Raw genomic sequence first — 72,089 nt, forward strand, 5'->3', positions numbered from 1 at the left:
TGCACAATATACTCAACACTATTCCACAGCATGCCGTTCTACTCTACGCCACTCCAGAGAACTTCATTCTCTACACCACTCCATTCTACGCTAGTCCAGTGGATGCCACTCTACACCACTCCACTATATGCTATTTCACTGTACCCCATTCTTACATACACTACACCAGTCAATACTACTCCACTGTATTCCACTTCACTTTACGCTACACTACTCTATGCTATTCCACTCTCCGCCACTCCACTGTACTCCACTCTAGTTATGGTTAGTGTTGTTTTGTTAGTGAGCTGCAAAGAGTATATAACAAGGTCTACTACTTATAATAATTTGAAATTGCTGGCTAAATTGTAAATAAAAGTTATAAATATAGCTTTATAATGTTTAAATTTTGTGTAGTTTAAACTTGGTTTGGTTAGGGAAAGTAGGAAAAATAAGTTATCTTAACTATAACTAAGCTTTAACCTTTGATTTTTGTTATTGAATATATATATATATATACATATATACACACACACTCAAATATATATACATATATGTATATATATATATATATATATATATATATATATATACATATACGCACTCTACCCACCGGCGGACGCCAGTATGCAGCCACATTTAGGACCATGTCTCAAAAGAAAAAGTGCTCCCTGACCCGTCCATATTACTGGCACTGCCAGACAAATCCCCACAAAATTTGCCCCAAAAATTGTACTGGTGACTCCTGCTGCGCACAGGAAGCCCTGGGGTGATCCGCCAAGCAAGGACTGAGAAAAAAGGGGTGTAAAAAAAGCTGCGTTCCCCATGCCCACTCCAGACACTACTACAGCTCGAACCGCTGTACGGAAACACAACAAACCTGGCAGAAAGTCAGCTCTCAGCACACATTGTCCTATGCGGTGAGGTTTAGAGGAACTCATCACCCACTGCATTATTGGAATCTCAGGTCTCAAAATCACATTATGACCTAAGGTCATTTGCTCAGTATCCAATAGAGCCCAGTAACTATCAAGTAACTGTTTCTCAAAGGGAGTATATCGCTCTCCATCATCAGGTAGCTTTTTAGTCCAGAGACTCAGAGGCACCCTCGCTCTTCCCTGTTTTTGCCACATGCTCTAAGTTGCCCCTGAACGGTTACATGCAACTCAATGTTTCCTTCCTGTACTGGCCATAAGTCTAAAGCCTGTTGAATCGCCTCCTTTGCCAAGTCAAACCCACACTGCTGCTGTTCACCCCATTCAAACTCATGTTTCTTTCGTGTAACTTTGTACAAAGGTGCCTGCGACAGGAATACATATCCAAGGAGGTCTCTAGTACTTCTATTCAGTTTATAAGTGCTCGACACTATGTATGTCTGAAGAGACGGACTTTATTTGTACCCAATACAGCGTTCTAATTTTTCCTTAGATTATGCTGGGACGATGTACAGATATTATGGCCTTCATTTCAACATTGGTGGTATCGACCGCCTACCGCCACGGTGACAGCCGCCAACATACCACCGCTGTGGCTACCCGCCGTCTACTTGTATCATGACCGCCGACGGTATTCCGCCAGAATGCTGGCGGAACACCGCCGATGGTTATGGTGGCAGATGGCGATAAAGCGGCGCTGCTCACAGCAGCACCGCCACACCACCAAAACACTGCTGACCGTATCAGGAGCAAGGATACGGCCTGGCAGTGTTTTTCTGGCAGACGCTGCTGCTGACAGCAGCGCCGCGGACCGTCTCCAGCCGGAGGCCCCCCTGCAAGCAGGTAAGTCGGGTTCTCCGACCGGAGAGGGGGTGGGGTGTGTTGTGTGTATGTGGGGGGGTGTGTATGTAGCGGTATGCGTGCATTCAGGTGTGAGTCGGGTAGGGTGCATGCATGAATGAGTGATTGTGAGTGTTGTGTGTTGTGTGTTGTGAATGCATGTGTGTGACAAGGTATGTTGCTGCGTGTTGCAGTGTGTATGTATGTGTGCATGCATGGGTGGTGGTGGGTATGCGTGTGTGCATATGGGTGCGCGTGTGGGTGTGTATATGTGCGGGGGCAGGAGCGGGAGGGGGAGAGTGAGAGGGCCGGGGGAAACCCCTTCCCCGGCACTGATAGTGCCTACCGCCATGGTTTTCGTGGCAGTATGTTTGTTATGAAAACCATGGCGGTAGGCCGGGTCGTAATTCTGAGGGTGGGATTGTGGTGTCCACCGGGCTGGAGACCGAAGTCTCCAGCCCAGCGGCCGTTACCTCCCTGGTGGTCGGTGTGTTAAAGTGGCGGTTTTGGATGGGGGTAACCACCATGGTCCAAATCCCATTTTCTTTACCACTGGCCTGTTGGTGGTATTACCGTTGCTTTAACACCAACCGCCAGGGTTGTAATGAGGGCCTATGTCGCTTGTATCCTTCCCCATGTGACAGTTCCTTTGTTTGTTTCCATAGGATGTCAGGAATTCTGCTCCCTTCTACTCCCAAGTAGCCGGCGAGAGAAGGTGAGAAAAACAAATGAAAAGCCTCTGTCAGGTAAGTGTTTTGTTCTTCTTTTAATTTATTGTTTTTTTTTATGTGCATGCAGGTTGGGGTGATGGGGGTACTCTTTGTGAAAACACAAGGGGTTTGATTAGTGCTTTCCAAGGGCCCGGTGCATGTTTCAGCAGTTTGGTATTTGTTTTATTTCTGTTTTCTTTCTTTTTATTGGTGCAATTAGAGAAGGGAGAGAAAAAGAGAATAAAAAACCCACAGTGCTTAGACTGTGCCTTCCCCTATTCTGTACTGGCTCACAAAGTCGTTGCCCTCTTCGCCTCATGGTGCCTGTGATTCCCAGTGCTCCAGCCCTCCTCCCCGGTCCCTCCCGACCTTCCCCACCAGCTCTGATAGTTAACTGTGCGAGTGGTCACATACCTGGAAGAGCCACGTCCCTCCAGGGACGTGGCTGGCTTTTTCGATCTCCCCGTTCCTCGCTGCTTCTCCCTGGCTGTCCTGTTCTGCTCTGGCTTTGTTTTGGATCGGCTCTTCTGGGACCCGCTCTCTGTCTCCTAGCGTCTCTTCCTCTCCGGTCATCCTGTTTCCTCCTCGTGTTCATCTTCCTGCTCCCGCCTCTCCTTCCTCGCGACCCGCCTTCGTCTTCTCTTCTGGCTTTTCTCTCCGAGAAGGAATCACAGATGATGTAAGCAAATTCCTTAGTGCTTGCGTTCAGTAAGTTCTTGTGAGTCCCACTGGGGGACTCAAACATCAGCCCGCCCTGCACTGGTTCCCGGGCTCTGTCACAGTACCAAAATCGGACTCAAGTGAGGGATATGCAGTGTTCAAAAACCAAACAATCCAATGAATCGCTGAGTCTCCTGCTTAGTGGCGGGAGTGGCAAATTCAAAGATCTTTTGTTTTGCCTGTGGCAACACCTATCTTTGTCACTGATTCCACTGAATTCCTAGATAGTCACATTTTGAGAGGGTCCCTGTGTCTTACCTAGATTAATCATCCACCCTTTACTCTGCAAGAGTTCCACAACCCGCTCCAGCTGAGTCTGCACTTGGTCTTGTGTCTCTCTCTGAATCATCACATCATCAATGTCATAGGTCAATTGGACCCCTAGAATGACAGATACTTCATCCGGGTGTTCTGCCACCAGTCGGTGACAAATGGTGGGGCTTTGTACATAGCCTTGAGGAATTCATAGCATCCGGAATTGTCTGCCACAATAAGAGAAAGAAAATTGCTCTTGACACTCAGGGGCCAATGGTATGGAAAAGAAAGCATTAGCAATATCAATAGTTGAATACCAGTTCCCTTTATGTTTTTGTATTCTTTCAATCAAAGTGATGGTGTTGGGGACCGCAGCCGTCAAAGGCAGTCTATGTTTATTCAGCTCGCAGTAATGAACCATCATTCTATAGCGCCCATCACGTCGACGAACGGGCCACAGAGGATTATTCCATTCAGTGGTGGTTGGAGCTATCACACCAGCCTAAATCAATTCTTGTATAGTCTTACTTATTTCCACATGCCCTCCTGGAATGCGGTATTGTTCTTCCTATTTTCATTTGAACAGTAGTCTGCACAGCAGGGGTTTGCTTTCTACCCAACCCTGTGATGGAGTAGTGCTGACCGGTAAACTTTTGGGGATTTCCATAAATTAAAGATGCCTCTGCTCCGGTGTCAACTAATGCCTGGACCCTTTTAACATTTTTGTGTTTCCAGTGTATTTCCAAATCAACATGGAATCTGTTATCTTTACTAGCCCATCCCTGTACCTAAGCTTGGCCTGTTTCCTAATCTGATTTAGTCCTGTCAACTTTTGCCAAAGTCAGGTCATATCTGTGAGTAGATTCCTCTCCTTCCCTGCTCTCAGCAGTTAGTCACTCGCTGTCCAAATCTTCCTCCTCTTTCTCTTGTGAAGAAACATTTCTTTCCCTTCCTTTTCTGTCCTCCTGCATCTGTGGCGGTCCCTGATTCACCCGTTTGTTATCCTACTTGGCCACTTTTTTGCTGCCCTCCTTTCGGTCCAGCCCTCTCTTGCAGTACATCTCCCACAAGCGTTTTGTATCTATTCCATCAATCTGCTCCTTGTTGACATCATCCTTCAGTAATGCCGTAAAAATATCTCTCCTAGATACTCTGATATTATCTGTGAGACCCTCAGATTTTGTGGTGATTCTCTCAGGTTTATTCCAGTGTCCCAGCACTCCCAACTCGCGAACTGACCCTAGTACATCCTTCATTGCCTGCCCTGTCTGATTAATTAAGAGAGTAATTTTTACTTGCTTGTAAGCTGGAGGAGCAAGGCAAATTATTTTACTTTGCACTGATACAAAGAGCGGTCCGTCTAACAAACGGTGAGCATCACTCAGGAAAGTAGCAGTTTTCATTCCCTACTTAATTCTCTGTATTGCATCTCTTAAGGTGTACCAGGGCTTGTCATTTGGTGGCCAATCCGATTCTGTAGGATACTTATGGTTGTACCTCACGACTGCTAGCTGCAGTAGGGTTATCTGTTGGTTACCCTGATAACTCCTGAACTGCTCCTGTATTATGGGGTCAGTGCTAAGCGTACAAAACTTAGGAGCATCTCCTATATCTAACATTACTCCAGAGGCTTCGTTGTCAAATAATCGCATCATCCATGTGAGTAATGCTTCCCCAGATTTCTGCTTGAACCTTTCTATAATATCATTAACTTCTTTCTGGTCGTAATCTTCTAGGGAATGCATCTCAATTTCTCCCGGGTTCTGTGGAGTGCCCTTAATTTTGCATCCAAATATTATCTACTTCTGCTGCCACACCTGTAAGAAGAATCATCAGTAACTCTTTACCTATATGAACTTTTTCTGAAGACCTTAATAAGGCATACATACGTCTGTTATTAAAGAAAACAAACCTAGACCCACATGGCCCCAACAACTACATGCCAATTACAAGTGGACCGTTCCTGGGCAAACTGATAGAAAGACCAGCATTCGCCCAGATGTCACAATTCATTGAAGACAACTCCATATTTTCAGACTACCAAACTGGTTTCTATCCAGGAAGAGGCACTGAATCGGCACTCATAGCAATCTGGGATGATCTTAAAAACACAGTTGACCCCAATGGAGTTGCTGCACTACTTCTCTTGGACCTCTCAGCTGGCTTTGGTACTGTTGACTATGACACTCTCATTCAAAGATTTCACAAAGCCGGCATAGAAGGGTCTGCTCTCAACTGGATTACATCCTACCTTCAAAACAGAGCTAATATTATCTATTCTCCCCCTTCTCGTCCAAACCCTACCTCACAAAAGCAGGGGGCCCCAAGGATCAATCATCTCACCTATGCTTTTCAACATCTACATGATACCATTACCAGAACTGATCAATTATTTTCAACTCACATGCTACAACTTTGCAGATAACACACAAATACTACTTAAATTAGAATGCCCTAGACATTGAAAACTCACAGATCTTCAGTTGCCTCAGAGCCGTTGATCAGTGGATGACTTGGAACCATCTCAAACTGAATGCTTCCAAAACAGAAATACTCACGTGGTGACTGGAAAAATTATGACCTTCTGTGCGCGTGGCCAGTCAGTCCGGGTCCACCGTCTCAAGTATCCAGGGAGGTTGAAAACCTTGGAATTACGGTGGACTCCAAGTTAACAATTAATGCCCAAGTGGACAAATTAGCATGATCAAGCTTTAATCACCTTGAAGACCCTGCGACGCATCTTCCCCCACACCATGGAGTATATTCATACTTTATGACGCAAAACTGCGCCGACGCAGTTTTGCGTCAAAAATATTACCGCCGGCTAACGCCATTCCTTTGCGCTGTGTGGGCGTCAAATTTATACTTTGACGCACGGCGGCGCAAACCACAGGTGTGAGTCATTTTTTTTTACTCAAACCAATGCTTCACGCTGTAAAGGAACACGATGTTAACGCAGCGAAAATGACTGTGATCCGGTTTACGACGTCGCAAACCGGATACGTAGAGTTTTTTTCTGCAATTGCGTCAAAAAGCAGCGCAAACACTGCAAAATGTGCTAAGGAGAGCCAAAATGGATCCCAGATGCTTGCACAGACCCAAGGAAGATGACAACAGACCAGGAACCATCCAGGAGGACACACACAAGGCCCAGGACAGGGAGAAGAAGAAGAGAAAGTGTTGCTTCAGTGCAGAGGAGCAGGAAATTCTGGTTAAAGAGGGGACGGAACACCAGCACCAACTGTTTGTCACCTCAAAGTTGCCAATCAGTAGGAGAGAGGCAATATGGCAACAATTGTTGACAAGATCAACAGTGTGGAACAAGTACGGAGAACAGTCATAGAGTGCAAGAAACACTGGGATGACTGCAAGCGCAGGACCCGGGAAAAGATGGCCAGGAACAGGAAGGCAGCACTGCAGACTGGAGGTGGGAGTCCAGCACTGCAGGAGGCCCTGGAGCACATGGAAGAGATGGTGGCAGCCGTCATCCCAGAGGAGATCCTCATAGGGATTCAAGGACAGGACAGTGCAGACTACCAGGAGACAACACACATGCAGGGTAAGTCATATGGGGAATTTAAATGCACAAATCTCAACTGTAAGCAGTGGGGGTGGACATACCTACTACACAATGCATGTAAGTCATGATACTCAGGGAGTGGAATGGGTAAAGGGGCACAGCACGGGGGCATGGCCCGTTCAGAGGAAACCTGGGGCACAGTACTACACAACACCAACAACCTTTGCATGGGGGTATGCTGCCATGCCAAGGATGTTGCAAAGGTAAAGCCAGGCCAGGAGGGCAGGGTACAACGTAAAACGGGCAGCCCGTCACACGTCAGCCAGTATTCTCCCTACATTAACTAGGGCCCAATTAACAACCTCTGGCCATATCTGCAAGTGGAATGTAAAATTGCCACTACCACCTCTGCTCTGTGTGCAGGTCAAGTAGCTAATGGCAGTAACGTCCCCATGGATCAAACACACCCAAATTAGAGGGCTCAGGATGACAACGTTAACAATCCCCTGAAATCAATACAAATGTTCCAATCCTGTCAAATGTGATTGTCCAAAGTTGCTACAAACATCATCCATTGTCATAAACATTAGGAGGTACACAGCGCCACTGCCATACCCATGCTGCATATGTCAGGGTCCACCCTGTGCCTGGGTCACAATAGCTCCAATGACACTATGCAACATCCCAAATGTCATACTGCTCAGACAACAGCATTGAGGGGGAGGACACATGTAACTGGTTACAGAAATACACCTGCACAGTCAGAGGAGGAAATGGAACACTGCTAGGACTATCAGTGCAATCCAATGTACCACACATTCCCCAACATCAGCAGTACACATTACCAATGCTGACATCCATATCGTGCCATAACAATGCTATACATAGTATATGCTAGATCTCAACCACATATAGGTGGATGTGAAAGATCAGAGACTGTGGCAGTTCCAGATTGTTAAGTGTGGTGCTAGTGCCATCAGAACACCCATAGCCAGTGAAATGCCTCACCATGAGAATGGAAGTAGACGGAGGGTTGAGTAGGACAAGAAGCTGGCAATTCACAATTTGGCCTGAACCAACACCTAGAGGATGTGATGCTGACAAGTCCACAAACTGACCACAATACATGTGACATGCAGGTGGGGCATAGGCCTGGGAGAATGCTAATATGAAAGACAGGAACAATGAATAGAAACCAAGATCACAATGTGATAATATTCGGAAGGCAGGCATGTCACATTACAAATCCCACAACACAGACACACTAATTGTACCATATCTCATTGCAGAGGACGATGACTCTCCTGCAGATATGCCTGTCCAGGACTACTCTGATGACATGGATGACGAGCTGACAAACATCAGCCAGCAGACCCTCCAAGATGTCCTTGGAACCCTCCAGACCCCACCTTCAGTCACAAGGAGGAGCCCCGAACTAGCAGCCATCACAGAGGACCCACAAACCACCCCAATTGTACGACCTGCCAGCTCCAACACAGCTGAGGACTCTGACGACACTGGCACCAGCTTTGAGCGAACTGTAGTTGGAGTACAGCGGGAGCTGGCCAAGGAGGTGCGGTGGGGATGCAAGCTATGGCAGCCAGCCTAGAGTGGGTGTGATCGTGCATGACGTCAACTGAAGAACATGCAGCAGCTATGCAAGGGCGAACAACAATCTTGCAGGAAATTGAAAAAAGGCTGAAGGAAATCAGCACAACTGTAATAGAGTTGACCAAATACCTGCAACAACAATCCTGTCAACGCGTGCACAAATTCAATATTGAACCCCTCAGGGCTGACTTGGCTGCCTACCACCGTGATGTGGCTGCTATTCTTAAGAACCAGCAGCTCCTCCTTGCTGCAGTACTGCCCTTAAGAGCCCCACAGTCGGCAGCTACCGGGTTGTCTGACTCCACGTCTTCAATCACTGAGGTGTGTGTTGCCCCTTCACAACCACCGCCACCAAGGGCAGAGGAGACAACACACACATCAGAAGATAAAGACGTGAAACAGATCACCTTCACCCGTAAGAGTACCCGGTAGCACTAGTCCCTGCCACATGGCCACCTAATACCAAGGTCCTGTGCTTTGTAACATACCAGGTTTGCAACAACTGTACTCAAGAACTGTTCTTCAACCCACTGTTTACCTTGTCACCCGGCCCTGTGATTGTCTCTCACTACCTCATTGGCAAATCCTGTCCCTCTGCACTGTCTGACACTTCACCCCCGCATGTCCAATGACATGTCCTTTTGCACTTGTGTAGGATCACAATGGAAGATGTCACACTAATGGACTCACAATCATGGACAATGTACAAATAGCACTACAGCACTTTAAAATAAATAGCACTTACACAACAACTTTGTCTCTGTGTAATGTGACACATCAACCGTGATGGCCATCAGTGATGTTTACCTCAGGTCAATGATTATTGATTGTCAATACACCTGACCTGAACGAATCTTGGCTGATAACTATGCCCAGTGGTCTGGATTGTACCATCATCTGCCCTCCCTTAGGGTTATTTCCTAGGAAAATAAAAACTATACACCATAATGCTGTGTGACAGAATAACGCTTTCTCAAGGGATGTCTAAGCCAGAAAATAGTGCCTTCAATTTTTACTGAAAGTCAAAACTTACGTGTGTGACATTCTCCCCAATTTTTGGCTAACACACAACATACAGCATGAATGGATGTGTATGAGTTTCCATAGAAATAAGCCACCGGGCTGAACATTGTAACAAATGATAGCTGTGAGCTATGTATACCATACTACATGAGAGCATAGTACCACTCACCTTATAAGGATTTGCTTGAACATCAGGCTGCAGGCAGACTTAACACAGTGTCCCCAATACCAAATCTGTTAGCAAAGTATGTGACATTGAAAACATACACCACAAAATAACCACACTTTGGGATCCATAGTAACTGTGAGTGGTGGGTGCAATGGATGGCCGAATCTTAGCTAAGTAGCTTTGGTGTAGCTGCCAATGTAACAGCTCAGTTGGGATATGGTTGCAGCATGGGACACAAAAGCTAAGACAAAAGAGACACTGTTCACTCATGGCAAGGCCCTGATCTACAAGCATTTGACACATACTGTAAAGGGTTACCTAGATATTTATTAAACAGTAAAAACAGGAACTAAAACCAGGGGAAACACATTACCTAACCTAAACTACTCTAACTACACATTACCCACAACTGCCCCTAACTAACCTAAGCTAAACTTACTTATCATATTTAACTAAACGATCTAAACATCAACCCCCCCACCCCCTCTTATAAGACGGGACACATGGAGGACAACATATACTAACCTAAACACATAGGCCCGTATTTATACTTTTTTTACCGCCGCATTTGCGCCGCTTTTTGACGCAAAACGGCGCAAACCTACAAAATACAATGGCATTTTGCAAGTTTGCGCCGTTTTTGCGTCAAAAAACGACGCAAATGCGGCGCAAAAAAAGTATAAATACGGGCCATACTATCTTATACTAAACAAATATAAATATTTTTATTTATTTATTTTTTTTATACATTTTTTTTTTTTTAAACACCAAAACCCCAACATCGTCCGACACACATAATAAAATACAGTTGTAAAAAGTATGATACCACCACCCACTACTACTAACTAAACTAACAGCCTATACTAACCTAACACTAAGCCCCCTAAACCCACTAATTTAAATAACCAGGAAAGAGGAGGGAGGGGAGGCAATCATGTCTGAGTATAAGCCTACAAGTTGGCTCTCCGCAGGGTCTTTTTGATGGCACACACCCTCCGATTCACTTGTGCCACCTCCTGCTGCAGTCTGGTCATTTTACACAACACACGGTCCAAGTTCCGTTGCATCTGGTTAAAAGCTCCAGGGTCTATGACTGCAGCAAAGATGGTCTGGGTGCCAGTAGAGGAAGTATGGGCCCTTGTCGGTGCCATGTCTGTAGGCTGAGGTGCAGGTGGTGCTGTGACAGGTCCTGGAGCTGTCGATGTTGATGATCCAGCAAAGGCCCCTGCTAATGTTGGTGCCACATGGGTGGTAGTGGTTGTGCTGGTGGTGGTGGCTGTGGCTGTGGTGGACATGGAAGGGCCCCCTTGGGCAAAAGCCCTCCACAATCTGGAGGCTCTTTCATGGCGATAACGCCTTGCCATGTTGCGGATCCCAGACTCGACATCCAGAATGTGGCGGTAACGCATTGCCCAGCGCTGAAACCCTCGAATCTGGATGGGAGTCATATTGGCAGCTGTTAAGACAAACAGAAAAACAAACATTAGGTACTTCATTGTGTGAAGTGGCTCAATATGTAAATCAGACAATACATCTAATGTACCTGAAACAGCCCATATCATCATATAGATCACTGATTGTCCCTGAGGCAGTACATGCCAAGCCAGCCTACACATGTCCTATCATCAAACAGCACATCAAAACCCTAAAAGATGGGTAACAACTGGAATGACTTTGGCATCATTGTTCAGCCACTTGTCAGGTAAAAATCATGCTGAAAATCCTCCACCACTGACAGGCCAACAAATTACTATGTTCTTGATGACAATCTAGAGCCACAAGATCTGCAAGTTGTAAATGGAATTGCCAGTATAGAATGCAGGTGCTAATCATGAGTGGGTATCCTAGGTTTGGACAAGTGATTTACAGATTTACATGTCTGTGTACTAAACTTGGATTATCAGTCCTAAGTACACTATTCACAACCCTAGGCCTGTGCCGGGGGGGGGGGGAGGATGGACAAGCAACTAATAATTTCTAACAACAAGGACACCCAGGAAGCTTTGGAAAGCTGTACATGGGTTTGGGCAGCACACCACAGGTAAGGAGGAAGTCCAACTAGGATATACCCAAACCTTGGACAATCCCATCAACACTTATCTTTGGAAAATGCAGACCATTGTCAACATAATTTCCTACCAGTAACCCATTACTTACCACAAACAGATAGATGCAAGCACACCTCTGGCCATGAGCTGCATGCACACCTAGGCCATTGTACTCAAGTGCCTCATACTCGCAGCACAACATGTGGAGCTACATGCTGCTAGGAAGTTAAACATACAGTCAAACATGTTCATTAGTGAATAGGAAAGCTGAAGTCTGTGGGTAAGACTTTGGCATCCCTATTCTGGGAGAATCAGGGTCTGACTGGCTGACTAAATCACTAATATGGTCCACTGCTACATTTTCTGATTTCACGTCTTATCCACATAACTCATCCCTATTCACATTGCCGTGCCTACAGGACTGACCTACAATCACAAATTATGACAATACGCTAATGATTGGCCAACTCAAAGATGGGGGAAAAAATGATACTCCACTCAAGGAACAAAACAGATCATTGACCAGCGCATCACACCTTGCTATGTGTCCAACACACAGGAGTCAATCACACATCATCAGCAAACACAACACAGAACAAAAATATCAACACTTATTGGAGATGTCTGGGTCTGCAAATCGAGCCACCTCTCCGATAGTGTAGGGTGCAGGTCCACCTGTAAGGCATGGAAGGGAGAAATGTGCTCAATGTCTGTGCACTGTACAACACTTCCAAATACAAATACTATGTGTAATATAAACTCAGCATCCTACATACCACTGCAAACATGTACAGACCCGGGGACTCCAGTGAGTGAGTGTGATGCTATTAATTGTGTTTGACCAATGACTTTGTGTTTCACCACTGCGCATATTAGTTGCTCAATGTTCACCAGTAGCACATTACATGTTGTACTCAGTTTAGCTGCTTATTGGCTTTGACATGGCATTAGACGTTACTTTCTGTATTCAGTTTAGCTGCCTATTGGCTTTGCCATGGCATTAGCCATTACATTCTGTATTCAGTTTAGCTGCCTATTGGCTTTGACAAGGCATTAGCCATTACATTCTGTATTCAGTTTAGCTGCCTATTGGCTTTGACATGACATTAGACATTACATTTGATATTTAGGTTAGCTGCCTATTGGCTTTAACGTGGGGTTAGACATTGCAGTTGAGACATTGCAGATGGGCTGTGTTTTCCAAGCTGTGTTTTTCCACAAGATAGACCAAGCTGTTTTCTTCACACCAAACCTTAGCTGATAAGAGCACGTAGATTTTGTGTTTACCTCGCAATCCAGTCTGAGAGCGAGGGAGCTCAGGAGAATTGGCCACTGTCCAAGTTTCTTCGGTTCTCACACTGAGTTTGCTTTTAAGGATGACTCTGGACTATGGTGAGGTAGATTGAATCTGCTTTGACTTCAGACAGGAGCTAGACGTCAGTTGCCTGTCTCCCGTTTGGGTAGAAAATCTCTTTCTCGCAGTTGACCGGAATCATCAACTTGCAGACCCCAGAAAGATGAAGCTGAATATAGGCCCTACAGCCTTGCCCATACGGTGATGAATTTAGACTTTTATGCTTTGCTTTGAAGTTATGCTATAATATAATCACATCTATTTGCTGTGTACTTTGCAACTGAGAAGTACTTTGATATATTTTGCTTTCATTGCTGCGACTACTTTTGAACGGGTGCTTCTAATCTACTAATTTCGTCTCTCAGGAACCGCGTGGTGGGGAATTAATAACAATAAATGTCTTCTTTAAACTCAGAAGTGCATTCCAGAGAGGTTCTGTAGGGTCAGTTATGAGATAAGAGGGAAAGCAGAACATTTTGTCGTTTGTCGTCAGTCTGGGAGTCAAATTGGAGTTTCGAAGTGCACTATTTAAAAGTGTAATTGTTTTTTGTTCTTTAGAGAATTACAGAAGCACGGCAGACCATGTTTGAAAATGCATGTGAAGTTAAACTGCCTTATGGTGCTGTGAGAAACATGTTTTCTTGCTGTGATAAAGCATATTTAGAAAATGTACCTTTTCAAAGAAATGATGTTCCTTTTGTTGTTGACAGAAGGGTTTGGATACTTTTATCTGCTTACAGAAAAATGCAGGAGAGATGTAGGCAGTTAGAACATGAAAATAAGAATTTACTTGAGCAAATTAGCCAGAACACATTCATGCAAGATAATGCTGAAATCTATAAAACTGCTGTTTTAGAAGAATCTGCCTTTTACCATTCCAGTAATGAGGGGGTTAAGACAGCTGTGGGCCAGTCTGAGCCTCCGTGTGAGCAGAGCATAGAGCAAAACACCCCGTATTCCTTAACTGATAACACTGAGAACAGAGCTCAGAATGTTATTTACAGACCGCTTCTGCAAGGAAAAATTAATTCGGACATGGCAGAGGTACCGTCGCAAAATGTGCAGTTACTAGCATAAGTAAAACAAAAGATTAAACAGTATAGCCCTCATCTGAGTGAAATTCTAACACTTTGGTATAAAGTATCTAGGAAAAAATATAAGCAGCTGTGTGCTTTTAATTTGGCAAATGAAATAATTCAGACTTTAGGTTTCTGCGCAGTGCAAGAGGGAAACACTGATTTACATGTAAATCAGGAACAGGGGAGGACAAGAGTGCCCCTGGAACTTTGGAGTATGGAAACTGAAATATCAAGCATGCAGTGGGTGATGAGTTCACCTAAATCACACAGTTTAGGACAGGCACAGGAAGCTAGTATCATACACTGGATCTGGTACATGCAAGACAGGGCTAGAGGCACTGCAGCCCTACATGAACAGGTGTCACAAGCCCCTTTTCAGGATGTGGAGAGGGTGCAGGGAGTACCACAGGTAAAAGAGTCACCAGTGAAATTGAGTGCACCATTTGAATTTGTGTCCCCCTGAGGATGAAAACCATGTTTGTTTGACTAATGATTCATTGACTGAAGAGTTGTTGTCTAGCACAGGAGAAGGAACAGTGTTGTACAATGTGTGTCAGACTTTAAAGCAATAGCTGTTTGAGATGTGTTGGTTTTACACTGATTCTTGGTTCACTGCTAATGGTTTAGCCGTTTGGTTTTCCACATGGCTTGTACATAACTGGTTCAATTGCCTTGCAGATGTTAAAGAGAAAAATTCAGAGGAAGAAGTGTACACCCAGAATTCTGACTTAGTGGGGATGGCTAAGTGGGTTCACCAGAAATGTGGACAGCTGGGAGAAAAAGCCACTTACAGGTGGGCAGAGATGAGAGAGATGCACATTCCTCTAGATTTGATAAAAACTGTGGTTGTGCCTATTTGTCAGCATGCACCACAGCAATCTGTCCCACAAACAGTAAACAATCAGTTGGGGAGAGGAAAGTTACCAGGACAGATATGGCAAATTGATCAGGTTTTAGGGGGAGTGATTGCTGCAGATTACCAAGGAGAAATTAAAATTATGCTGGTAACTAGAAAATAATCTGATTCATTCATACAAATTGGAGACAGAATGGCCCAACTTGTCAAAAGTGCAGTGAATGGAGGTTTGGTAAAGAAGAAGTCTGACCCAGCCCTTCTGACAGTGCAAAGAAAGGGAATCTGTGGTGCAGCAGATAAAAACCTCAGTGCTGAGGTGTGGGTTGAATCCCCAAATGACCCTCCAGAACCTGCAGAAATCATAATAAAGGGCCCCAAAACATCCTGCTGATTATAAAACGGGGAAAGGAAGAGGAAGGGCACATTTCAGATGACAAATGTTATTTGCAAGAAAAGTCATACTTTTTTATTTTGCAGATCCTACCACGTTTCGCCACTGACCGTGAGTGTGCTGTGTGGTCTCCCTTCGGGTGTGTGCGTGTGGGGTCGGGGAAGGGACCGAACCCCTATCCTGAACCTGATTGAGTAAAGTACAAGCTCCATGGATCTATTTTGCGCAACTGGCGCCTTCAGTTCAAGTTCAACTTGTTTGATTACATTCTTCCACTGGAACTAAGCAACCTTAACAGTTAACTGTCTGTGTTTTTTCATGTGGAACTCTGACTTTCGCCAGCAAACCTTTCAGGTGGACCGTGCACCTTTACATGAGTAGAACTCATGCTACATCAAATTGCTATTTTACAGACACTGTTCTATGTAGTTGTATCTGATGTGAAAGGTTATAAGATCAATATGTTAATCCACTTCCATTGCTTTACAGTGATTGTTTATATCATTCAAATCTGATTTGCTTATAATAGTTTTTTGTTGATATTAGTTGTTTTTGTTTTTCTTTGAAATAAGAGGTATGTGAAACAAAAATTCATTGGTCATAGGGTGGAATGTGATGCTATTAATTGTGTTTGACCAATGACATTTTGTTTCACCACTGCGCATATTAGTTGCTCATTGTTCACCAGTAGCACATTATTACATGTTGTACTCAGTTTAGCTGCCTATTGGCTTTGACATGGTATTAGACATTACATTCTGTATTCAGTTTAGCTGCCTATTGCCTGTGACATGGCATTAGCCATTACATTCTGTATTCAGTTTAGCTGCCTATTGGCTTTGACATGACATTAGGCATTACATTTGATATTTAGGTTAGCTGCCTATTGGCTTTAACGTGGGGGTTAGACATTGCAGTTGAGATATTGCAGATGGGCTGTGTTTTTCCAAGCTGTGTTTTTCCACAAGATGGACCAAGCTGTTTTCTTTACACCAGACCTTAGCTGATAAGAGCACGTAAATTTTGTGTTTACCTCACAATCCAGTCTGAGAGCGAGGGAGCTCAGGAGAATTGGCCACTCTCCAAGTTTCTTCGGTTCTCACACTGAGTATGCGTTTAAGGATGACTCTGGACTACGGTGAGGTAGATTGAATCTGCTTTGACTTCAGACAGGAGCTAGACGTCAGTTGCCTGTCTCCCGTTTGGGTAGAAAATCTCTTTCTCGCAGTTGACCGGAGTCATCAACTTGCAGACCCCAGAAAGATGAAGCTGAATATAGGCCCTACAGCCTTGCCCATACGGTGTTGAATTTTGACTTTTATGCTTTGCTTTGAAGTTATGCTATAATATAATCACATCTATTTGCTGTGTACATTGCAACTGAGAAGTACTTTGATATATTTTGCTTTTATTGCTGCGACTACTTTTGAACGTGTGCTTCCAATCTACTAATTTCATCTCTCAGGAACCTCGTGGTGGGGAATCAATAACAATACATGTCTTCTTTAAACTCAGAAGTGCATTCCAGAGAGGTTCTGTAAGCTCGGTTATGAGATAATAGGGAAAGCAGAACAGTGAGACACACATCTGCACACATGCAGTGGCCCTATCTATCATGTGGTGGCAAACATGCTCCTTCATTAGTTAGCAGACAAATTCATGGAGTGTATTCCTCTCATCATGTGTATCCCTGAGAGACATGCAAAGCCACTTTCTGTGAGGACTGCAATACCAGTCACCCAGACATTGCATTGTGACTAAGACCAATTTAAGACACACAGGTGCAATGTACAGAGGGCCAGGGACAGTTGTTAGCCCTAAATTTGTATCATTTTCTTCACTTGATGTGCCACAGCACCAACCATAGAGATATGAACCCGTGTGCATACCTTTTGCCATCCATCCCTAATTTCAATGTGGCACTACAAACTCAAAAATCAGTCTAAGATGTTACCTGAGGTAAGCTATAACTTGTTACGTATGTGTCAGAATCCAGTTCAGACATCTATCCGAAAACAATTGATGGACACAATATTTTTTGAAAAAATCTGGATTTCCAAGCTATGTATCCTGATACACTCACAGACCACACATGAAACATATGTTAGAGCCACATTGCCATCATCAATTGATGTGAAGGCAGCACTAATTTACAGGCTCATGTTGTGTTTTGAAAGTTAGTCTAGCTGTTGCGTCAACAAATGACGGTAATGTGTAGGAAATATTGTATACCTCACAGGCAACTGTGGCCCATATTAATACAAATTTTGCACTGCATTTGTGCTGCTTTTTGACACAAGGAGGTGCAAATTTACAAAGTACAATTGTATTTTGTAAGTTTGCGCCTCTCTTGCTTCAAAACAGGTCGCAATTGCGGTGCTAACAAAGTAGAAATATGGCCCTGTATGTTTCACTAGCATTCCACATGTTCAAAAACATTGCCGGAAGCAATGAACAAATCAGCTACTGTCACTACAGAGCATTTAAACGTGCACATTACTCTGATTTGTACTCACCAACAGGGCCACCAATCACAATCCCCAGGTGGTCTAGCAGGTCATGTTCCTTGGCAACAAGGTCAGCCCAGCGGTGCTTCAGCTGGTGGTCATTGCGTAGTGTGTTGTAGATTCTCTGGAGATGGTACAACGCCATTGCCCATCGGAGCCTCCTTGCCTCTGTGTGATGGCCTTGGATCACACGACCACCTGCCTCTATCATTAAGGGTAGGAAGTGGCACACCAGCCAAATAAACCCACCCAGCTCCTCCTCTCCCATCCTGCCAAGACGAGGCCTACCCAACATTCTTGCACAAAAAAAGGGAATAAAGGGGTACAAAGGAGAATAGAGGGAAAGTAGGACAGGGAAATGCAAAATAACTAAGAACACAGCCCTACTATACCCAAACTACCACTACCCACAACAGACTCCCAACACAACAAAGACAAATGTTGACAACACAAATGACCATAAAACACTCAGACAGCATACCACAGACAGTTATTATACACAAAAAGATAATTTAAAGACCACACTGGAGACAAAATCACAAAATGCATAAAGAGACAAGTCTAACACAGCCACACAGCGAGGAAATATCACAGACTGCAAAATGAAAGTGAAAGTACACCCATTGTACCAAATCTGTAAACAGGATAGCCTATTACATCACTTCCTGCCTCAAATGCAGTGCGTTTTTCTTGTTATGCGTCAAAATATTATGACGCTTACAGTCTATGTGTCATTTTTTTGACGCACATGATTTGAAATAACCCTGCATCCACATTGTTAAATATATTTCATACTTAACCAATTTCTGGGGGTACAGTGTGGGAATTACCGCTCAGGGCCAATGGATGTTTTAGGGCATTGTGCGTCATATTTTGACACATATGCGTCATTTTTAGATGCATGTGCGTCTTTTTTTACGCGTATGCATAAAAATTTCTGTCATTAACTGGGTTTGGGTCATTTCTCATTTGTAATGGTACATGACAGTTGTGACAATACAGAGATAGGCTGATTGCACCCACATTGGGCATTACGGTGTATGGGCACATGTGACAGATCATACTACTGCAGACCATGATCCTCTACTTGTTGTACCGGATTTGCACTCTTCACTGATGCAATAGATGGCCAAACATGTGGGATACAATTATGTATTACCCAGTTTGGGCATGTTTTGCGTGAAGAGAGGATAGCAAGGCGACCCAACTCAATACAGTAACTCAATACCTATGGGTCAATGTGTGATTTGGCTACTACTATTGTTGTTGTCCCACTGGGTGACCATCACAAGATGCATTTTTGCAAATCTGCTTGTATGCATGTGGAGTCAATGTGTCCAACCCTCAGATTCAAGTCAGTGTGGAAATGAGAGAGGACATGTGTTAGTCATACACATAGCAACAACTGCTGTCTGCACTTCCTAGGTTTTTTGGAACATAAACACCACCAATGACAAAGCATGCACAGGATAGATATCAGATGGTTGTTCATGGCAATGTTCCAAAACATAGCCATCACAGGTCCTGGAATATTGGATACTACTTCCTAGGCACTTGTTTGTTTACCCACCATGAGTCAGGCAAGGGATAATACTATGCGGGTACCGTGTTTGTGACACCGAGTCCCAAATATAATACACAATTGTAATGTTACACCACAGTTGGAGTCATATAACTGAGCCATGTCTTTCCTGTTGCAGTGGAGGACCAGCAGACCAAGCAGCACGTGTTCACATATTTCCAGTGGTAAAATGCACAGAGGTGTCTGGTTCATGTGTGTGGGCCAATGTTTAGCCTGTATAATTATTGGGATCTATGTTGTCACAGTTACCTGCAGGTCTAGTCATGAGTCTGTGGAGCCATTTCCTGTATCTACAAAGTATCCTTCGCAGATCAATAGAAGGAAAGCCAATGAGGAATTGAGAACACACATGGGGATGGTCCTGCCCTGTCACTGCAGACGTGTTATGAGACTGTCAACAGGGCAACCTTGGTGTGATGACAAAGTTAATGTCTCAGGATTCTTATACCGGCAGGTGTCCTCACAACATTTGTACCCAGATTGGCCTCTAAAATTCCCACTGCATCTGGGAACATCAGTGCCTCTCTGCTGATTAATCTCACAGCTATTCACCACACAAGCCCCATCAATATGTTGAGAGCAGTGTGAATCAGCGTGTGGACCGTCTGGGTCCTAACATGTGTAGACATTTCATGCACATTATCTGAAGTTGTTTGTTGTGCTTGAGGCACCATACCCAATCCATGCATACAGCCATGGTACACTGTCACTATTTGTCACTCATGCATATAAGAAACCCAGACAAGGGATAGGCCATGATTCGGCTATTTGGAGACAAGTTTCCCCCCCCATGGTACGACAAATAAGCTGATTATGCTATACAATGTATTTGAGTATGCATTGTAGACCCACCTGACACAATACCCCCAGGAGGAATATGGGAAAGCAACTATGATACAAATGTAGGTACAAGGAACCTTTAGGTTAATGCAAGGACAGGAGCCAATCAGGCTAACAGGATGCAGGGTCAATCAGGATCCAAACATTTCACAAGGTAAATACACAGTGGTCAGACTGAGACTGGTCAAAGGTGGAACAAAACTGAGGAAACTGAAAACTGTGTTTGTCCTATGTGTTGGAACATAACACATTAACCCAAGGGCTGTGTTACCCAGCTGATTTTGAGGGCAATGCATAACAGTGTTATAGATAAAATGGCAGCTTCTATGCTGTTCCAGGCAGCTGCAAGGGACGTGCATGTTCAAATGGCTGGTCTCCATGGAGGTGCTCACAGGTGTGTGCAGCATCAGTCTCTCACAAGTCCTGTAGGTGAGATTCTAGTTCAAAGGGCCAACAGTACCTTTCACATGGGAAGCAATGTATAGGTGATTACAAGGTCCTACAGACTACAAGCCAGTGCATTATTTAACCTGACGTCCATGCAGACAGAATACAATGACTATGGCATACCATACTAAAGAGGGGAGCACACTGGATTAACATTGTGAGTCTGGGTGTGTGTAGAGGAGGGATTATCTGGGGACACATATTCCCATTCCAGGGACCTCTGAAGAAGGGTGGGCTGAGGCAGGGAACATGGGTGTGGCTGGACTTAGAACATGGGCTGCCATGTGCAGGGGATGTCATGTGAGCAATGCTAGTCATACCTGGAGCACGTGTGCTATAAATTTGCTGCTTATATGGAAATCTTGTCACACATAGTCCTTGCAAAGACAGGTGATGTAAGACTTACTGCTGTAAAGGGTCTGGTCATACATTCCTGTTACCAATGCAATAGCACATCCACTGCCTCATGAATGAGGCATTTTTTACTCTTATTGACTGATGGTGTCTTAGTTGTGTGCCATATGCTGCGATTAACCATGTTGCCAACTTGTATGTGTGAAATAGGTGTGGTCCTCTGCTATTGCCCTTCAAATGTGAAATGTACAGGATATATGTCATTTACAGTGTGAGTGAATGTGGCTGTACATTCATATGCATTAAAATAGTTTGGGAATTTTCTGTGTCCTAATCTGTATTTCAGAAATGCTCCATGAGGCTACACTCTGATAGTTAGAGACAATGTTATGCAAAAATGATTATCCAGACCATGATATAGTGATTAGTATAGGTGTTTATTGACATATGGTAAGACAGTAGTGATGGATGAGTAGAGTTAAGAGAAATTTTGGACAATATGTTGTCTCTGACGCAATCCTGCAGCTGTGTTGGATGGTCCCCCTCATGTTGATGGACAGCATCCTCCTCTTCCTCCTCTTCAGGCATTTGTGGGTCGGGTTCGTATAGGGGAATGTTCCTTCTTACACACATGTTGTGCAGGATGGCACAGGTCAAAATGATTTTGCACACCACTTTAGGTGAGTATAGGATGCTGCCTCCGGTGATGTCGAGGCACCTGAATCTTGACTTCAGGATGCCAAAGGTCCTCTTCCCTATGGTGCGTGTCCTCCTAAGTGCCTCATTATAGGCACGCTCTGCTTCAGTGCTTGGGTTTGAAAATGGGGTCATGATCCATGGCTGGGTCCCATACCCCTGATCAGCTGAAAGAGAAAACGAGTGAGAACATGTTGATGTACCTTTCACCATAAATATCAATTTGCATGGCAGTTGTTCTCTTGTGTTGTCTGTGACTCATCAGTGTTTGTGTTATTGTGTGGAATCCTAGGCTTCTAGGATGTACTATCATTATTGGGTTGTTTCCTTATCTGAATGGGTGTTTGGCTGTTGACCGGATGTCAGCAGTATTTTTGTAGAGTTGCAGTACAGTGTATACTCCCTTGCATTGTGTCATGTGAAATAGGTGTCCCTGTGTCTTAACTGGGGGTGAGATGATACTTCCATACACAGAGTCAATTCCACAGTGGTGGTAAGACGGTTGCATCTATATACCCTGGACATCCCGTCCAATTTCACATATGCAATAGATTTATCTAACCATCAGTGAGACCCTTCGATTTGGCAAGGTGAAAATGTGCAACACATCTCCGTACGTTGTGAGCTCTGACGTGTTAACAATTGACTATGCACTAATTTCACATGTGTGACAAGTTCACTGCAGACACATTTCTCTGCCCTTGCCAAGTCGACTCAGGTTGTAACGTGTACCTATACTACTGAACATGTTCTAGTTCAGATGGCTAACTTGGTTGTGAGGTTGTCATTTGGAGTTTCAGAAGGTCCGTATGCCTGTACATCTGTTGTGTGTGTGCTAATTTGTTGCAGTGCGTACGTGTAGGAATGTGCACTTCCAATATTGTCCCATCAAGATGTGTTCTGCGCACAGTCCACTTGCTTATTGGTAGTGGGCAATGTGAGAGCAGGAGTGATGTGAGATATTGGTACGGCCTCAATGATTGCATGTGACCTTCATTGGAGTCATCATCATGCTATGTGTGTCATGGTGTTTGACATGCAGGAAAAAACATTACACACCCCTTACACAGTACGTATTGGTTGGAAGGGTGTTTGATTGAGTGTTATTGATGAGATATTGAAAGATTCATCTTTCAAATTGTACTGCCAGTTGGGGCCATGTCTTCATCATTGTGTTGTTTTAAATTGTCCCCTTGTGACTCTGGAGTGGCATCTGTTGGTATTTGGAACTGTAATTTGTCCCTAGGTGTGTATCCCATTGGGTGAGGATATCAAACATGCCTAGCGGTGTCACTATCTCATTGTCTTCCTGTCCACGTGTCGATGTCGTGGTGTATGTGTTGTGTGTCCTAGGGGGTTGCTGTGCAGTGTGTATATAACTGGGTTTCTGTACTTACCAAAAAGTAGGCCATTTCTATATTGTCTATCCTGGAAGTGTTGATTGATGGTGCAGTGGCGGAAGATGAATAAAACATGTACACTCCCAGGATACTTTGCCACGATGTTGGTGATCAAACCCCGGTGATCGACAATGGCCTGCACATTGATGGAGTGTGTGTGCTTCCTGTTGCGTTATAGATGTTCAGTTGCAGCAGGTGGCACAATGCGTACATGTGTGCAGTCAATGGCACCAAGGACGTGTGGGAAGCCATTAATTTGGTTAAACCCCTGTTTTGTCTCCTACTGCTTCTGCTGTTTGTTGGGGAAGCTGATGTGGCGGGGTGTGAGGGAGATGATAACATCCAGTACCTTGGGTAGGAAGGCAGAGAATGATGGCTGTGAGATCCCGGCAACCCGGGCACCCTGTGGTTTGAAAGGAGCCACTTGCCAACATGTGGAGTACAGCTAGCAGCTTAGTTTCTGGTGGAATGGTGTGTGGTGTCTGAAGCTGGATGCCAACTGTGGCTCAATGTTGCGCAGCAGCTGCTGAATGGCTTGCCAGTTGAGCATGTACCTCTGAATTATGTCTTGTTGGTGGAGTCCCAGTAGGGTTGTCCTGGTGCGGAATATCCTCTCCTGCCTTCTGCGTTGCCTTTGGGGTCCCTGCTGGTGTTGTGGAAGCTGCGGTTGTTGGTCCTGTGCTCTGCGTCTGCATGCATGATAGATGAAAAGCACCTCCATGTCTTCCTTTTGGAGCTCTGCTGTTGCTTCTGTGTGTTTTCATTAAGTACAGGTGTGTTTGCCCCATTTTAACGCCTGTCCTGACCAAGGCGTTATTTTTTTACGCAAATTGGGCTGTACATTACTTTCCGCCTCCGCTTCCCGGCTGTGTGTCAATTTTGCGCGGTAGCATAAATAAGGCACACAGGAGTTTAAGTCATTTTTTGGACGGGGACGCCTACCTGGCATGTCATTAACGCAAGCCGGTTTTCCGCATCCAGAAAATGACGCACATGGCGGAATTTTGGCGTTCGCTGACTCGGTCATCAAAGTTTAAATATGGTGCACGGTTTGCGCCGATTGTGCGCCAAACTTTTTGACGCACCTTCGGCGCATACAGAGTATAAAAATGCCCCCATATTTCCACACAAGGTGCAAGCTACTATTTCTCTTGTACTAACCAAACTGGATTATGCCAATAGCCTCCACCATGTGTCATCTCTATCTATTTTGAACAACAGTGTGTTATCTTTTGATTCTTTACACAAAGCGATATGAAATAGCCTACTATTTCTTGCCCCAGGAACAGAGGACTGTTATTTGTGGGGTCCTCACGGATTAGCCCATGAATGACCATGATCTTTTTGAACTTCTGTATCACTTCACCAACAGAGGTGGCGGGCACATTCTCCACTTTGGGATACTTGAAGTGATCATCGATACCATGAGCATGTAACAACCATCTTGCATGCTGCCACAGTCCGCACTTGACCTTTCCCAGAACAACAGTGGGATGTCCTCCATGATAATGGGTGCTGGAGAGTCAGGGTTCCTATTGACCTGGCCCATTTCACAGGTTTGAACAAGTTTCGTCTACCAGCTCATCCAGCCAGGGAAACCAGACTTTGCTGCTGATTTGTTTCTTAGTTTTGACTATGCTGTAATGGGCACCATGAGTAAGGTGAACTACCCACATGGCCAGGTTCTGGGTATCACCAGTGGGGACCTGTCATGATGCAGCCTTCTGCTGAGGCAGCCAGGTTTTGGATTCTGGCCTTATACTTGACCGAAAAAGATTACTCCTGTAGCTGCAGATCCACTTTATGATTCTGGGTTGAGATCTGGATGCTTACCCCTTGAAACAAAAAAAAAGAAGGTCTTGTGGTCAATGTGGATGACAAATGTGTGCCCATAGAGATATAGATGGAAATGCTGGCACCTCTAATGTAAGGTGATGCCCTCTTTCTCAGTTTGAGAATATCTTTCTTCAGTGGGGGGGAGAGCTTGGCTGGCATATATTACTGAAGTCCTCTGACCACTTGCTTTCTTTTGGGATAAAACTGTCTCTAACCCAGTGGGACTAGTGTGAACTGCCAGCTCTGAGTCTCAGGGCAGGCGTTAAAATGGGGCAAACACATCTGTACTTTCATGGTTGAAGTACATGAATTTAGTTTCTGCTGACAGAGCCTTCTTTGTATTATGGAATTACATTTTATGTTTGTCTTCTGAGGCCCAGGTAGCTTATGATTTTTATTATCTCTTGCAGAGGAACCATAAAGGTGGTCAGATTCTTGATGAAACAGCTGCAATAATTGACCATACCCAACAAGCTCCTTACAGCTGTCACAGAAAACAGCTGCTGCTGAATGGGTGTCTCTCACCTTGGTTAGGTCTGGGACCAGTCCATCTTCTGAGCACTGGTACCCAAAAATACTACTGTTTGTCTTCAGGAACTAACATTTCTCTCTATGGAGAGTCAGGCCACAGTCTTTAAGGTGTTGAAACACTCCCATGAGGTGAGCATGATATTCTTCAAGCGTTGATGCGTAAGCCAAAATGTCATCACTCTCATTGAGTCCCCTTCTTGTCCTGATACTACTTCCCGGATGATGTCCTGAAATACCTCTGCTGCACTAGAGATCCAAATTTCAACATCTTATATTGGCAGAGACCCAAGTGCATAGAGAAGGTAATGATGTAGTAGAATTCTGGATCTAGCAAGATTGGTGGTATCCTGGCTGGAGAGCCATCTTTGAAAACAAACACAATCCAGTTATATCGCTCATCAAGTCATCTACTGTTGAAGCGATGTGCCTCTCTTGTTTCATTGCCAGAATTGGGGAGTGCTTATCGATGCGCAGTCTCACATTCTCTGGATGCTTGGGTTTTTGAGTCACTATGATAGAAGATACCCAGAGAGTGTATCCTCATAAACAATAAATGATGTCTGCATCTTCTAGCTTGCTGAGTCCTTCTTCAACCTTGGGCCTGAGGTGGAAAGGCACTTGGCACTGATGCTGCTCTACTGGTTGGACAGATTGGTCCACATAAAGATTCAGGCCCATATTGATATTTTTTGCCGCAAAACTACGCAAATGCAGTTTTGCGGCAAAAAGTATAGCGCCGGTGTACGCCATTCCACAGTGCCAGTTGGGTGCTGTATTTATGGAATGACACAAGCTGGCGCTAAACGTGGGCTACCATCTTAGAAGAAGGCGCTAGCCAGGTGGGGTTGGCTTTATGAAAGGAGGGGGTTGTACACCAGGAAATGGTGCTAGCCTTGCTTGAGGCAAAACAAATGGCTCTAACCAGACCAGTACCATTTCCTGGCGCACTACCACCAAAAACATGATTCTTGTCTTAGAAAAGACAGGAGTCATGCCCACCACCCCAATGGCCAGCACAGGGGACAAGTGTCCCCTAAGCATGGCCATTGCACACTGTGCCATGCAGGGGTCCTCAAGTTGGGCCCCCATAGCACTTTAATTTTGAAAAATAATACCTACCAATACTTACCTGGGATGGGAGTCCCCCATCTTCCTGTGTCCCTCTGGTGGGGGTGAGGGTGTTCCTGGTGCTTGGGGATGGCACCTGTGGACCCATTTCATGGTGTCTGACCATGGAAATGGGTTCACAGGTCCCCTAACGCTTGGTCTGACCAGAGCGCTAAATAATGGTGCAAAGCAAGCTTTGCACCATTATTTAGCCCCGCCTCCCACTCGTGCGTCATTTTAGCGCAGGGGGATAAATATGGGGCTATGGGGATAGCATAATTTTTTAGATGGGAACTCCTACCTTGCACCTCAGTGATGCAAGGTAGGTTCACGCATCTGAAAAATGGTGCAAACTCCAATATTTTGATGTTAGATGAATCTAAAGTCAAAATATAAATATGGAGTTAGTTTTGTGCCAAATTTGCATAAACAAATGATGCAAATGCGGCACAAAATGAGTATAAATATGCCCCTCAAGGTCTTCCCTTTTGGGCAGCCGATTCCTCACAAGAGTTCATGGAATTCCTCTAATAAACAGTCCAAACCAATAATGTGTATGCTGAGTGCAAAGTTAATTAGTCACAAGGCTTTGGCCATTTGACAGCTAAGCAGCATACCTGCCCCTTCTTTCGGGCATAAACTTTGGTGGGGGAGTCTGTTCATTGTATGTGATGTCTACCACATACACTCCAGCAAGTGGAAGCGGACTTGGGTGCCCTTAGGCATACACCTTTCAACTGGTTTGGCTGGAGGGTCAGGTCTTTGCGGAATGGTCTTGTAAGCCTCTTGGGCCATCGCATTGATAGACATGCCTGTATCAGTGATGGTAGTCAGAGACCAGTCTCTTCCAATTAATCAATCCTTGGGGGTGGATCTTGCTTTTGTTTGGAATTGGTTGACAGCATGTACCACATGGATGGTGCTTTTCTCCACATTATCATTCAAGTTGTCCTACCCAGAGTCACCTAAGGAAGGCGCAACAGAATTCACTACATTTTTTGGAGGGTTTAGTTGTAGCGTGGTTGCAATTCAGGATATCTGGTTGACTAGTTCCCTCTTGATGAGTGGGTGGAGGGCCGTTTACATGTGTCAAACCCTTGCCTTCTAAAGTTTTTTGGAGCGCCCTACGGTAAAAATACCTTGCCTGGATTTACCTGGTTCCTGCATTATATGTTCTCTGAGTTTATCTGATGCATGGGCCTGTATGAATTGTGCCCTGCTTCCCTCATGTCATCTCACAAGGTGCAAGTGCTGGTGAACTCCTTTAGGTGAGCATAAAAACTGATTATTGGTTTGTAAGGGCCTTACTGTACCTGGCGATAGATGAAGTGTTCATAGTCTGGGTTGGCCATAGGTTTCAATTGGTTATTAATACCAGTCAGCAGAGCTTCATTTGTGAATGGGGAACTGTTCTGTTCTGTGACAGCTTGCATATATCCTGTCTTAATGTAGTAGTAGGGGACATTTACTATTGTCCTCATTTGCCATGGTCGCAAAGTACATCCCAAGCCTTCTGACCCACAATTTCTACTTCAGGGCTTGTGTTGATTGTGGGGTTGCAATAGCAAATGGTTAGCTCAATAGAATGGATGCCATAGCAGTTGTTACAATGACCCCTTGAACCAGAGGTGGTGTGCTGGTGGTGGGTCTCCTCTTTTCCCTGATCATCACTGGGCATTCTAGTGTGAGGCCCCTCTGCTGTACTTTCACTGCTGGTTGCAGTGCTGGACGCATTCTGGGCAGGGGCCTCCTGGTGCCTTGTAGGCTGCCAGTATACTGGTCTTCCCCAGGTCTGTGTGGCTGTGGAGGCACCGTGGGATCTGCTAGCCTTGGGTGAGTGCTTTTAGATTGCTCACAACACACACACACAAAGACAGACACACACATGCGTGCACACAACACACACAGCAACACATTTTGTTTCTCCAAACAAGCACACATTCAAAGTGGAAAAAGTCATAAAGGCATTGCGTTTTCAGGACAGAACCTAGGCTAGACATTGCACAGATGTCTTTGCGCTATCCTGCTCCCTCCCTCTCACGCATCTCGGTTGCTGTGCTACATTGCATGAATTAAAAGTAAATCTGCCCTTTAGTCTGTCTCATACTGTGTGCACTTTGCAGCTTTCAGCTGTGGGTGCTCATTATTGCCCTCCTTATTTGCCCTCTAACACCCTGGTACATATTTATTAAATTATAGTGCAATACAGCTCAGCAGCCAAAGTTGCTATGCTGTGTTGTACTAGAGAAAGAAAGCAGTGCAGAGCTATGTTTACTTAATATAGACTGCTACTGCTTTCTTCCTATGTGCTGCAAACAAACTGGCTGCCGAAAGAATGCGCACACCTTTGCACCTAGGTGCAATCGTGTTTGCATGATGCCTGACATAGGTTTTGTATTGGATGGATAAAAATGCAATTGTTAAACAATTTCTTGTGCTTTCCACACACTGGATGTGTGTTGTACAGGGCAGCACACATGTACTGGGCAAACTGTAGAGATAAATAAAAACATTTCACCTGTTTTACACCTCACTCAAGGAGGTGATATTTTCTTAAATCTTTGTAGATTTGGCTTTGTATAAAAAATTATGGGTGATAGCATTAGAGTACTGAAGTACCACCCATGGAAAGCCTCTCTGATGCAATGTAGTGCAAAGCAGCGCATAACAGTGCTATGAAAAGGCTGACTTTCTGTGCAAAAATGTTTTACATCTGTAAGTAAATCCCCTATCAAGACTTTCTGCTGTTTTGTGTCACATTTTGTGAGTTTGCAGCAGCACAAAGTCTTGATAAATCTGTGACTTTGTGTGATGCACTTGCCTGTCTCATTCAGCCAGGCCAAGAAACAGGAATCGTGATGTATTTTACTTCTGAAATATAAACAATACATTTGAATAATTAGCCATTCTGGGCTGCTTAAGCAAAAGATGAGCTTGCATTTCAATTGTAAAATGATGTGCTTGCATTTAAATTGTAAATATCCTGATCATATCAGGTGCTAGGCAAGGGGCACCTCAGGAACAAAAGAGCAATCCGGGCTAGGGAGTGATGGGGAGGGTCGGGATGGGAGAAGGTCCGAGGCCACCTTTGTCCTCCTATTAGTTCCACCATTGTAACAGAGGTCTCTATAGGCAGCAGATTGAATACTGTACCTGTGATCATTTTGTCCATGCAGAAGAGTAAAAAATAATGACAGGAGCCAGCAGTGGTTTCAAGTATGTATATTTCATAGATAGGCAGCAGTCTAGAGGCATAATTCTCAATTGCCTCCACATGAATGGCAGCACTATGGCATAGAATGTTACTACACATACTCCCTTTTAACTGGTGGAAAGGGAGGAATATAAGGCTGAAACTCACCTGTACTCAGCTTCACACATCCTGTGCCGCCATGGAGCCGATTGTACAGATACTTTCACTGCTTGTGCTGCTCAATGATGCCGAAAACTGGCACTGTCGTGGATGCAACCAATGATAAGCTAAACACTTACCCATTTCCATCAACTCCACAGCAAATAGATGCCACACCATGGACCAAGCATGGGGTCTGTGGTCCGTGGGTCAAACCTATTTTTTGGGCCCCTGTTCAGAGTTGTACTCAATGTATGGCCCAATCACAGCTCTATGATGCCCTCCTTGGCCAGGTCACTGACACTGCACAGCCACACTCAACAATGGTTTTTATGTGTGTGCACATCCCATTATCAGGGAAAGTGGTGCATCACACAACAGCAACTCCTCATCAGTATCACACCTATTAATCTAAGTGACACCCTCAAATTGATCATATTCCATGGCCTGTTGTAATATAAAAATACATCTGTATGGTTGTGTCATTGAACTGAAACACACCCTCTCAGCTAAATCTTTGTAATGGACTTCCACATATTAGGTAAATGGGATTCAAAATAATTAGTGTGAGAAACATTCAAAGGTCACAATGGAAAGAATCCCTGAAGAATAGGTATGCATCTACCAGGGGGAGTCCTGGAATGCTGGTGCACATGCATCAAAACCACTATTTGCACAGGAACTGTGGATTGAGGTCTATCAGGGACAACCAATAGTGTAACCAAGTGCCATGCGTATGTTGGAAATGTGTAAGTGCAAGTCATGAAAAAAAAGTACCGCAGTAACAGCATTGGTCATACATTTAGATAAAGTAGGTGTAAGGTACACACATGAAAATGGACACGTCTATTAAAATGTATACAAAGGTATGAAAATTGAACACACTCCATGTGTATATACATGTATATATGTGTATATTATTCTACGCCTTCCATGTTCATAGGCCATTGCGTAGTTTCTATATAAGTTTTTTGATTAGATGCTTATGAGTCTCTGTTTTTATTTTATCTACCACAATGGGTAAATATTATCCAAGCTATTTATCTATTAGTATTTCACTATTGAAATATTGAGGAAAGATAAAATAATGCTATAACAGTACACAAATAAAATAAATTCAAATTCTGCAACTCTTGAAAGTCTGTGTTTATACAACACAACTTTAAATCTCAGTATATTATGGCCCTCATTATGACATCGGTGGTAAATGCCGATTACCACCGCAGTGACGGTTGCCAACATACAGCCACAGTGGCGAATATCCGTTCGCCATATATAATGAGAACACACACCAAACCAACAGAATACTGCCACATACACAAATCCGCCAGTCAGTGGTAAAGTGTCAGTACGAACACCCATACTGTTACACCAACAAAACAATGGCCACAACAGTATGACCCACAAATCACTACAGCGGACTTTCAATGCTGGTATACCACTAGTGGTACACACCGGCGAGCTCAGAATGACCACCCAAATACAAAACAACACAACATTGGCCTAAACGAAAATCACACACCTGACACTGATACACACACCACACCCACACACCCACAGCACTATAAAAAACACACCCACATTACACACAACCCTTTACGAACACCAATAATCGCCACAAGACTAACACAAAGACCACAGAGACAACTACACACACACCACAAACACCCATTCATCTGTCACAAACGTCACATCCCACAACCCACCACATCACTCAACACCCTCTGGACAACACATACCACACAACACCCATCCACTAAGGCACCCCATTTCACTGATGAGAAGTTGCCGGTCATGGTGGAGGAAATAGCCAGGGTAGAGCCACAGCTGTTTGGAGCACAGGTACAGTAAATATCCATTGCCAGGAAGATGGAGCTATGGCAGAGAATCGTTGACAGGGTGAACGCCGTGGGACAACATCCAAGAACAAGGGATGACCTACAGGGGAAGGGATGTTCCATAGCAGCAAGGCACCAGCTCTCCATCCAGAGGACAGGTGGTGGATCCCCACCTCACAGCATGGGAGGAGCAAATCTTGGCAATACTGCATCCTGAGGGACTCACTGGAGTAGCCGGAGGACTGGACACTGGTGAGTCAATGTTTACTACTTAACACCCCCCATACCTGCATGCCAATACACCCCCTCACCCTCACTCCCATCACTCCACACCATCCCACACACTGCACCTACACATCTGACTAACCCTGAGTTCACCACATAGCCTCTCCATCTATATCCAGCACCACAGCACCTACCCAATGTCCCCACACATCTGTCCCCAGGACACGTCAATCAGCAGTGTGCCCACCTTTACAGGGACCCCAGTCCACACCTCAACCCCAAGACAATCAGGGACCTGGGGTCAGTGGCAGTGGGCACACCGTTCACGGGACAGAGGCACAGGAGAATGGGGGACACTGGGAGGACCATTGTGCGCCAGGGGAAGGACAGGCCCAGGGAACCGACTCTCCAGGAGGCACTCACTAATGTCCTGGGTGCTTATCAACAATCCCAGGACAAGATGGGCCAGATCCTTACCAACATGCAGAAGAACAAGCGGCTGAAGGAGGAACACCATCAGGAGATCAGGGAGGATTTGCAGGCCCTCAACACCACCATGGTCTCCATAGCAGAGGTGCCTCCAGATATGGCAAACATCATGAGGGAATGGACAGCACACCAGCGGGCCCCTACCACTAGCCAGTCTACTGAACAGCCCACATTTTATGCAGCTAGTGGGCAGGAGGCCCTGCCACAGGACCCACAGGCCAACAGCACCCCTCCCCTGCAGAAGGTGAACCACCCCACAAACGTTCCCTGCGACACAGACAGAAGGCAGAGACACTTGCTAAGACCACTGCCAGGAAATGAGACCCTCCTGAATGTCCCCCTTGTGTCCCACTCTGTCACCTTGTCCACTTTGAACTGCCTTTGCACCCCTTCCTATGGCCCCTTGGACACTAGACCTGTTCTACAAACAGACTGGAACAATACCCTGAACTTTCCTCTACCATCACCCCATTCCATTGCAATTTACCATCAATAATTTGCACTACAATAAACACCCTTGAACACAACTTGAATGAAAGTGTTTGATGTGATGGAAATGTGCATTTATGGAAACAGTCACTTCTTGTGCAAATGATCTGAACACTGTGATAGCATACAAGTAATGACCTGTAGCTGTCTGTAGTCATCACACCAGTACACAGTTGTTTTGGTATATCACCAACATCTGCAAAATGAGAAGCCATAGGTGACAGTACTTTGAGATGCAAAGGAAGTGAATGCCATCCTGCTACAGCCACACAGAAAACATCAATATTCAGAGGAAGGCTCAGTTCCACTGTCTCACCTGTGTGTCATTGGAAGTATTGACGTATAACTGATGTTCTGTTGGCCACATCCTCATCCTCTGCCTCCTCATCCTCACTGTCCTCAGGGTCCACTGCTGCCACAGGAGCATTTCCAGTCTTCTCCTCCTGCAAATAAGGCACATGTTGTCTGAGGGCCAGGTTGTGCAACATGCAGCATGCCACTACTTTCTGGCAGACATTCTCGGGTGAGGAGCACAGGGATCCACCTGTCAGATAGAGGCATTTGAACCTGCCCTTCAGGAGGCCGAAGGTCCTTTCAGTAATTCTCCTAGTTCGCCCATGTGCATCATTATAAAGATTCTCAGCCCCTGTCCTGGCATTCCTCACAGGGGTCAGGAGACACGATAGGATTGGGTATCCAAAGTCACTTGCAAGTATTGAAGGACAAACATTTGCCTTAAACAGTGGTATGGGATTAACACCAGAAGGCATACACTGACATACATTGGGTGGGGAGTCAGGCTTACCAATTAACCTCACCCTGTGCCTCTGTAGTTGTGCGATCACATTTGGGATGCTGCTATTCCTCAGGATGAAGGCATCATGCACTGACCCAGGATCCTTGGCAGTGATGTGGGAGATGTACTGGTCCGCCAGGTACACCATTTGCACATTGAGTGAGTGGAAACTCTTCCGATTCCTGAACACCTGTTAATTGTGGAGGGAGGGACAAACACAATAGGTGGCGGATCAATCACCTAAATAATATTGGGTATATGTCCCTTTGCATAGAATCCTGCCTTCACAGTGGCCACATTTTCCACCTGGGAGAAAGCAATGTAGCTGCACACGTGTTTGACCAAGGCAGACAAAACCCTTGCCAGCACAATTGAGAACATTGGCTGTGAGATTCCTGCTGCCAAGCCCACTGTCACTTGGGAAGAGCCAGTTGCCAGGAAATGGAGTACTGATAGAACCTGCACAAGAGGGGGGATCCCAGTGGGATGACGGATAGCTGATATCAAACCAGGATCCTATTGGGTACACAGCTCTGTGATTGTGTCCCTGTCCAGTCTATAGGTGAGTATTATATGCATGCCCTTCAGTCTAGCCAAGTCCACAAGGGGTCTGTACATGGGAGATTGTCTCCTCTTCCTATTCATTCTCAGTGGTAGGTATTTAAGGGACACAAGAGTGAGTAAGTTGTCACAATTTGAACAATGGAACCACCACCTAAGTGTACATTGAGCATTGATGTGATGGGACAATGGGAATGTCAATGTATCTGCACATTGTAGCAATGACACAGTTATGGATTATCTGAGTGTAGTCCACCACCATGAAATGGCGACTGCCTGTCCTATATCGAGGGACAGGTGGAAGTGAGGTAACTCCGACGACTTTGGGCGTCATGGCGGAAGGCAGTCTTGCACTGCTGTGTAATTCCTCATTGGCTAATATGGGGCTCTATGGAGTACAGTGGCCAAGGGGGATCAGCGGCAGCGGTGATGGAGTACACTGCCGCGGATGTGACTATCATTTGCTATCTAAATCCTCACGTGATTCCTGACTTTCCACAGGATAACACCTACACAGCGTTTGGTGCTGTGACATGTGTCTGGATCCTGCCATGGCCCGTGTGACCGGGGATAGGCCCACTGCCTTCACTTCAGAGTGCTTGGTGGATGGGGTCCTACCCCAGTATGGACAGTTGTATGGGCCTCCAGACCAACAGGTGAGTACACCTTCGTGCATGATGCATGTGACAAGTTTGCATGGAGATGTGTGTGCAAGCATCATGTCATTTGTGGGGGTGGTATGTCTGGTGGTAGTGTACATGGTGGATGCTGGGTGATGTGTGTGCCAATGGAGATGGACATTTTATTTTTGGCCATAGGTGTGGCAGGCTGGATTGTATGTGTAACGGTGTCCTCCTGTCTGTGTTTCCTCTGCAGGGAGCAGGGGCTGTCTCCCAGAGGACCCAGGAGGCCTTGTCCAGTGATGCCGAGGGAACCAGTGGGACGGAGGGTGAGTGGAGCACCACGGCAGAGACAGGAGGTGACAACACTGACTCTGATTCCTCCTCCGATTGAAGCTCTCTGGTGGTGGTGGACACCTCTCAGATCACCCTAGCTACAGGTACAGCCGCCACCCTCTGTACCAGCACAGCCCTCCCAATAGCCCCTCACCAAGTTGCCCGTGCCCACTCACCCAGTAGGGTGGGCATCTCCTTTGCCCCAGGCACCTCAGGCCATGCCCCAGTCAGCCCTACTGCCCTCAGTGAGGAGGCTATTGACCAGTTCAGATCCATCTCTGAAGGGCAGTCAACACTTGTGAATGCCATCTATGGGCTGGCATCCCAGATGCTGCAATGCAATACATTCCTGGAGGGCATTTGGAGTGGACTGGCGGCCCAAAATAGATCGTTCCAGGCTCTGGCCTCCTCTCTGATGACAGCCATTGTCCCTGTTCCTACCGTCCCCCCTTCAACTACCACTTCCTAGTCCCAGTCTCCACAACCCTAACCCATCCCATGCACACATACAGACAAGCATGCACACAAAACATCACACAAGAGTGGCACAGACAAACACAGGCAGCACACTTCAGGCCACAAGCACTCACACAAACAACAGACAGTTGCACATACAACATCCACTGCCTCTACTGTCTCCCCCTCCTCCTGTTCCTCCTCTCTGATAGTCACATACGCACTCACACCAGCATGCACTGCATCAGCAGCCATCATCACCACAACAAGCAGCACACCCACCTCACTTGCAGACACCTCCACAACATCCATCCATGTGTCCCCTGTGTCCCCTCCCACACTGTCTGTCCCCCTCCTAAGAGACATAAACACACGCACACAGTCTCCCAACAGCCATCCACCTTACATCAGCACACTGCCCAAGCACCTGCACCCAAGTCCACAGACATACACCTTCAAAAACCACTCCCCCAACCTCCAATCCCAACCCTCCTCCCTCATCCCGCCCCACCGTCCCTAAGATGCTTTTCTTTGCTTGACTTGACCTCTTCCCTCCCCCTCCACCCCTGTCCTACCCATAGGGGCAGGGTCACAACGACCCAACCCAGCACCTCAGCCAAACAGTCCACGGGGACAGTGGAGGCACCTCCTAGTCGTGGAGGCAAGAACGGGAAGGATCCCACTCCACCACCCAAGAAAGGAGAGGATCCCACTCTACCACCCAAGAGAGGGAAGGACCCCACACCACCACCCGAGAGATGGAAGGATCCCACTCCACCACCCAAGAAAGGGAAGGTTTCCACTCTACCAACTAAGAGAAGCAAGAGCCCACCTCCAACAGCAGTAGGTAAGGAGTTTTCACCTCATGCTGGGACACAGCAGCCCTCACCTCCAGCTGGGACACAGCAGCCCTTACCTCCAGCTGGGACACAACAGCTCTCACCTCCAGCTGGGACACAGCAGCCCTCACCTCCAGCAGGGAGACAGCAGCCCTCACCTCCAGCAGAGGGCATGTAGCCCACTCTCCAGTGACTGTTGTACAAGGAGCCCTCTCCAGAACCAGTGGGCAAGTTCCCCACCTCAGAGACTGTGACCTTGCATTCCCCAGCAAAGGAGAATGGGCATGGAGCCCCCTCCAGAACCAGTGGGCAAGTTCCCCACTTCAGCTGAGGTGCCTCCAACCCCCCTTCCTCCTGAGGTGCCTGACCATTTCCAACATGACGCCCCTGCACAGTATAGTACGGATTTCATCAGGGAATAAGTTGGGGCTTGGACTGTGCCCAGTGGCCATGTGGGCCTTTTGTACTTTGGACTGTCCATTGGCCCTTTCTGAACATTTACTCAAATTTCTCTTATCACATGGACAATATGGTGGCTGTTGGCATCAAATTACAATAACAGTTATGGCTAAATGTTGTCCTTGCATTATTATGATGTGTGTCCTGTGAGATTGGTTTTCCTCTGCAGCTGGTTGTGTGTATGGTGTGTGTGTGGCTGGTGTGTGTTGTGTGTTTGTGTGTCACTCTCCTTTTTCTCCCTCCCTCCCTTGTGTGCTAGGCCGCTGTACACACCATTGTCGTCTTTGTCGGTGTTGGTGTTCCAGGTGGAGCATGGCATAGAGGAGCATCGGGAACACTTGAAGTTCCGGTTCCATGGCGGCGTTCATCTTCTCTGTGTCTCTGATGGTGAGCCTTTCGTCTTCTGTGTTCTGTTTCCGCCAGGCTTTTGATGGCATTGGTACTGCCCCAGAAATCATGGCGGTGTGCTATGTCATAATATGGTGGGTGGTACCCTGTCTTCTGTCTGGCTGTTGATGGCTGCCACAGTGGTCAGTGGTGTTAACACACTGGCGGTTGGTGTGGTACATTGGCTGTCTATGGGAGTTATCACTGCGATGGTCATAATTTGGCAGTAATTACCGCCATCCTGTTGGCGGTGTTATTGCCACTTTAACAGTCACCGCCATCGTCATAATGACCACCTATATTCCTTACACATATATTCCCTTATTATTTAATCATGTATCTATATATTTACTACTTTCGTCCTACTGTGCAAGAGGGAAAAAAGAAACTACTCTCTTGAAAGCTTTACTCTGTCTCACCATCACCATGTACCTTTATCATTCTATCCTCTATCTCCACCCTCTGACTCATCCCAAACCCATTCTACTAATATGATCTCCAAAATAACCATCCCAGACTCTTCCCTCCTCTAACCCTACTTGCTGAGCCCAAACCGTGGTTTACTTCTATGATCTCCCAAACAACCCTACTAAATTCTCCCTCATTTATCTCTCCTTTGACTCACCCCAAGCCCCATTTTACTACTATTGTCGCGTAGGTTCTCATTATCCTAATGAGACTACTGGATTTGGGCGGCAGAATCACTTGTACTGTGGGGGGCTGAGTCTGAACCCACTACAGGTGACACGTGCTGGTCTAATCCGGGTTTGTTCTGGCTAACTAGCAGTGCCTCACCTCCACCCAAGAGCAGGGATGATTGGGCAATGAGCGCATGACGCAAATTACTCCTCAGGGAAATCGTGATCACCCAGATCTCATCCGTTCCTCTCAGTTACACTAGTCTTAGATATGCAAGGACATTCGGATGCAGAGTATAGTTCAATAAGGTTTTATTAAAATAACTGCATCTTAGACAATAAAGCATGCATTGCAATAACTAGGACTGTGAAACATGACAGGATTAAAACACAAAAATAACGCTTCCATGTTGTCACTACTATTTTTAAGAATAGTTCCTACGTAGACTATGTTAGAGCACAGCATGTTAAGCTCTAATTCTGCCCTTCAGGTTCCCCTGGGAAGATATCATCCCTCATACCTGAGAAAGTGGACTGTAGTCTACATAAGCAGCTGCAGCGAAGCACTCAGCAATCAGCATACAGTCGTGGTCATCTGGCTAGAATCTCTCTCTAACATGCATGGGTCAAAGTAGTGTTTTTCTAATAAAAAAGCTGATTTTCCAAGAAAGGATCCCCACGTAAGAGTGTGTACGTTTCTGTGAACATTAGAGACAAAGTGCACCACTTTTTGCCGGCAACCTATCTTACTGCAGCCTTGAGAAGAGCACAGAGTGAAAGAAATGTCTTGTTTAAGAATGCAGTGCTGGCCTAGGCAAAGAACAGCTAGATAGAGAAATATAAAACAAGACCACAAATGTGGCTACTGTTAAAATAATAAAACAAAGCTGAATAAGATATATCTAGGTCAAAGTGCACAGTGGCAGGTCTAGTTTGCTAAAATAACGAGTATTAAGCTATAACTAAAATGGCTACACAACACTATGATCCCCTTCATCCCTTTCTAGAGACTCTTCCATCCTCCACCTCTCCTTTACTCATCGTAAACCTCCTCTTACTACTATGTTCTCCCAGTTAACACTTCTGGATTCTTCCCTTCTCTATCCCTCCATTCTTCTGTTCAATCAAACTAACAGACTCACATGTCCTCCACTCAAATTAACTCACACCTCCCTATACTAATACTAATACTGTACTCATATTTCCCTGTACTAATCCACCACTAATCCTTTTGGGGTCCAGAGTAGCGTGCTTCTAGCTGAAAAGCACTTCGACACCTAGTCCGTGGTAGTAAGCACATATAAGTACAATTACAATACAATTACAATTTAACATCAAACAGAAAAATAACCAGAAAACAACCACACAGAATAGACAAGGGATAAGCCTCAAACTATTACATAGTCATTCAGCTTTCCTAGCACCCCAGTGGTTCTAGTCTTATCTGTGATCACAGGGCCTAAATCATCTTCAGATATTGGGCTAGATATTGCACATTCACCAATACACAACATGGGGGTTCAAATTCCATGTGACTAGACTTCCTCATTACTTTCGGGTCATGACCATCCTCTGTTTTCTTACACTAAAGGTTCCATCGCCTTCTTCCTAAGTCTCTCTATTTTTGTCCTTGTGTACTTTGCAAATCCTATTGAAAATTGAAATTTCACCATTTCCAATAATGTGTAAGCACAACATTTTTCCCCATCCTAACAACCCTAAATGTTACTGTAACTCTCACCTCCTCTTTGACTGTGTGTAAGGGAGACTTTGTTCTAATGAAATCATCTTCTTGAATCTTATGCTTGACACAGGACATTCATGCATCATGATTCTTATTATTTTTCCTTGAATTTTCGTTATGCAAAAACCCACCTTTTCCTGTGTTCCCTGGTCCGGGCTGCCACTTGCCCTACATGCATCTCCAAGTTAGACACAACACAGAGGAGGCCTGCTTTTCATGTAGCAGGAAAAACATTTTTTAATGCGTAACTGACTTTGGTGTGCTTCCCTATGTCCATATCTTGGTCTGCAATGCCTCACGTGTGTAAAACCTATAGGATCCTGCTTTCTGTGTACAATCCTTCAGGACACACTTAGGGCCAGATGTAGAAAGCATTTTGCATGGCGCAAACTGTGAAAATCGCAGTTTGCGCCATGCAAAATGCTGTTTGCGATGCACATTCACAATTTGCGAGTCGGTACCGACTCGCAAATTGTGAATGCGACTCGCAAATAGGAAGGGGTGTTCCCTTCAAATTTACGACTCGCATCGCTATGCCAAATTGCTTTGTGACAGCGAATGCGGTCGCAAAGCAATTTGCAGTTACCACCAGTGTCACACTGGTGGTAATCCATTCGCAAAAGGGAAGGGGTCCCCAGGAGACCCCTTCCCCTTTGTGAATGTTGCCAAAAAGGGTTTTGCAGAGCAGGCAGTGGTCCAGTGGACCACTGCCTACTCTGAAAAACCGAAGCCAAAAGGTTTCGTTATTTTTTTATTTTGCGACTCGTTTTCCTTTAAGGAAAACAGGCTGCAAAATAAAAAATAAAAAACTGCTTTATTTAAAAAGCAGTCACAGACATCGAGGTCTGCTGACTTCAGCAGGCCACCATCCCTGTGAGTGCAGGGACTCGCTATGGGGTCGCAAAATGCTACCCACCTCATTAATATTAATGAGGTGGGTCTTTGTGACCCCATAGCGACTCGCAGAAGGTGTCCGAGACACCATTCTGCAGATGGTTTTACGACTTAGAAATTGCGAGTCGCTCCGAGTTGCAATTTCCGAGTCGCAAAATATAGTTTTGCTACATCTGGCCTTAGTTCCTTCAGCTTGACTATTTTTCTAAGAGTGATATAAGGAGGTTTTATTATGCAGGATACCAGCATCACTCAAAAAACGTCTTGTGATGGTGGATTTAAACTGAACTCAGTTATCAGTGATAATTTTAGGGGGGAAATCCTTCCCTTATGAAAATGTTCTTAAGAATCCTTATGACATTTTCTGTGGATGAATCATCTACACACTGTCACTCAAACCACTTTGCATAGTAGTCAGTGGTAGTAATAATTAGCAACCCTCTCTCCTTAAACATTGAAAAGGAGCATAATATACAAACCCAAAGTGTGCTATGCCTACTCGGGATTCTTGACTAGCTCTAGTGACGCATCATGCTTTAGCAATGTTTTTTCAGCCAAGCTACACATATTGCATGACTGACTAAACAAATCTACATTGGGATTAATGCTGGACCACCAAAATATCTGTATTAGACTTGTGCTTCTATTGTGTGTCTTAACGTGGTTGGCAGAATCAACAACTCCCTACACAATAACCCATCTTCCATGGGAATCTTATTCTTTACCTTTCAAAAAGGCTGCTTTGTTACATCTTTTTTAAAGAATGTTATTGAGCATTTTAATAAGCATCATCAGTACAAGTCTAACATCCATTATATGACAGTATTGACTTTTCAGTGTACTAATGGATATTGAATGAATACAAAGCTTTATCAAAAAGAAAGAAAAGCAAGATGCATTTTCTCAACTTTGACAGCTAGTGGTTGTGTTGTTACACCTAACAAGTGTTCTCCAACCAACCATTCGTAAATAAGCACACCACCTAGTCAACACAGGATCTGCAGCCATTAAGGTATTCCACAATCTTTGTTTACATAATTATTAGAGCTTTTCTCCTTCTATATTCCTGATACAGCACAATCTTACCACTCATTCAAGCTGAAACTCATTAATGCATGATGTCAACCTTGATAAACTAGTGGACACATTTATTTGCAACTAGTGAAAATATGAACCAATGGCTTGTAATTGTTTTGTAGTTTGAAACAGTTTCCTCTTATAAACTGGCAGTACTTCTCTATGGCTTAGTGGCATGCTAGTGTCTCCTTTTCTATTATTGATTAGTTCCGTTCACTGGTCCTAACATCCATGATGCAAAAGCCATGGACTTCTTCACAGTTTGGTCTACTTGGGATAGTAAAGCTCCTTTGCAGTATTGCTTAGTAGCTATAATACATTGCAATGCTAGATCAAAGCAAAGTAATGCTCTTGCTTAGGCAAATATTCCCTTTATTATCTTCAAAACACTTCAGCCTTCTGTCACCCCACTGAAATGCAAAAGTGTTCTTTAGCAATTGTGTCAATTGTTCTATCTTATCTGCAAAATTTGAATATGTTTTGTACAGTATTGTCAAATGCCTAAAAAGGACATCAGTTGTTTCTTAACTTAAGCAGGAACCTTGGTTATGGCCTCTAACAAAGCATGTTTAGAAGCCCCCCCAGGCCTCTGTCACCATGAAGCATGAGGGTGGAATCCACTCTGCAATGTGCCATGTGCTCAGCATTCCTATGATATTCAGGGCTGGGGATGTGTGTTTGCAGTCATATGCATCTATTAGGTGGTAAATGTAGCAATTTATTTCTGCCCATTTCAGTTCACCAGGATTTTGTGCTTATGAGTACCTGGTAATTGAACCTTTAATGTGAGTGAATCTCACTACCTGAGTCTCACTCACAGTAATTTCATGGTAATTGGGTTAAGCATGTTTATTGCCACTGACTGCCTTTTAAGATAAGGGTTCTTCAGCACAATTAGGGTAAGGGCGACTGGGCTGGTTACATGTGAGTATGTGTGCACATGCGTGTGGCCTGTGAGTGTGATACTGCCATTGTGCAAAGCCTGGTAATTGTGCACAGATAGCCTGGTTTAAAAGGGACTCTTCAAGGATTGTTGATGACCTAAGGTAGGTCTTTTAATATTAGTGGTCATTCATATATAGGTCAGTAGGGTTTGCTGGGAAATCTGTAGTGCTTTACATATAGGCAAAAATCTGCTTTAAAGTGCAGGTTTGCTCCATGTAGACCTACAAAGCCAAGCAAGATGTCAAATTATGGTAAACGATAAAACATACAGGCTAAGTTTAAATTTGCAGTTTCCAACACACCAAATCAACATCTTATGAGACTTCCAGAATTGTCATATTTCTCTGTCCTAGCTCATAATCCGATTCCAGTCCTTTGTCACCCCTACTGGGACAAGTTCTTTACTCTGCTCCTCAGCAGGGGAAGCAAAGGCCTCTCTACACAAAGGAAGCATTTATCAGTGATTTTCTCAGTTCTGGGAAGGAAGAGGTGGGGAGGGAAATCCTCATCTGATAATTAGCTTGTCATACTGCACTTGGGTTGTAACAGCCAAGGCCCACCGAACAAAGGAGAAAGCCCAAACATCTGGACCTAACAAACAAGTGGCTCATGTTTTAAGTTTAAGAGGAAAGAGATCTGGTAGTGATGTCAGCTAAGGACAGAGCTGAGAAAACGTTACAGTGCCATGTTGCTGGGTCCTAGAATGTCCCAGAATGCTGGGCATGAGGGTTGGAATAGTGGTTGAGGGATGATGTGGCATCATAGTGCCTGGCATCTAGAAATTTCCACCTCCACTTAACAACCCATGCACTAAGGAGAGACAGAGGAGAAGACCCTGCCCTTGAGATCTGGGAGGAGATGACAGCATAAGAATGACCAGCTGGAAAGAGAAGTCACCTGATGCTTTGCCAGGATGGACTAAGTACCTAAACTTCAGCTTACTTCAGGACTAGGATGGGCCTCTGCTGCGCCAGTGGTGCTGACCCCCTCATGTCCCCTGAGGACCAACTGGGGAAAGACCTGGACTCCACTACCATCTCGAGGGCTCTGCAAGACTGCCAAGAGGCTCTGGGGCTGGGCAGTGTCGGTAGGATGGTACTTTGCTAGCTGTTATTGAAGGAGCTGTGCAAGATGACCCCACCAGTATGAGAGGAGCACCAGGAGTCATGCATGTAAGACTGGTGCAGAGAGTCAGTAAATCAAGCTCTCCACAAAGTGTGTTTTTCTAGATGCCAGGAGCCTGATGATCACAAGGAGCAAAACAAGCCAAAGATCATCAAAATCTGCCAAATGGGGCAAGAGGTATTTAGCTTTGAAGGTCTGACCTTTGACCCCGAAGAACAAGCTGCAGGGCAGTTGTGGTCCTCCAACTACCCCAGGTAGGCCAAGGTCGGGGTGTCAGGAATTTTTTAATTTCTTTAATACTCCTGGGGAGGGTGCATTCCTGGGGCCCCCTCCCCAGTCCATTTCGCACAAAGGAAAACACACAAAGCGCCACATCTCAGGATTCACAGTGGTTCCTGTCTAGCCCTAGTTCCCTGAGACTGGAGACCATTCTGAAAAGACATGTCCAGCCCCAGGATCACTGCTCCTGTTGTGGACAAGAGCCTAACAATCAAGCTGCTCCCCACCGCTGGAACAGAAGAGGAATGTTCCCTTGTGGCGGGAGCAGAAATGAAGATGCCGGCTTCCATGCAGCACAGGAGCTGCGTTTGAGTTGGGTGGGCCTTGGGGTTCCTCTTCTTGCCCCCAATTTCTGGAGGCTGTGGGTGCTCCGGATGGGATCGGGGCATCACAAACATTAGAAAAGGGGATGAATCTGACATTCAGTGCAAGCCCGTCTTAAGGTTGCTCCAAAGCGTCAGGAGATGCTCATCAGAATTTACTGCTTCCTTGCCTGGAACACCCACAATGTCCTGGGAGGTACCTATTTCCATTTTTTTCTTTGTCGTGCTCCAGGAGGGGCAGTGACACCACCAACTTTGACCCAATGGGGCTGCAAGAGGTGCAGCAGCCATCCAGGCATGTTAATTAAACATTCCCAGGGGATTACATCCCTGACCCTAGGAGAGGTTCATCCTTTGAATACGCACTTCTAGAGCTAGAGATTTTACTTATGGGGTGTGAAGTGTGGGGGACTCCTTGTTTTTGATCCAATAAGTGCTTTATGTGATCTGAGGAATATAAGAAAGACCTAGTATGTTTTTCATTGAAATGAAATGCTGGATTTAAAATGCTTATTGACAATGATTATTGATGAACATGGCAATGCTTACATTAATAATGTATTCATTTGAATATTATTATTTATTCTGTGTTTTAATAGTAAAACCTCACATATGATTAATGTGGTGATACCTTATCAAAGCCATTAGGCCTGCTATATATATATATATATATATATATATATATATATATATATATATATATATATATATATATATATGTATATGTGTGTGTATATATATGATAATAATGTGTCACCTTGACAAAACATAACAAAGCAAATAGGTTTGTCTTAAGTATAATGACACCAGCTTATAGGATGATGCTTCATCTGATAAGTGATGGGCATTGTGGTTATGGGGCTCAGCACCCACTAGGGTTGCAATGTGTTATAAGGGTGTCACCAAAAGTGTTTCCAGCAACGTGAATGGACATAGTTGTGATATAATGTGTAGTATTTAGTATTGTGTGTGTAATAAATGTACTTTTTCTATTTAAAAGTAAAAACACTGGACAATAATGTATTGAGTGTTGTTATTGCATATTAGCAAACTGGGATCGCTAGCCCACACAATCTCCCCCAAGTAGGCCTAGGACTGCTTTGCTTTGCAACCCTGAGAATGTCAAGTGTAAAATCCTCTTAGCAATATAAATGGATGAATCTACAGATCAAGTAGTTAAATCGTAATCTTTTGACTTGCTCAGTCAAGGATTGGAGCACCACAAAGTGTAGTCAATGATATTAAACAGGATAAACTATCAACGTTACCGTAAACATTTTAGGTGTTTTTCTCAGTGCTTAATTTTGGTGATATATTTTTTAAGGGACACTGTGATTTTCTGATTGTGGGCAAGCAATGCACCTAATGGTTTGGTTTACTGTTAATTTTATGACTCATTAGTATGTTTATGTGGTTTATGTTAGTGTCTGCAGGATTGATTACTTCCCAACACTGAGTCCTGATGATTGCTCAGCAGGCCTTTCCAGCCACCTGAGAATGAAATGTCAACAGTTTAGATTTATCAATTTATTGTGTTAAGAGGATTTTGCACTTCCTGATATCCCTGCAATAAATGTATATCATTAATTTGATGTGTATGTGTTGCTGTATATAATGTTTTTGTACTATATGTATTCACAAGTTATATGAAAAATGATACAGTCATGGAATAATATATTTCTGTTATAAACAAAACGCCTGTGTTTTTGTATACATGAATGACTGACTGAAGGGATATGACAGGATCATTGTTATGACCTGTTTAAACAATTGAACTATTGAATAATGTGTAAATACTTCCTCTAGGCAACTGTGCTCCCCACTGCAAAACCAATTTAAGTGTGTTGTGGTCTGAGTGCATCTTACATAACTAATCACAAAGGATTGCTTCAGTGCATTATGTATGAAGAGATCTATTGTAGTGTGCAAGTCAAGAAGAAGAACTCTGGTAAGAAAGGGTTTGCCCCTCCAATAATCAATCGATTTCCAATTTCCCAGCCAGTTCTGGAATTTGTTGCCATCTGGATTATTGTGGCATTGTGCAGGGGTGACTTAGGACCCGTCCATATTCAAGTCCACTTCACAGTTGAAGTCCCTACTCCAAATGGTAGGTACATTATGACCCCCCAACACATTTTTGTGACACCACAGACTCCAGGCATTTCACCGGCTGAGAGTTAGGCACATAGACATTCATCAATTGTATTGCCCATCCATTAGGGCCCCCCTCTACAATTGCATACCCACCCAGTTGGTCAGGGACACTCTTCTGCACTACAAATGGTGTACTGACCACCCACACCGTCCCTTCCAAGACCATGTTGAGACTGCAAATCCACAGAATGGGCCACATATTATGCCAGACCTTCAATGAACCAATTGGTGAACACAGCCTTCAACCTGCAAATCCCCTCCGAGTCTATTCCTGGATACCTGGGCCTAGTATCCAAATTTCTACGACCCTTAAAGTAATCTGAAAAAACACTCCACACATTTTTAATCCCTCCAATACCAGTATTGTGAGATATCTTGGAAGAAACCCAGGCCCATATTTATCAAGGTTTGCAAAACCTAAATAAGATTTATCAAACCACACTAGGTTACCTTGCACGGCAGTGCACAGCTTCATGAATCAAGAGGAATGCAAGGCAGCACAAACTCTACCTGTGGCAGGGATGAGTGCCATGGGCGGACATTGGGTGTTCCCATGCATCCACCCATGTATTCTGACACATTCCCAGATATACCAACACTGGTAGGCCTGGGAATGCATCAGAAATGTATGGCTACCCAACAGAGGTGCAACAATGAGAAATATCTTCATTTCTACTTGTTGTTTCCTCTTTCTAAGTTTGCTGCAGTCTGCATTATGCACTGTATAATTTTAGATACAGCACATTCCTGCCATCTCCCTTTCACACAACACAGTAAGGTGGCTTGCTGTATTGCGTTGCATGAAATATTGATAAGTATGGGCCCAACTGTACTGTCTAGGCAATCAGGGGGAGATTCATTGATCTCTCTTTACCTGCCCCTTTCCCTCTCTCTTTCTCTCTCTCTCACAGCACCTAACTAGATGTCTGTACATACATACCCTTCTCTAGCTCACCTCTCTCTCCTTCACCTTTGTCTACCCCACCTCTCTGTCCCTCATACCTTTCTGTACCTCACTGCGCTGTTTCCATCTCACCTTTTGGAAACGTCTCCTCCATCTACTTGAACACTCTCTCAAAACTCATCTCTCTTAACTTCAACTCTTCATATATCTCTCTCGTCTCTCAAAACCTTATCTCTCTCTATACTTCAATTACTTCCCTCTTTCTACCTTACATTTATATTAGTAGTCATGCACTTCACTTACAACTTGCATAACAATCTTGCTTTCTAGAAAATTAAAAAACATAATCCATATATATATATATATATATATATATATATATATATATATATATATATATGCATATATATATATATATATATATATATATATATATACATGTATATGTGTGTATGTGTAACGTTTATGCCTCATTGTTTATATTTAAAAAAAAATGCAATAAAATAAGCCATTTTCCCCTTTGGCCTAAACAATTTTTGTGGCTGTTCCGTGGACAAAATTAAATAATTTATCTCCTTCAAAAGTAAACCTCCAATCATTTGAAAAGTGGGAAACTACCAGCAAAATGTTTGTGAATTGCTAAAACAGAGAAAGGTTGTTGGTTTTTATCTTCTTATGCAGATGTCTCCACACTGATAATGCCCAGAATTTGACCCATGAGCAGATTTGCACACTTAAAATGTTGCCTTGGCTGGCAGTGTTTTAGATGTGAGTAAATCTATTTATGTGGACAATATGTCACCATTCCTGATTCTGTAAAACTGTAACAGAATTTCATCTTTGTAGATGCTCATAATACTCCTTTTTTTAATTCACCTGCAGAGTCATCTTAAAGATTTTGGGAGCCCTGGGCACAACATATTTTGTGGTTCCTTGTTTGGAACAGCTTTTAATTTTTTTACCATTTATAAACATTTTCAGAAATCCAAGCTCTCATGATTCCAAAACAATATTGAATTATAATTAAACTTTTAGAACTTGCACACACAAAAAACAGCTGAAAGCTCAAGCTGATCAGTGGTCAACAATCAAAAAGTGCTCAAAGAAGGCTTCAACTAGCAAAATATTATTTTTGCTTGGATCTGGATTTTTTCTGTGAAATGTAGGGTCTAATCATCGTGTACAGCCCCAGAGCAGTAGAGACAATGCCATACTGACCATCAGCAAACTAGGGGGACAATCTCCGGCATATTTGTCACAGGTTGGGAGCTTAGACTCTTAGAAGGCAAAAAGATACGGGTGACAGAAATCCTCCTCCAAGGACTTTCCTCTGTTCTGAAATTTTAAGGGTTTTCAAGGGGCTTCTAAAGCAAGCACAGCCAGCCAGGCTAGCCATTCCAACAGCAACAAAACATGCTTATGCAGCAGTACATGGACAAAGGCTGCCCAACCCAGACTTTTTCCTTCTCTTTCTCCATCTTCCCTTCTTCCTCCCCAGTTCCACCAGGGAAGTCTCTGCAGTTCAACTTGAAAGGATCATGGAAGTGGGTTATCTTCTTTTCTAGATGCCTGAAAGACCATAGTGTCAGGGTACACCCTACCCTTCCAACAGCAGTGTGACATTCCCCATTCCACTTCTTTCAGCTGGGGGACCACCTGCATATACTGCAACAGGAAATGTTAGCCCTGCTGCAGAAAGGAGGGGTTGATTTGGTGCCAGAGCAGGAAATTGAGCAAGGTCCTACTCTGGTACATCCTGGTTCACTGAAGAACAGTGGTCTCCATCCCATTCTAGTCCTTAGGCTCTTCAACTTCACAAAAGTGAAGGCAGTGGTTGCAGCCCATGTCAAGAGGTCAGGAATCCTGGTATTTGGATTCAAGTCCTGACAGTTTTGAACCTCTTAAGTCTGTTGGCTTCCTGCATCCTCCTGGTCATGCATGCACACTGGCACATGACTGCCCTCCAGTGGTGCTTTCACAGGCAGTGGTTTCAGCACTGGAGAGATCTGGAGGAATCCATCATGGTCTCTAGGGACTTTGCAGCTGATTGAAACTCCCAGCAGAATGTCCTAATTAAATACAAAGGCCTCCGGGGAGACAAAGGAGGCAGAAGCCCCCTGTGGCTCCAAAGCGTCTCCCAGCTTTTGCTGTGAATGTTCAAAAATTACAACCGTGTGCAGGGCCACAGCTATACAAAGCAACAGCTAGCTTTGAAAGGAGGCTAAAGTCTGCTGTTAGTTCTCCTTGAGCTAGGCCTAACTTATTTTCCTCATTCAGACAAGCCAGGGAGACCACAGAGCAGGATCAACCACTCCCTCCTTTCAAGGCTCCTGGGATATCATGAGCTACAGGAAGGGGAAAGGGTCAGGTTTTGTGCCCTGCTTCACAGCCAATGTTTCTTTCTCTGGCCCAATCCTCTTACTGTGGAGAGATAGGGGAAAGAGGCTGTGGATTATGACATTGTAACGTTGATAGCAATGGGCCTGCCTATACCATGGGTGCTGATATACCACTGTCTTCAATGGAGCGCACAACATTCATTATTCTAATTAGAATGAAACCCCAGTTTTTTGGCACACTGGTCCATACAATTATGAGCCAGAGAAAACAAAATGTGGGACAGAACTGGGGATATGGTGAATGCTGTCTCCAACACCAGTCGCCCCCAGGAGGATAGCAGTGGAATGACCTGGGGAGAGTCCTTTCTCTCACTTCCAGGGCACACCAGTTGGCCCTGGGTAACAGATGTTGGGCCTCCTGGGACCTTCAGCTTCTAACCCTGGGAGAAAAGATGTTGTCCATACGCCATACAGAGGGCATCATGGAAATTCTAGATGGAGTAGAAAGTAGCAAGGACCAGCACTCATTGCTTCTCACACAATTACTAATTCACCCGCGACACACTCTCCCATCCTTAATCCATAGCACAAATATTTACATTAATGACATACTATTGACATAAGATGGCTGTATGATGTTTCTCACAACTCCCTACATTCTGTATGCATTCATAATCTATCAGTTAATTGGCACAACATTCTTCTTAACTCAACTCATATAAGAAACACAATTAAGCAGGTGTGATCTTACATTTGGGTAACAAATCACACACCTCTATGTATTGACATCTATTATAATAATATGAGCTCTGTCCATTCTTATTATAATCACATAACCCATACTATCTCTCTTGATCTAATGCAATATAAAATAAAAAGGAATGGGAGTCAAGTTGTTACAGTCCTGGTTTTGGAATTCACATATAACTGCATCTGGGAGTTTATTTTTATTCTTTTATTTTGATTATTGTACAAACACATGTTTCAAATTGTATGTAAATGCTAAGGAACGGGAAAGTGGAGTCAGTGGAGTGATGTTTTTAATAACATTCTACTGTGACACACATTATTGTCTAGGTGGTTGCTGGAAGGAGATTGTTCAGGTAGATGGGGCCTAACTTCTGTAGTGCCTTGAATGTGCCTGTGAGGAGTTTGAAATGAGCATGTTTGTGTCTCAGGTGCCAGTGGAGCTCCCTGCGATGTGATGCGATTTGAGTTCTGTGTGGGAGGTTGAAGATGAGTGTGGCTGCATGTTCTGGATGGTTTGTAGTCTTCTAGTGAGTCGCTTGGTGAGGATGTACCTTTTGCTTAACTCGCTGGTGACTAGGGTGCGAGAGACAGTTTTTCTAGTGTTGCTTGGGAGCCATATGAAGATCTTCCTCAGCATCTTCAGGGTGTGGCAGTAGGTTACACGAGGATACAGTGAAGGCATTGACTTGTGTGGTCATGTCCAGTTTGCTGTTGAGGATTATTGTGAGGTTCCTGGCATGGGTGCTGGGTGTTGTGTCCGTCTGAGTTTAGCCGGCCACCATTTGGAGTCCCAGTTGAGGTCCCAAGGTGAGGTGTCTTGCTGAAGATCACTACTTCTGTCTTATCAGTGTTGAGCTTGAGACAGATAGCTTTCATCCATTTAGCGAGTTTGGTCATGCAGGCGGTGAACTTGTTTCTTATGTTGGGGTCTTCTCCAAGATGGCGAGTATAAGTTGTGCTGTATGATTGTGAAAGGATGTTGCTGACACTGACCGGAGGGATCATCAGTGGGGCTGAGCGATGAACCTTGAGGCACTCTGCAGATGGGTTTTCAGGCTTTAAAAGATAAAGGTGCCAGGTTGACAGCTTGTGTTCTATCTCTTAAGAAGGAGCAGATCCAGCAGAAAGCTTGTCTTTGGATATCAATCTCATGCAGATGTCTGATGAGGGTGGGGTTGGAGACCGTACCAAATGTAGCAGAGAACCAGGAGAATGAGTTCTGCCATGCCTTTTTCTGTCAAGTATCATGCGGATATCATCTGTTGTGGTGGTGAGTGCTGTTTCCATACTCTGGGTGTGCCTAAATCCAGACTGCGTGGTATCAATGAGATGGTAGTTGCAGTAGTGTTCAGTGAGGCATTGGTTGTTTAGTTTCTTTAAGAACTTTTCAGTGCAGATTGTAGTTGTATTTATGTAATCTCTCTATAAACAGTATTGGTGCAAAGGGGGGCGTGGCTAACCACTGAAGATAGCGACGTATGATCGTGGAGCTCCCCACCCTGGCCCGCCAACCATAAATTATCCTTACAAGAGCAGTGCCATTTGCCACGGAAAGGGGCACAGTATGAGCGCGACTGAGACTGCCGGCATACGGCGTGAAAATGAGACCCGGAGAAGCATGCTGACAATGCAAACGAGAGGAACGTGAGCCGGGCCTAGGAACGGGCCAGACTCACCTGGTGACGGGGGCTCCCCTTGCCTGTAGGTGGATCGAGGCACCGAGGTGGGTCATGCTGAATGGGAGAAGCCCCACAGGGGTGCTGCCAGCAGCTGAGGGGTCCGGGAGGGGCCTGGACTTGGAGCCCCCCGTCTCCCCCCTCCTTGGGGGCGAGGTGGAGCAACGTGCAGGCCCGGCTCCAGAGAAGGGCTGTCTTATTGGGAGGTGGGGTCTGCCAACGACTGCATCTGGCTGCGGTGTACGGCAGAGTGACCCCAGCGGGCTGACATGCCGCTGAGGGAGAGCAGCAGTTGATGGTGAGTGCAGCCAGGGAAGGACTCCCAGGGAGGCCCTTAATGCAGTGCGGCCTTGTCCTCTGGGCCTGAGGGGAGGAGCGAACAGCGAGGGAAACAAGGCAGTGCAAAACGATTTGCACACTTTGGCCTCACCAAATATTAAGCACCTGGGGGCCGGGCTGGATGGTGTAGGCCTCCAACCCTGGAGGAGAGTCAAGGGGTTGGGGGCTGCCCAGGAGCCATTCGGGAGCCCTGGCCCCCTCCTGTAATGCCGCGCTCAGAAGCGGCATCTCTTTCTGTCCTCACAGATGGAACGCCCTACCGATATTCGGAGCGCCGTTTCCCGCGTTTTTTGACTACACATTCTGGGAAGCATATATTTCGCTCCCGGTCGCGCTACACTTACCTGTAGCCCTTTTTTCTTCTTTTTTGTTGTTGGTGGGTTTGTCTGGTCTTTTTACCTGTCTCTGTCCATGTTGTGTCCATCTTGTCTTCTACGTGTTTTTGTCGCAGCATGCTCTGTTTTTCTTTTATACTACTTCCTTTTTCCTATACTGGTCTATGGGCTCTTCCGAATTCAAGATGGTGCTCTTTCCTTTTCCTGTGATGTCACTTCCCTTTTCTCAGTATATAAGTCAGTCAGTCTTGTTCCACCTTGCGTTGCAAACACTTCCTTCTGGTTGTGCTGTTCGCTCCTGTTCTTTGTTCCTGCTTTTTGCCTTGGGAGATTTTTGCCTGTTCTTTGTTCCTGCTTTTTGCCTTGGGAGAATTTTGCCTGTTCTTTGTTCCTGCTTTTTGTCTTGGGAGATTTTCGCTTATTTTTGTTTCCTGTTTGAGGTTTTTTCCCCAGTTCCTGTTTGAGGCTTTTTTCCCCAGTATTGTTTTTTTTTTCCCTCTGGGACTCCTTCTGGAGGGTACAGTCTGCTTTGGCATAGCCTGTCAAGCGGCACCGTGGCTACTAGAAGGGGTCGCCCTTATCTGGGAGTATCCAGAACCTGTAAAAGACTTGGTGTATTCGCCAACCCGGTATCCAGAGGTGAGAAGTCCAGCGCAGTACAGAACACCTCCTAAGGGATGGCGAGCTGCCGAGCCCCCCCCGCTGAACTAAATATTGAGCCCTGAATGCTGCATGGACTAAGCTGCGGGGGAGTGGAGGCTATAGGGGATTGAGCATGAGAAGATACAGACAAGAATGACTCCAATAGTCTGTGCAGAGACTACACAAGCATACGAGAATGGGCTGCACAGAAGGGAAGCACCTGGACAGCGCAGGATCATCGATGCCAGAGAACTGTGTACCGGCCACTGCAATGGACCTCCCACTAGATAAATTGGAATTCATCCTAAAAGAAATTCAAGAATCCCGGTTGGCAATAGAACAAAGACTGGGTTCTATTACAGCGGAACTTGGCATTCTAAAGGATGACCGTATAAAATTGACAGACAGAGTAAAGCAAACGGAAATGGACATCGCCACCCTCCTGCCTGGCCAAAAAGGCAGTGAAAATGCGATTCAACAACTACAAAATCAGGTAGAAATCCTGCAGGAGAAAATTGAAGATACGGAAGGAAGTTTGCACCGCAACAACATCCGTATCATTGGCATTCTGGAGGGTACAGAAGGGTGAGATGCCACACACTACATAGAGTCATGGCTGAAAACTATAGCGACCACCGGATTATCGGCTCATTTCACAATAGAGAGAGCGCGCCGAGTCCCATGCAGAAGACCTCTGCCGGGGGTGCTGGCCCGATCCTTGGTGGCTCAAATGTTAAACTACAGGGATCGTGACGCCCTCCTCAGGGCGGCACAAGAGGCGGACCCATCATAGTGGATAATGCTCAGGTGTCTCTGTATCCAGATTACACGTTGGTGGTTCAGAAGCGTAGGGCCTCCTTCCAGGCTGTAAAGAAATGACACCCAGACGAGGGGCTATCCTACGCCCTTATGTTCCTGGCCCAGTTACGTTTCATGCACAACCAGAAAGCTCAATTTTTTTAAACACCCGAACAAGTGCGTGACTGGTTAGACAAGACATTCCCGCACTCAGAAAATAAAGAACATCTGGATATCGCGCCACCGCAACAGACCCAACTCCCATGTGGGGAAGGACACAATCAGCAGCGTCAAGCGCAAAGGAAAACAGGACCAACACTCTTGCAAATGTTGGAGAGTCAGAGAGCAGCAGTACAAACAGCATACTCAATACAGAGAGATGGATCTCCTCCTCCCAGCATTGCTTCCTTTCTAGGCAGACAGCATTGTAGTGTCTGACTCGGAGGGTAGTATAGCTCTATTCCCTTTGATCACCCCCCCAGATGGCACAAGATTTGTAATTCGTCTGACACAGGGCCATGGGTGCCCGATTTGCTGCCACCAGGGGGCAAATGGAGAGATGTGCTGACAAATGAAGGTCACCTGCCCCGACCACAGAATGATGCAGAACAGAGAGGACTTGATATGAACCACTGCGTCTTTGTGGGGACACATGTGCAACTAGCACAAAGAGGTAGAACCAGCTGTGAAAGTGATGTGTCACTATGAGTAGTAAATTGCGGACTCCCCCGCTGGTAAATGGGGCCCTACCTCCTATAGAGGATGCCTTGCCTTTACTGAGTGGTGGGCCCGGTCAGACGTACTCTGAGATAAGTATACTAGGTGAAATACATTGTAAGACACAAGGCAGACACATATAGGGGGTCATTCTGACCTCTGCGGTAAAAGGCGCTTACCGCCGGTCAGAAGACCGCCATAACACCGCCGCCGGCGCGGGAAACCGCCACGGTCATTCTGACCCGCAACAGGCAAACCGCCAAAAACCCGACATCCACAAAAGTCCGCCACACCAACGGCCAGCAAAAAACTGGCGATGACCAAACCTCCACCGTCACGCCAACAGAAATACGCCCATTCCATTCTGACCCACGAATCCACGCGGCGGTCTTTCAACCGTGGTATTCCATTGGCGGTACACACCGCCGCGGTCAAAATACACACACAGCTCCAAAACACTGCCACATTGGACATTTTGAAATACACACACCTGATACACATACAAACACCACTCCCACACACCCAACACAATATAAAACACATCACCCACAAACCCCTACGACCACCATTTATTGACTAAGGCCAGAGAGAGACACCACCAGCTAGTACAGAGCATTCACAGGCACATAACACCATCACTCACACAACATCCATGCACAAAACACCACACACCACCACACTCACCACACTCATCACCACAAACACCACCCCACACCTCATCCACACCACCCCATGGCACCCCAAAGACACCCCAGGTTTTCAGACGCTGAACTCAGGGTCATGGTGGAGGAAATAGTTCGGGTAGAGCCCCAGCTCTTCGGGACACAGGTGCAGAACACCACCATTGCCAGGAAGATGGAGCTATGGCAAAGAATAGTGGACAGGGTCAACGCTGTGGGTCAGCATCCACAAAATCGGGACGACATCAGGAAGCGGTGGAACGACTTACGGGGGAAGATGCGTTCCATGGTATCCAGACACAACATCGCGGTGCAGAAGACTGGCGGCGGACCCCCACCTCAACCCCCAGAATTTACAACATGGGAGGAACAGGTCTTGGCGATCCTGCATCCTGAGTGCCTCGCAGGAGTAGGCGGAGGAATGGACTCTGGTAAGTCTAATCTCAACTACTTCATCCCCCCCCACCCACCGGCATGCCAAATCATACCCCCACCCTCCCCCCCACCCACATCACACATCCTCCTTGCTAATGTCTCACCATCACAACCCACCCATCCCAACACCAAGCCCTGCATGCGACCACAAACCATGGACACCCATCACCTAAGCATGCCCACTGCACATACCCATCCCCCCCAAACCACTGTCACAACAGCCCCCACAAGGGAATGCCAGCACTGGGGTACACGGGCACCCACCCATTGCACGCTATGGCACACACAGAAGCAATAACCATACTCTTATACCCCTGCAGGACCCGAACGCCACAACACCGCCCAGGAGGGTCCAGAAATGTCCATTCCACCCCCAGAAGAGGCCCACAGTGATGACAGCAGCTCTGTCTCCCTGGACCCAGATGACCAGCCCGGCCCATCGGGGAACTCGGGACAGTCGGTTCCTCTCAGACAGCCACAGGCCACAGCAGACCTACCCCCCCTCTGGGAACACCAGCACAGCACCCACCCAGCGGGCCCATGCCTCTGTCTCCAGGACACGTCAAGCAGCGGTGTGTCCACCACTACAGGGCACCCAGGTTAACCCACCACCCCAACAACAACAGGGACCTGGAGGCAGTGGTAGTGGGCACACGGTCCAGGGGACAGAGGCCCAGGGAAACAGGGGAACTGGGAGGGCTACTGTGCGACAGGGGGGGAGACAGGCCCAGGGAACCCACTCTCCACGAGGCCCTATCCTCCATCATGGGAGCATACCACCACTCCCAGGAGACGATGGCGACGGTCCTGGCCAGGTTCCAGGAGATCCAGGTACTGCAGGAGGAACAGTTTATGGGGTTCAGGGAAGAACTCGGAAACATCAGTTCCGCAATGGGCACCATCGTTGTGGCTCTCAATCAGATTGTCAGCACATTGCGGGACCATGTGGCACCACAAAGGGCCCCTGTCACTAGCATGGACCAACTAGAGGCCCCGACACAAGAACAACAGGCCACCAGAACCCCACCCCCTGCAGAAGGAGAACCACCCCGTAAGCGGGGCCTGAGATCTAGGAAGAAGACAGAGTAAGATGCCAAGACCCCCGCCAGGAAAGGATACCCCCTGATTGTCATCCCACTGTCCAACATTGTCACCCTGTCCAACCTTAAACTGCCCCTGCTCCACCTTCCACAGGCATATGGACAATGCACCTGTAAGACTGAAAATCTGGACTCTGCCATGGACATTCCTCCACCATCACCCATCACCGAATTGCAACCATTACCCAAAATTGAGCACTTTAATAAACACACTTATTGCACAAAAATAATCTGGAGTCTGCCTGTATTTTTGAACAAATGTATTACACAGAACCGTGCCAAAATGTCCAGTTACATTGTGATGACAACATACCACTGTCACACAGCTGTAGTCCATGGGGAAACAAAGCAGAGGTCACGGAGTGGGGCCCACATCTCTGACATTGGAAGGGAAAGTCACAACTCAGTTAACATACACTGGGGGGAAACTCAGACAGTAGAGAGGCAGGAGACTTTAAGTAAATGTAAAATGCCGGTGTTGATTCTTACCTGTATGTCATTGAAAATACTGCTGTATTACTGTGTCCCTGTTGTCTGTGTCGTCCTCTTCGTCTTCCTCCTCTTCACTCTCCGCAGGCTCCACAGCTGCCACAACACCACCATCTGGACCATCCTCCTGCAGGAAAGGCACCTGGCGTCGCAAAGCCAGGTTGTGAAGCATACAGCAGGCCACGATGATATGGCACACCTTCTTTGGTGAGTACATTAGGGATCCACCTGTCATATGGAGGCACCTAAACCTGGCCTTCAGGAGGCCGAAGGTCCGCTCGATCACCCTCCTAGTATGCCCATGGGCCTCATTGTACAGTTCCTCTGCCCTTGTCCTGGGATTCCTCACTGGGGTCAGTAGCCATGACAGGTTGGGGTAACCAGAGTCACCAATTAGCCACACACGGTGTCTCTGAAGTAGTTCCATCACGTAAGGGATGCTGCTATTTCGCATGATGTACGCGTCATGCACTGACCCAGGGAACTTGGCATTTACATGGGAGATGTACTGGTCAGCCAAACAGACCACCTGGACATTCATGGAATGATAACTTTTTCTGTTCCTGTACACCTGTTCACTTGTGCTGGGGGGGACCAAAGCAACATGTGTCCCATCAATTGCACCAATGATGTTGGGATTATGTCCAAGCGCATAGAAATCACCCTTCACTGTAGCCAAATCGCCCACCTCAGGGAAAACAATGTAGATCCGCATGTATTTCAGCAGGGCAGACAACACTCTGGACAACACCTTGGAAAACATAGGCTGAGACATCCCTGATGAAATGGCCACTGTTGTTTGAAATGACCCACTTGCCAAAAAATGGAGTACTGACAGAACCTGCACTAGAGGGGGGATCCCTGTGGGTTGGCGGATGGGTGACATCAGGTCTGGCTCCAGCTGGGCACACAGTTCCTGTATAGTGGCTCTGTCAAGCCTGTATGTCAGTATGACATGTCTTTCTTCCATGGTCGACAGGTCCACCAGCGGTCTGTACACAGGAAGATTCCTCCATCTCCTCGCAAGTCCCAGCGGACGGTGCCTAGGAAGGACAACATGGAGCACAGAGTCAATCAACCCACAGGTATGTTCCCACAGCTTGCACAGTACACGATTCTCAATGCATTGAATGGCTTGTATGAGTGTTGATGCAAGGCCTAGGTATGTGTGACGCAGTAGAAATTAAGATATGGGGGCCCTTGAAATGGCGGCTGCCTGACCTGTGAAGTGCGACAGTGGGATGTGAGGTCAATGCGCTGGCGTGGCACACCGTGGCGGTCGAAAACCGCGGCGCAAAGCCGCATTGGTCAACATTGAACCCTATGGGTTTCAGGAGCCAATGACGATGTGCGCCGGCGGTCGCGGTACACACCGCCGCGGGCTTGACCGCCATTTTCTATCTGCTTAATCACTCGATACCTGATCATCCACAGGAGAGGACCTATACTGCAAGTGCTGCTGTGACCTCGGTCTGGAAGAGACAATGGCTGCTGCGACTGGGGAAAGGGCCCCTGCCTTCACTTCTGAAGAATTGGATAAACTCGTGGATGGGGTCCTCCCCCAGTATGCGCTACTCTACGGTCCTCCAGACCAACAGGTAAGTACACTGGGACCATGCTTTGTGGCCAATGCCTGGGTTGAGTGGGGTGAATGAAAGATGGTGGGGAGGGGAGCGAATGAGGCATGCATCAAACGACAGATGAGAGCATGTGCCACATGGCAAGGGTGGGGATGGGGGGCCACTCACATCGAGCATGCAGAAGGTGATGGTTTTTTTTTCTCCCCCTGCACATGTCACATAGGTCAGCGCCCATCAGAAAATCCACATTTGGCGTGCCATCGGCAAGGACGTCCGGACCCTGGGGGTCCACAACAGACGGGGCACCCACTGCCAGAAGAGGTGGGAGGACATCCGCCGCGGGAGCAGGAAGACCGCGGAGGCTCTGCTGGGGATGGCCTCCCAACGTAGGAGGGGTGCCAGTCGTACTTTGACCCCCCCGATGTCCCGGATCCTGGCAGTGGCCTACCCCGATGTGGATGGGCGCGTGAGGACATCACAGCAGACACAAGGGGGTGAGTGCAAGCACATTCTGCTGATTTTGCGCACATTGGAGGTGTCTGGGTGGGGGAGGAGGGCTGTGGGTATCCCTAGGCCAGGGCGATTTCTGTAGGCTAGGCCCCTCCGTTAGGCATGCCCTGTGCCCCCGCCCCCCACCTCTGTAGGTTGCCTAGTACAGCTATTCATGGCCCTGTGTCACCTATGTGTGGAGTTGTCGTCCATAGGCTTGTAGGCCATGTCCCACGGATTGAGTAGTGTACCCCAAGTGCGCGGCGTAGTGCAGGGGGCTTCTGTGTCTGTCCTCTCTGCCAACGGTGTCGCCAATGCATGCACTCAACATGTCTTTGTTTCTCCACCCCCCCCCCTTTTTTTGGTGGTCTTCCTGTTCATGTGTGCATTAGCATCATCAGGCGGAGGAGAAGTGGCATCGGAGCACGAGGGAGCTGTATCTCACATGGCCATGGAGGGCCATGCAACTGACTCGGATTTCACCAGTGAGACGGAGGGCGAGGGTAGCTTCACAGCGGTGACACGTGGTGACACCAGCGACACAGACACGTCCTCGGAATGGAGCTCCCTTGTGGTGGCGGCAACATCCGTGCCCACCGCAACAACAGGTACAGCCGCCACCCAGCGCACCAGCTCCGCCCTCCCAGCAGCCCCTCAGCGTTCGCCCCGTGCCCGCTCACCCAGGAAGGTGGGCATCTCCTTCGCCCCAGGCACCTCAGGCCCTGCCCCAGTTACCCCTGCTGCCCTCAGTGAGGAGGTCATTGACCTCCTGAGGACGCTCATTGTTGGGCAGTCTACCCTTTTGAATGCCATCCAGGGTGTAGAAAGGGAGGTGCACCGGAGTAATGCATACCTGGAGGGCATTCATTCGGGTCAGGCTGCCCATCAGCGATCGTTCAATGCTCTGGCCTCAGCACTGACGGCAGCCATTGTCCCTGTCTCCTGCCTCCCTCCTCCAACTTCCTCAACCCAGTCCCACTCCCCTGTACCTCTGCCTATCCCAGACACACCATCAGACCAGCCTGCACACACCTCAACACCCAAGGGAAGCTCATCCAGACATAAGCACCACACATCACACAAGCATTCACCCAAGCAACATCCACATGCAGACATGCCAACAGCCACTGCCTCCTCTGTGTCCCCCTCCTCCTCGTCTCCCTCCTCCCTCCCTGTGACGTCTCCACTCACACTTGCATGCACAACATCTTCAGCCACTACGTCCATCACCAGCACACCCACCAGAACACTCCGCACACGTGCAGTCACCACCCCCACTACCATTTACACGTCCCCTGTGTCCTCTCCCAGTGTGTCTGTCACCCCCTCTTCCAAACCACACAAACGCAGGCATCCACCCACCCAACAGCCATCCACCTCACCACAGCCTCCAGCCCAAGCACCTGCACCCAAAGACACCAGACTTCACTCTCCTACAACCACATCCTCTTCCTCCACTCCCATACCCACTACAACTACCCGTCCCTGTCTTTCTAAATTGATTTTCCTTTCCAACCTTGACCTCTTTCCAACAACTGACCCACCCCCTCCATCTCATAAGACTCCAATCAGCACCTCAGCCACCACAAAACCTGGACCTCCAAAGACAATAGTCCAAGGATTTTGGAGTCCACCACCTTCAAGGCCAGCTACTTCGGCTAGGAGTAAAGAGACGGCCAGCCCACCCCCTGAAAAAAAAGCCAAGAAAGCCAGTGCCCGGCACGAGAGGCCAAAGACAGCAGGCTCCAAAAGCACTACCCTGGCACCGTCAGGGAGTGGGGTGCCACCTGGCACACCGCCAAAGGGAGGAAAGGGCCACAGACGAGCAGGGAAGGGTGGCAAGGGCAGCACGCCCGACAAGTCCGGCAGCAGGCGAGCTGCCCAGGAGGGCCCCACCAGCCCCATTCCAGGTGTGCAGGAGGACACCCACGGGCCCGGGACAGCAGCACAGGAGGGCCCCGCGAGCGAGAAGACAGATGTGCACGAAGGGCCCGGCAGACACATGTCAGGTGGCGAGTGAAGTCCATGTCAAGGCCGGATCTGGTGACCTGGACACACATGTCAAGCACCGCTGAACAGGGCCCTTCAAGTCAAGTACCGCTGAACAGGGCCCTTCAAGTCAAGCACCGCTGAACAGGGCCCTTCAAGTCAAGAACCGCTGAACAGGGCACCGCCGTCTCAAGAACCGCTGAACAGGGCCCTTCAAGTCAAGCACCGCTGAACAGGGCCCTTCAAGTCAAGCACCGCTGAACAGGGCCCTTCAAGTCAAGAACCGCTGAACAGGGCACCGCCGTCTCAAGAACCGCTGAACAGGGCCCTTCAAGTCAAGCACCGCTGAACAGGGCCCTTCAAGTCAAGCACCGCTGAACAGGGCCCTTCAAGTCAAGAACCGCTGAACAGGGCATCGCCGTCTCAAGAACCGCTCAACAGGGCCCTTCAAGTCAAGCACCGCTGAACAGGGCCCTTCAAGTCAAGCACCGCTGAACAGGGCCCTTCAAGTCAAGAACCGCTGAACAGGGCCCTTCAAGTCAAGCACCGCTGAACAGGGCCCTTCAAGTCAAGAACCGCTGAACAGGGCACCGCCGTCTCAAGAACCGCTGAACAGGGCCCTTCAAGTCAAGCACCGCTGAACAGGGCCCTTCATCTCAAGCACCACTCCGCTGGGCCCTTCAACTCAAGCACCGCTCTGCTGGGCCCTTCAACTCAAGCACCACTCCGCTGGGCACCGCCGTCTCTGCACCGCTCCGCTGAGCCCTTCATCTCAAGCACCGCTCCGCTGGGCACCGCCGTCTCTGCACCGCTCCGCTGGGCCCTTCATCTCAAGCACCGCTCCGCTGGGCACCGCCGTCTCTGCACCGCTCCGCTGGGCCCTTCATCTCAAGCACCGCTCCGCTGGGCACCGCCGTCTCTGCACCGCTCCGCTGGGCCCTTCATCTCAAGCACCGCTCCGCTGGGCACCGCCGTCTCTGCACCGCTCCGCTGGGCCCTTCATCTCAAGCACTACTCCGCTGGGCCCTTCAACTCTAGCACCGCTCCGCTGGGCACCGCCGTCTCTGCACCGCTCCGCTGGGCACTGCCGTCTCAAGCACCGCTGGCCCATTGGCAGAAGGGGCAGGCCCGCATCTGTGTCGGGCAGGGCTGCACAAAGCACTCTGGGCACCATGCCTCCTCCAGAACCAGTGGAGTCTGTAATCCACTTGTGAGACTGTGGCTTTGCACTCCCCAGGATGGCACAGTGGGCAATCCACCCACTGTAGAGACTTGTGAGACTGTGGCTTTGCACTCCCCAGGATGGCACAGTGGGCAATCCACCCACTGTAGAGACTTGTGAGGCTGTGGCTTTGCACTCCCCAGGATTGAACAGTGGCCATGGAGGCCCCTCGTGGATCTGGCGTCGTGGACTCATCTGGCTGAGGTGCCCCCCTTTCCCTTCCCCCTGAGGTGCCTGTAGTTTTGCTATCTGATGCCCCTGCAGTGTTCTCTCCATTGGAGTCGGGTATCCTGTGTGGGCTTTGCCCATGTGTTTAGGCCCATTGGCCCACAAACAATGGCTGATACCCAATTTGGACAGGACAATTTACATATATATATATAGTTATAGATGTTTGATATATTTTTTTACTTAGCCGTACAATATACTTCAAATTTCATAATCATTTTATTTTGTCTTTGCATTCTTCCGGGGGGTTTGGGGGTGTCACTCTGAGTTGTTGCTCTGCATTGAAGTGTATGTAGTTGTGGGTGAGGGTGAGGGTGGGTGTGTCGCGTATGTGTGTCCCCGTAATTTTTTGCCTCCCCCCTCCCCTGTGTCATAGGTGCAGTACTCACCGTTGTCTTCTGCGCCGGCGTTAGTGCTCCTGGTAGAGGAGCAGGAAGACAATAGCTGGTAGGATGTGTAGTTCGGGTTTCATGCTGTCCAGATTCCTCGTGGAGTGTGTAGAGGTGAGCGTTTTCCGTTCGTAATGGCTGTTTCTGCCGTGTTTTTATCGGCGGGGCTACCGCCCCGGAAAAGGTGGTGGATTGATGGGTTGTGATAGAGTGGGCGGTACATTGTCTCCCACCTGTCTGTTGGCGGTGACCGCCGCGCTGTTTGTTTGTCCCGCCGTGGCGGTCGGAGTGTTAAAGTGGCAGTCTCTGTTGGCGGTTTCCACCAGGGTCAGAATTCCATTTTTTTTACCGCCTGCCTGTTGGCGGGTTGGCCGCCGCTTTAACACCGACCGCCAGGGTTGGAATGACCGGCGGAGTTGCAGGGGGTGCGACGGGTGCAGTGGCACCCGTCGCGATTTTCACTGAAAAGCAGACAGTGAAAATCTTTGTGGGGCCCTGTTAGGGGGCCCCTGCACTGCCCATGCCAGTGGCATGGGCAGTGCAGGGGCCCCCAGGGGCCCTACGGCACCCATTCCCGCCATCCTGGTTCTGGCGGTGGACACCGCCAGAAACAGGCTGGCGGGAAGGCGGTCGGAATCCCCATGGCGGTGCTGCAAGCAGCGCCGCCATGGTGGATTCCCTGGGCCAGCGGGAAACCGGCGGGAAACCGCCGGCTCCCCTTTTCTGACCGTGGCTTTACCGCCGCGGTCAGAATCGCCCAGGAAGCACTGCCAGCCTGTTGGCGGTGCTTCCGTCGCCCTCCGCCATGGCGGTCATGGACCGCCAGGGTCAGAATGATCCCCTATATGTTTGCGGTACTTATGGGATTTCAGCTCCTTAAGGAATATATACGATGGGTTCGACTGCTAAACGCCTGTCCTACAGCAAGGACACGCACCGGACAGAACTCCTACCCTGTCTTTCGGAGCACTAGGCAGGGGTGCCCACTGTCTTCCCTGCTATTTGTCCTGGCGGTGGATCCTCTGGCACAGCAACTTCGGGAGGGCACTGAGACATGGGGTATTATGATAGGCACCCCGATGCACTTGGTATCTTTGTATGCAGATGATATTGTGTTGTACACGAAAGATCTGGGCCAGAACCTCAAAACAGCTGTGCAGATATATGCAGATTTCGCTCCCCTGTCTGGACTAGAGCTCAATTATAGCAAATCTACAGCATCCTTATTCAGTAAGATGGATATGAGGGAAACCATCACTTTTGGTAGTAAACCAATACAAGTAGCCGCAGACACCTTCCGGTACCTCAGAATTCACATATATAGAACCCCAGCAGATTTATTAGAAGGCAATCTGCAGAGAGTGATAGCGTCGCTCAGGTCGCAGGTCCGGTTCTGGATAACGCTGCCGCTGTCCATTGCAGGGCAGCTGGCACTGGCAAAAATTGTGATGTTACCTCGCATTATGTACTATTTTGTGAACCTGCCGGTAACGGTCCCTACAGCTTATTTTAAAACACTACACTCTATCCTATTAGATCTTATCTAGGGGACTGGTAGATGCTGGATAAGCTTAGCGAAGCTGCAGATGACTTAAAACCAAGAAGGTATGGGAGCCCCAGATTTCAAAGCCTACTGTATAGCGGGTCAGCTCCAATGGCTGGCATACTGATTAGCTGGACACAATTTACATGAAATAGAATTTACGAAATCCATGCTCGACAGAGGTCGACTCCATTGTCTGATATTTCCCAGATCCCGCCCCCCGGAAGGGCTGCTGCTCCTACTACAAGTGGCCTTCCAAAACTGGAAGCTTACACTCAGGTCAACTACCGACACAATTCATAGTGCCTCAAATATCCCATTGCTAGGACTCCCCCCGAATGTCGGAATACTGTCCCAAGGGAGGATACACTGTCGACACAGGAAGGAGTGGATACTATTGGGGCACTGTTCAAGGACTGCCTATTACACACACATGCAGACTTCACTCATGAGCACAACTTACCCACCTTATTATTTCTGTTCTATGCAAACATAATACACTATAATAGGGATCACTGGGCACCGGAAGGAATTGAACCCCCAACGCATGATTTAATTTCCGCAATGCATATCATGGGACATGAGAGAAACTTAATTTGATGGCTTTATAAGGGCCTCAGAGTACAATTACAGAAGTCCCTCACACCCTTGGGGACCAAATGGGGGGAGGATGTGGGTAGGGAACTCTCGAACAAGGAGTGGTCCTCCATACTGACATATCCAAAACAAGTATCTTCTATTACCCAATATAAATTCATACAACACACCATATTACATAGAGCATATCTTACACCACATAGGTTACACATCTTATTCCCGGCTTTGTCACCGACATGCCCGAGATGCAAAGCAGAAGACGCGGAGCTACTCCATATGCTCTGGAACTGACCTAGCATCAGCCAATACTGGCACTATATTGGTACCATCCTGGAGGAGGTGACAGGGAGAGGCGAATGGCAGATGGCAAAGGCGTGCCTGCCCAGTCTCTTCCCACATACCAAGAACGGGAAGATGACGTCACGCTTTGCAGACTTGGCCTTGCTATTGGCAAAGCACCTTTTAACTAGGTGCTGGAAAGAACCAACTGCACCCTCGGTGATGCAGTGGAGTACAGAGGTGAAGGAAAGGGGCGTGGCAGAGTGCGCCACCCTCCGACGGGAGGAAAGCAGAGGTTTATGAAGGACCCCATAGCGTTAGAATGGGATGTGCTCCTAGAAGCTTATAAGACCACCTGTGACAACAACGGGGAATGGGTGAGGACATGGGTGCTGCCAACCACATAATGCAAGGCTTTTTATAATCTTCCGGTATGGAATAGAGATAGGGGAAACAGGTATTGCGAAAAGAAGAGCGTGGTTCCACAAGCTACCAACAGGGAAAAGCTACTAGACCAACATCCCACATGGATACATGTCATAAACACATGATACATAACGAAGAGCTAACAATAGACAGGATTACGGCTTTGCCAGGCACACAAGACTTCAAAGTCAAGTTTAAGGGGGGAGGGGGTGTGGGCAATGTTATTGGTTATTAGAGGACAAATAAGCAATTATTGAAGTTGTGCATATTATGAAAAAAATGATTAACCTGTGTGTTGGATCGGAAAAGGTCTAGATATAAGATGAGTGGCGGTCAGGTCGAGCAGATATACACAATAAATGTACTTTACCTCGGTACGGATCAAGTACAGAAGACTATACTGTAATGCACAACATGTGAGTTGTTGTATAAGCTTTGACGAAAAACAATAAAAATGTGCTTAAAAGAAAACAGTATCCGTGCAACACTGACACGTATACACCTATAACTTGCTAGAGCTCCATAACTATGACAGGATGACAAGACCTAGGCAGGAGTAGGCAGAAATGTAAATAACTACCAATATATTGTCAATGACAATTTCATACAAATCGGGATAAGCAAAGACCAACAGCTGTAAAACATACTTTTTATTATAGCATGTTCATCATTAAATGTAAAATATTGCAAATATACTAGTGTACATTCAAAATACATTCAAAAACCTAAAATACTTTGAGTATAACGAAAAGAACAAAATATTAAATGCAATTTGAGGATTAGTAGCATAAATTCTGTAAAACGGTATGTTCATGGGGAATGAAAACAAATGATATTTTCATTTCAATCACTTACCATCATGCAAAGATGTTTCCAATGAGTTTGTGCCTGAGGTCAGTGCCTTATCATCATTATTGTCAGCTTGCTGACACATACCACCACCAGCTCTCTGGTGTTGTTACTGGTAACTGTCATCAGGATCGCAGGAAAGTTATTTCACAAGACAGGCTGTGCAGCATACAATATAACACAATATTCTTGTAATCGTTGCTACGTTTTCAGTAGAGGAAGGCCCCTTCGGACTTATCCAGGCACCTAAACTGTGACCTGGCATTGCCGGGTTTCTCAGAGGCTCTAAAAGCTACTTATCACTTGGACATGTTGAGTCCCCTGAAAAATATAAACACAAAAGCAAATATAAATGAAATTATGGTTGGAAGGACACAACTTTCTCATAACAATTTACACCAACATAATGTTTAAAACTTACCGACTAGCCAGGCGCTCCTTTGTACAAGGTATGTCATCTGTGTGGTATGCAGCAGTTACATAGCACTAGCGAGTCAAGAGTGGAACCTGGAAAACTTTCACACACACTGATGACGTAGAGATCTGCAATGTAAACCACCTACACATTCATGAAATGCAAATACTTCCTATTGCGGAACACTAGCTCCTGGTCATAAAGTGGCTCCATTGCAACGTGAGTTAATTCTGTGGCACCAACCACGTCTTATGGTTCTCAATCCATTGAACTTAGCCTTGATATTGTGTATTGTAGCAGTATCCTTTAGAAAATGGATGTAGTCATTCATGTCTAGGCATAACATCTGGGACCTAGTTAACAACAGCCGAAAAGATGGCTGCGACATCCCATTGGAGTCGCCAATTGTGTTCTGGAATGAGTCGGGAGCACAGAAATGCAACATTGCCAATGCAATATTCACAATGGATGGATGGGAGTCTGAATTTTTATGTCTGGCAAAAGATTGAAACTGTGCCACAGCTCAGTCTGTACTTCTTCATGATGTGCCGTTCCTCCACAAAATTTACATCAGGATATGCTTTGTGCACACGTTCCTTACATCAGCATATCCTTCTTTGACTTGCCTGTGGTGCTTCATGGACATATTGGCAACATATGAGTTTACCGTGCAAATGTTATTTGTTCACACCATCATCAAATACTTTATTCCGTTCAAATAAAAAAACATTAAAAGACATCAAATATATACATACACAATTCTCAGACATACAATAAATAACAAAATTAATAAGAATTTTGAGTACCAAAAGCAGCATATATATAATTTAACACAGCCTGTATTATCTCTTCATTTCCCAGATTGTATAAATGAGAGAAAGCAAGGTAACTAGACCTAATGCCCTTGGACAAAAAGATTGGACGTAACAACCTTCTTCTAGGTGCAATGTAGAGGGTACAAAAAAGAACAAAGTGCAAGGTGCTTTGAGGTGTTTTTCCATCACAACAACTTGGCAGAAGTTTCTTAAGCCAGGTGCCACGAGTAGGGGATGCTACTAAATAATGCATTATATGCAGACCTAGCCTGGTAAGTAAAAACCTATGCTGCTCAGAACAGATAGTGTCCAAGTATAACATAGGATGTAGTTGCTGTAGAGGCATCCTCTCCTGATCTCTGGCTGTGGCTATATATAGTTTTAGGTCATGAATTAAATGCCAATATGTCTCCTTGATCCTTTTAATGTCCAACCTCACTAAAAGGTCTGGGGCAAAAAAAACTCCCCTTCCCCAAGACGAAGAAATGTAGAATGAACATATCTAAGCCAGGGTATGTCCATTGACCGTGATAGTCTGATCACTGTTCTACACAAGTGAGCTTCAGGATTTGACCAAATTTTTAGCCATAAGAGTACAGGTTGGAGTTTTATATAGTCAGATATGCCCCTCAGGCCTACTTCTTCATGACAAAACATTACTGAGGTAGATTGTGGAACTGCTAATAGCCTTCTTAGAAACTTATTTTCAACTACCTGAAGACTTGAACAATCAGCATGGCCCCAGACTCCTGCTCCAAATGTTGCAATAGAAGAACATTTACTTTTGCTAGTCATATGTCATTTCATCAAGAGCAGTTACAATTCATCCCTTCTTATCCTATTGTAAAATAGTCCATCATTCAATTTGCATAATTTCTTTGTTTTGTTATGCTGCAGCTTGACAACAAGTTCCCACATCGAAAGTTCTGTGTAGTGCCGGTAATGTGATCTTGTGTTTTGAAAAATGTATATTACAAAATTTGTCTGGTAAAATAGCACATGTTGTGAAGTTAGCACTTGCCTACCACATTTTTATAAATGTTAAAAGTAATATATGTATGGTCAAAATTATATTTTTTTCCAAATCTGTCAAGGTTGACTTACATTACATGGTGGATATTGTACATATATTATTTGTAATGGGTATGTTCTAGTTATTATTGACGGAAGCAACATTACACAACGGATTATTCTGTCAATAACGCACTACTGGTCTGCCGTATGTCAGGCATACCCTATGTTGACAATGTTAATTGTTGATGATGAAATAGACATGGTGGACAACTGACTACTTAGTGCAGTCTCTACCTGCCATTTCCAGTGTCTGCAATCCTGCATTAGTTATAATGGTCAGTAATTGACAGAATCTGCCATCAGCTGTGGAAGCGTCTTTTGACAGAAATTTTGTCACATTGGCGTACATGTGTTTTAAGCCTGCTTTATAGAAATAGGGTCTTAGGTTGGCAGTCAGGTTACCCCCTGTCCAGGCAAGGACCCTCACTTTAGTATGGGTAAGTCACACACAATCCAAATTATCCTGTGCCCACCCTCGGGTAGCTTGGCACTTAGCAGTCAGGCTTAAACTAGAAGGCAATGTGTAAAATATTTGTGCAATAAATCATACAATAACACCATATAGCACCACAAAAATACACCACACAGTGTTTAGAAAAAATATATAATATTTATCTGATAAGATGCAGGTCAAAACCATTAAAATGCAATAAGTAAATGTTGCGATATCACTGAAAAGTTATATAAAGGCCCTCATTACAACCCTGGCGGTAAATGCTGCCTACCGCCGTGCTGACCGTGCTGACCGCGACGGTATTCCGCTACTGGTATTATGACCCACACTGAGAAATCCACCACTATACAGACACCCACACAAGTCCGCCAGACCAAAGTTCAGTGTTAAATTGGCGGTACCAAAACTCACACTGTTACGCCAACAGTAATACGCCCACAGTATCAGGACCCATGAATCACCGTGGCGGTCATTCAACCGCGGTAAACCATTGGCGGTACACACCACTGCGCTCAAAATACACACGCACTTACAAAACTACACCACATTGGACAATTCAAACTACACACACCTGGCACACATACACATACCACACCCACACACTCACACCACTATAAAACACACACCCACATTACCCACAACCCTTTCAATTAAAAAAAAGATCGCCGACACAGAGAGACACAAGCCAGGAGCACCCACTCAATCTGAACCGCATAACACCATCACCCATACACCATCCACACACCTCACACCACATACCACAACACATCACCCCACACATCCTCAGACATATCACTCACACCACATCCATGGCACTCCAAAGAAACCCTAGGTTTTCAGAGGAGGAGCTAAGGGTCATGGTGGAGGAAATCATCCAGGTAGAGCCACAGCTATTCGGATCACAGGTGCACAGACGTCCATTGATATCTCTCCACCACCTCACATATGCCCCACCATCACAACCCACCCATCCCAAAACCAAGCCCTGCATGTAACACCAATCCATGGACCCCCATCACAGACCTGCATGGACACCCATCACTACAGCATGCCCATTAGAGAGAATCACCTAGCCCACAAAATCACCACGCACACAAGCCTAAGCTGCCAGGGCTATCCCAACCATGCAGGGAAACCAACCCATGCACAAGATGGCACACACTGATACAATAACACTGCATTTTCATCCCCACAGGACCCCTACTCCACGTCACCGGAGAGGAGTTGCCACCAACATCCAGTCCCTCCCAGAGGAGGCCCACAGTGATGACAGCAGCTCTGCATGCCTGGATCAGGATGACCAACCTGGCCCATCCGGAACCTCTGGACAGTCGGTTACCCTGCCACAGCCCCAACCCACCACAGAGCCTCCCCCCTCAGGAAACACCAGCACAGCACCCACCCAGCAGGCCCATGCCACTGTCCCCAGGACACCTCAATCAGCAGCGTGTCCTCCACTACAGGGACCCCAGGCAACCCCACAAACACAGGACGATCAGGCAGTGGGCACACGTTTCAGAGGACAGAAGCACAGGACAACAGGGAAGCTGGGAGGACTGCTAAGGGACAGGGGGAGGACAGGTCCAGGGAACCCACTCTGTAGGAGGCACTCCCCAACATCCTGGGAGCATACCACCATTCCCAGGAGACCATGGGCCAGATACTGTACAAGTTGCAGGAGACCCAGTGGCTGCAGGAGGAACAGTACCAGGGGATCAGG

Source organism: Pleurodeles waltl, chromosome 8, assembly GCF_031143425.1.
Source record: "Pleurodeles waltl isolate 20211129_DDA chromosome 8, aPleWal1.hap1.20221129, whole genome shotgun sequence".
NCBI classification, from domain to species: Eukaryota; Metazoa; Chordata; class Amphibia; order Caudata; family Salamandridae; genus Pleurodeles; species Pleurodeles waltl.